Source organism: Corvus kubaryi, unplaced genomic scaffold, assembly GCF_017639235.1.
Source record: "Corvus kubaryi isolate FWS band 111438036 unplaced genomic scaffold, C.kubaryi_AGA036_p1.0 split1-37374, whole genome shotgun sequence".
Lineage (NCBI taxonomy): Eukaryota > Metazoa > Chordata > Aves > Passeriformes > Corvidae > Corvus > Corvus kubaryi.
In genome coordinates, this window is record NW_024582079.1 from 535126 (window position 1) to 605950 (window position 70825).

At 42.2% G+C, this 70825-nt stretch overlaps 2 protein-coding genes across 5 annotated transcripts; one reads left to right on the forward strand and one right to left on the reverse strand.

Moving 5' to 3' along the window:
- Nucleotides 1-20874: 20874 nt before the first annotated feature.
- On the forward strand, nucleotides 20875-53898 carry LOC121657792 (CCR4-NOT transcription complex subunit 6). Of its 3 annotated transcripts, none has more exons than XM_042013889.1 (12): nucleotides 20875-21052; nucleotides 35522-35635; nucleotides 38104-38290; nucleotides 41700-41785; nucleotides 42757-42861; nucleotides 42953-43021; nucleotides 44438-44595; nucleotides 45103-45257; nucleotides 46254-46408; nucleotides 47388-47618; nucleotides 48900-49102; nucleotides 49794-53898. In XM_042013889.1, the coding sequence occupies exons 2-12, from the start codon at nucleotides 35524-35526 to the stop codon at nucleotides 50004-50006; spliced, it is 1674 nt and encodes a 557-aa protein (XP_041869823.1). In that variant the 5' UTR covers nucleotides 20875-21052; nucleotides 35522-35523; the 3' UTR covers nucleotides 50007-53898. The 3 variants fall into 3 exon arrangements, with proteins under 3 accessions (XP_041869823.1, XP_041869826.1, XP_041869824.1); XM_042013892.1 differs by having other exon boundaries at nucleotides 42757-42846; XM_042013890.1 differs by lacking the exon at nucleotides 20875-21052 and adding an exon at nucleotides 22902-23278.
- A 10857-nt stretch (nucleotides 53899-64755) lies between these two features.
- Nucleotides 64756-69547, reverse strand: LOC121657841. Of its 2 annotated transcripts, none has more exons than XM_042013977.1 (2): nucleotides 69409-69547; nucleotides 64756-67712 (listed from the first exon to the last, which is right to left on the reverse strand). In XM_042013977.1, exon 2 carries the CDS (start codon nucleotides 67708-67710, stop codon nucleotides 66721-66723), a length of 990 nt encoding a protein of 329 aa, XP_041869911.1. In that variant the 5' UTR covers nucleotides 67711-67712; nucleotides 69409-69547; the 3' UTR covers nucleotides 64756-66720. The 2 variants fall into 2 exon arrangements, with proteins under 2 accessions (XP_041869911.1, XP_041869910.1); XM_042013976.1 differs by lacking the exon at nucleotides 69409-69547 and adding an exon at nucleotides 69159-69313.
- Nucleotides 69548-70825: the final 1278 nt, after the last annotated feature.

Here is a 70825-nt window from a genome sequence, read left to right on the forward strand (position 1 = left end):
TGCAGGTTTGGTGAAGCTGATAAACCTGTGGATGGAGAGGAAGGGATAGCCTGGCCAGCCTGGGTTAGGTCCACGTGGCACAAGGGACAGGTATTCTCCCCGTGCTTGGAGAAAGAAATGAAAGTTGAAAGTGGACAGAAGGGAAAAGCTGACTCCAGCAAAGTTAATGGCAAAGCTTCCAGTGACTGCGCTCCATTTCATAAAAATTTCACTGCATTTCATAAAGATTTCTCTTCCATGGCTTACATCCATGGTTATTAAAAGTCAGGTGTAGTGCTCATTTTGGTGGATATTTAAATTGATACAATTTATTGCATTTATAGTAAAGCCTATAAAAAGGAGGCATTTTGGGGAAAAAACCCTGAAAATTTAGTTAACACAGGGCAGATGTTGCTTCTACTGACAGTCAGCAGTTCATAATAATGGAATTTGCTCCCTTTTTAATTAAAAAGGCCAGTGTTCACTGAAAGGTGAATAAGAATAGATGTTTGGCAAAGGTTCTTACAGTAATTTTGAAAGAGGTCTGTTTTATTTCCAAACTCGCTGCTGCTCATAAGTCTAAATCTCTGAACTGACTCTGTTGCTTTCCTAATTAAATGAAATATATCCCCTTATCTTCTCACTTTAGAAATCACCCGATGTTAAATGTTCCATTGTGCAACTTCATCTGCTCCTGCATGGGTGGTTTTGGGTTGGATTCATTTCCCTTTCTGGAAAGCAACTGGAAGCAATTTTGCATTAGAGTGCCATGATTTGTCATTGGACATCAGGCAGAATCATGCGACTTTCCCCTCAAAACGTCATGCAGCAAACGAGACTGATGCTTGCTGGCTCTGGACTGAGTCTGTTCATTGCCTGCTTCCCTGGCAAATCCGCCTCCCCAGGAAGGAGCCACAGCAAACCGGTTTTCAGTGTGTGTGGTCACATTTCCCCTGCACTGGAGCAGAAGGAGCATCTCAGAGCTTTGACAAGAGAGAGGCCAAGCCAGGCTTGGCGAGTGTCGGGGGAGAGGAGAGGAGGGGAGAGGGAGCAGCAGAAGGAGAACAAGAGGGAGCAGGAGAGGAGGGACAAGAGGAAGAGGAGAGGAAGAGGACAGTGAGGATAAATGCAGGAGAGGATAAAAGCTGGCATGAAGAGGCTTAGCTGTTAACAACCAAAGGGGAACCAGTCCCTTGACATTGAGGATGGGGCCAAAGGACTTGTCAAAGGGACAGACTCAGGCTGGGGACTGAGAGCCTGAGTTATTGGTTGGATAAAGGGAAGAGATCCGGGGCTGATGGGCTTCCCATCAAGATTTCCTGGAGAGGAAAAATTCTCTCCAGAAATCCTGCTCTGACCTTTCTCCACGCTCCTGCGCCTGCCCAGAGCTCACTGGTCTCTTACCCAAGCCAGAAAGGATTTTCCTTGGCACCCAAGATTGGATCATGTTAGTTATTGTTTGGGTTTTTCAGAATTAGGATTGGCTAGAAAACATTATATTTAATTTTTAAAAAATAAAAATAAATGGAGGCTTCAATATTTATTTTCTTCTTTCCTAGAAATGAAATTGAAACTTTCCAAGAAAATTAGCTCCCCCCAACTCACCCTCATAAATCTTCCAGTCAGCTTGGCCTGAGGGGGTTGTTTGCTTGCTTTTTTTTTTAGCAAAAAGCATAGTCAAAATTTCCCAGTCTTTTTTCTTTTATGAAAGTAGGAAGGGAAAGAGACTGAATGGATGTTTTCAAACTTTTTAAACCACCTCTAAAGAACTTGGAGATCTGGAAGTTACCACATTTCTTTGGTGAGGGTCAGCTTTCACCCCAGCCGGAACCAGCTGTGGCTGCAGTTAGAGAAAACAGTGTGACAGAAAAGCCTGTGACAGACGGCATATATATATATATATATATATATATATATGTCTGTGTATACATACCAACCCATACAGTCATCCACCTTTGCAAAATGTTTTGTGACCCTCATAAGAACACTGATTTTTTAAGAGCAAAATATGAATATTTCTTCATTGTGGCAGGAAAGCAGCTTTCCATCTCAAGATTTTATTAGCTAATGGGGAACAAAAAGAATTGAACTGCTTGCTAGAAATACGGAAATAAATTGCACTCAATTTCATCGAATTCCTAGGAAAAAAATATTTAGGTGTTTTCACAGCTTTTAAATGAATGGACTGCCAGCTGCAAACAGCTGAGCTCCAGAGAGGGCTTGGCTCACAATGGGAACCAGCCCAGGGCTAACTGTTAACGTGGCTTTTATTCAGTGCTTTTTCCAGGTATGGCTGTCATCCAAGAGGATGATAAACTCCAACACCTTATAATTACTTCAACAAAAACAACTTGGAACAACGCATTTGAAATTAAAGGGTACCTTAAAGATGGAAAGTGTGGTGAATATACTTTCAATACCTCTTTCTTCAAGGACAAAACTCTGTCTTCTCTACAATTTATATGAAGTGAGAGAAAATCTGACAACTCCCAAAACTGCTGGACACCCCATGTGCCAGCAGTGACTTTGACTGGGTTGTTCTGAACCATTCTTCCCTCAGGCTTATCAGTGGAATATGGCTAGCTCTCCAAAAATATTCTATTTACACTTGAATCTTCCAGCACATCAGAGAGCCTCTCAGCAGATCTGTGGTGCTCCAGCAACTGCAGTCTATCAAATGTATTTAAGAATGCAAAAAAATTGATAAGAAAAGGTGTGGATGAGATGCTGGGCTGGGAGTCAGGAGGTTTTGGTGCTGCTCCAGCACAGCCAGAGACCTGCCAGGTGGGGTGGGAGCTTTCCCCACCGCCCCACACTCCCCTCCCACTCTTTGCTTCATCCATTTAGGGCATGAAGCCTTTCGGGAAAGCAGCGTGTGTGTGAGGCCAAAGGCAGCACAGAGCACGAAGCAGCTACACTCTCACATTGGGCTTTTAGGCATCAGTGAAATATCAACAAGAATATATTGACTTAGACAGCAGCACTCCCCTCCTCTCCATCGCCGCTCATGCGTAGCAAACACAACCCAAAACCTCAGCAGCACCTCCCCAGACCCAAAAGTCCCCCCAAGCTGCTCTGACCCCCTAGGAGCTGGCTCTGGCAGAAGGGCTCTGCAGCTGCGCCAGGAAGGTCAACAATTTCTGACATTTGTTCAAATAAAGGCTCAAATTCATTTGACTGCTGTGGTCTCTTAGGGCTTCCTGAAATTGTGTGGTGGGTAAGTGTGTGTGTGTGTGCCCACGAAAACACGATGGTGAAAGGTTAACAGCCTTGTGTTGGGCAGGAGGGTGTTTATCAGAGTCTTCTTCCTTAAGGGGCTGCTGTACTGCTGCAGCCTGGGGAGAGCAAGAGACTGAGCCTGAGGAATTTACGAAATACCTCTGTTCATTTCTAAAAGAGGAAAGGAATTATGATATGAAATGAAAGTTGAACACAGGATTAGGGCAGAGGGAACTAAAGGGTAGGCATGTTGAGTCACATGCCTTATTCCTAAAATCTTCTCCAATATTTTTAAAACAAAGTAAACGAAAATTTTTTCAGCCATAATTCTCTTCAGATTTGTATTTTCTTCTCCCATGAGTTGTAGCGTGCCCCACAGTGGACCTTGTTACTTATGAGAAATCTGAAGGCAAAGGGATATATGTGCATTAGGAGCACTAAAACTCAGACCTTTACAGGACTTTTCTCGCAGAACCTCAGAACATCTGTTTATTTTATCACATCCAATTACTATGGAGATGTGAACACCCTGTGTTATTCACAGGAAGATGACATAGCTATTCTTCTGCAGAACAGAAATTGCTTTTTAAGTATTTCCAATCATAAATCAGGAAAACACCCAAAAATCCATGTTCCACCCATGGCCCAAAATACCACACCCTATTCTGTCAATTTAAAATAAATGAATGTGATAACTTTCAGGTCGATGTGATCATGAACTATTGATTTGTCCTTCTGGGAATATAGGTCCTTCAAAATACAAGGAAAATTGCCTAGAGAGTGCAAGCTCCCCTACAGGAGCCTCGTTTTTGTGGTTTCCTTTCAAATCCCACTCTCCATTACCTCAGAGTGAGTTATGTCCTACTTGAATTACCTAAATAAGGGGATGTCCCATCTTTATTTAAAACCAACAAACCCCAGCATCCCTCAGTATATCACTGAGGTAAGAGATGATGCTGACTGAGGTACCACCCATGGCGGCTGCACACACCCCAACATCTCAGGGAACACCGAAACACTGCTTTGGAGTGGCTCTGTGAGCACTAGTGGGGGATGTGTTGCTCCTGGGTTCCCTGATCTATTTGGATAATTAGAACTCAGCTGTATTGGGAATTAATTCAACGCCTCCGGCTCTTGCAACATTACAAGGACAATTGCCAGGCACAAGGTTTTCCTTTGTAAAATGCAGCTTTAGTCTCATAATCCCAGCCTGATATTTCGCCCTCCAGCTATTTCCCACATTTTTTTAATGATTAAAGTAGGCTTTCAATTAATTTGTCTTATGGATCAGATACCACCTGCAGATACAAATATAAACATTAAAAAAAGGAAGGTTGCTCAAAGGCTGGAGAAGAATCCCGTACTTTGTCACTTGTTTAAATCCAGCCAGCTTGATAGAGGCTGTTGCTGGTGGCTCTGGAGGAGATGAGGTTGAGTTTTCTGTTTGTTCACCATTCAGCACAACTTCCATAAGAACTAGCACTGCTGAATTCTGTGGTACTATGGGGCACAAAAGGGATCATCCTATAGATGAGTGACTTGTTTAATGGAAGAAGACTACAAGCATGCATGCTCATCAATTTAAAAAATATTTTAATAAATAGCTTCATATCTCTTTCAGGTTATTTTTCTGCAGGATTGTACACATTGGTAAGTGAGAAGGAATCTCTCTCTCTTACATCATCTGCACCATTGGGAAAGCAACCATCAAAATCTGAAATGACTGGCTAATATTATCAGGATAAAACTACTCATCGCAGGGAGTCCAGCTGATACGAAATGAAGATGACTTATCTCACTGCAATTTCCACTGGGGGAGCCACAGGTTTGCACAGCCCCGGCCAGGGGCACAGCCAGCTGAGCTCATTAGGGCCCTCAGCAGCGATGCAAAACAGGAATTGCATAAGTCTGTGAGATAACTTTTCTGCTCTCCTGGGACAGAGAGCAGCAAGGTATCAGGGGGCTTCCAACCTGACCCGTAATATTTTCTTGTGGAGCTCAATCAGAGTCTCACAAGTATTTAAGGTTATATAGGCTGTTAAGTGGTCTGGAAAACAAAATTGTAAATGTGTATTCTTTTGCAATCTTTTACAGATGCAAAATTTGTAAAATTGGCTATGTTTACACTAGAAAAATTTTATGTGGTCACTAAGTTAAAAGAGCTTTGCTTGGCTTAGTCCTGAGTTTAGCCCATCAAAACTTGATCTACTCAGCTCTCAAAGTTTTGTACCCACGTGGGTTTGGTGTCCGTGTGCCCCTGCCCTTCCTTGGCAGGTAAGTCAGGGTCTGGCATGGCACAGGGCAGGGAGGTGATGGCTGGCACATTATCTGGTCACACATCTCAGGCTCCCCAACAACCACTGTGTGCACAGGGCAGTTTGCTGACTAACAGCCTATTCAGGCCCAGCAGTCACAATTAGGATCAAATCAGGATCCTGCTGTGCTGAGGGGTGTGTTCTTCTCGAGAGCTGCAAATTTATAAATGATGAGAGCCAGGAGGATGGAGAGCACAAAATATATTAATGTTTTTAAAGCATGTAACATTAATGGGGTGTTTTTTTCCCAAATTAGTACTGACTCCTTCTCTGGCTTTTTGCTAGTTGGCCATAGCCAGTCAGTCAGATGACACAGCAGCAAAAAAAAAAATCAGATGGGGGTCTGAGGGTGAGGAGTCCTGGTCTTCAGAGTGAAGTAGGGCAGGGGATCAAGACACTAAAGCCAGGAGAGAGGCAGAGGAAGGAGCTGCCACATCAAGGAGAAAGAGCCGTATCACTTTTGGAAAAGGACAGCGCAGGGCAGGAGCAGGTACAAGGGGATGGTGACAGAAGAGGGGGCTGCTGGTTTACAAAAACCCTGGCAGTTGGGTTCACATGTGTATGAATCAAAACACTTCTAAAGGTGTACTAAGAACCCAAGGAAAGACTGTTGGTTGACAACAGGTATTTGTCCCCAAATCATCTTACTTTCAGATGAGTAATTTAGGAATTCCTATTAAGTAACAAAATGCTTGTAACCAGGTCATAAAATCCACTCCCTTTCCCTGCAAAGGCAGCGGTGATAACAGAGTTGCTTTTCCTTCCAATTTCTTATAAGCAACTGAACAATTGTGGAAAATCCAGTGATCAGTGTAAGCTCTGCTTTGTGGCTGGCACAGCTGAGCTGGGCTTTTGAAGGAGCATAATGTCCTGTGTGGGGAAGCTCTGCAGTGCCTCACTGCAGGCACAGCCAAACCACAGGGCATACCAGCCCTGCTCCTGCTGCTGCTGGTTCTTGGAAATGGGACTCCAGTATTCCCAGAACCCTGCTAAAATGCCCCACTGGGCAACTATCCTGGGGCATTTCACCAATGGCAAAGGCAACCTGGTTTGTAGAAAGCAAACTGCAAATAATTTACACCATTTCTTTTTAAATTGCTTTTTCTCTGGTTCAGCTTCTCTGCTGCCTTACAGGGATGAGCATCCAAGATACTTTCTTTCAAATGCTTGGAAGTGAGGAGTAGTCCCTTGGAGTTGCAATTACTCCCTCTGGGAAGGGTGCCAAAGAGAAACAGCACATTTCAGCCCCCTTTCTAATATTGTTAAGTGCACAAGGATCATCTGTAACACAGTCAGATGCTGTAAGGGCAACTATTGATTAGAGGGAAGACATAGATCTAAATGAGCAAAGGAAGAACAATGATCACTTCGAGCTGGCCTTCAGTGAAGGTCTTCCTTCAAAGCATACCTCTGCCACTCCAGGGAGCACCCAACCCTCCTCCTGCATTCTGGGGCCAGTTACACTTACTGAAGCACACATATCTTTATCTCACAGCTGGTAGCTTGACTAGAGCATCTGAGTGGATACAGAAAACAGTGGTTTGGGTTACAAAGCAGGCAAAAATGGCAATTGCTCTGCTCCCTGTAACATTTTGAAATCTACTTTTTATATATTACTAAGCTATGTATGAGGCAATGATCATTTCTGACTGAGAAAAGCTGGAATTTGTGTGTTCAGCTGTTACTTGTGATACAGAAAGGAAAACATCTGCATCAACTCAGTCCCCTCTGTGTACAGATCAGACACTACAGAGCAGGCAGAACTTGTATTAAAAATCTGATGATTAGGACATATTTATGCAACATTTTTATCTTTGAGTACATTTTAAAAAAACAACTAAAAAACAAAAAGCAAGCCTTTTACATCTGCCCACAGTGGTAACCAGTTAGGGCTAAACCCAGAAATCTCTGGGGTTTTTACAACTTGGTTATATGGAACATCACTTTTCCTGTGCGTAGCAGTGCAGTAGTTCAAAAACAAAGGTCTTTTATGGACAAGCTACAGGCCCTTAAAACTACTGCCCAACAGTTCTCCTGCCAAATGAGAACGATTTTACACCATACACCATGGTGTAATACACCCAACATACCCTGTGACGCACCAAGTAACTCTGTATCACTAACAAAGTTACTGGAAGCTATGCCAACAGAGGTAGTTTTCTTTAAAAGTAGATTTTCGCCCTGAATTATCTGGGTTGTTTTTTTTATCTGACCCAAAGAGGTGGTCTGGGAAGCCTCATTTGAATTCAGTCAGTCCAGCATGAAGGAAAATTTTCTTTTTTAGAAGCGCTTGAATGTTTCCATTAAATCGCTTTTTTTCTCTCCTGGAGCCTTTATAACCATGCAAAGCACTCCAACACGGAATTTTAAATACACCACCAGTTTCAATAAGACCAATGAAATTACCCACATTCATTGCATAAGCACTGAAATGCTTTGTAGGGCCATGATGAGCCCATACAAAGTAAGTACAGACCAGGTCCTTTGATCTGAACCCACACATCTCACACTTGGAGAAAGCAGGATTGAGGCTGCAGTCTGCTTTTCAGTGATAACTGACAGAATTCCTGAAATATCCCATCCAAAAAAAAAAAAAAAAAAGGGTATTTCTGCAGCTTGGCCTTGTCACTGCTGGGGTCTGGAGCAGATGTCCCCTCTGCATTGCTGCATGCTGATCACCTCCACTCCCCTCTGACGTCTGCAGCTTGGACTGCTCCTCCTCTTCCAGCTCTCCCATGGTGATGAGCCAGAAGGTTACTTCACCTGCTGCACTGTATTATGATTTTCTTCATTCAGTTCTGTGCTGGAGAGATACAGTTTGTGACAGGGCCAATGTGCTCCTTAGGGCTGTACAAGCCTCCAGGGATGTACACTAGAAAAATGTACATAATAAAACACCCTGAACAATCCTGACCTCTGCAAGCATCACCTAAGCAGCACAAACACTTAAATGAAAACTGCTTAAGATGAGAAAAACACAGGTATGTTCTGAATCTCTTTGGGCAAAGCTCCAGCTGAGAAGCTCTTTTTTTCTACCAAACAAGACTCACAGGATCCGGGCTCTGTAGGGAAATTGGCCACAGAATCCTCTCATAGAAAGGAAAATCTTTTCCCTCTGGCTGGGCCCTACTAAACCCACACATCTATAGTAAAAGCTGTAAATATATTTTTGGCTTGCCCTTGTCCAGATCCACTTGGGAGCACTGTCAGATTCACCACTTCCTTATGTTAAGCATTTTGCATCTGAACGCTGCAGACATCAAAGGTCAGTTGTGGATTCTTATCAGCTTTACCAGAGTTTTCCATGAGAATCTCCCATCAGGGTACTGTATCTCCACCATATAGGGTGGAGTTGCTCTGATTACTAATGCTCTCCTTAGCCCCCATCTGTGTGTAATAGGAGGACAGTGTTAGGGAGTTCCTGCCTGTCCTGGCCAGAAGCCAGAGAACTGAACCTCTGACATCCCACCAGGGAGCCAGAGCTGATGTACAGCTCTGCTAAACTAGGGAAGGACACAGCCTTTAACCTGCTCACCCATCAGTAATGGCAGGAGAACTGTGTTCTGTGCCAAAACTAAATGAAGCATCACTTTATTCTCTAGGCATGCCCATGTTGTCTCTTGGGCTAGAAAACAGCACTAAATGACAGTCAAGGGACACATTTAAGTATTACACCATGTGAACCACCACCAAGGGAGTCGAATGGCAGGGCTTCCCAAATCAGAGAAAAACCTGCATCAGCTCAGTTGGCCTTTCACACTGAAGTGCCTCTGTTCCTGAATGAAGGTCTGTGACTTGTCTCTGAGAAATTCTATTTATTTTTTTTAAAGCCAGGACTGAGAAACAAAGTTAAAATCATTTACACCACTAAGCAAAACCAGATTGTCCCAGACCCACCTCCATGCTAGTGTTTATTCACAACTTGGGTTCTTTTGCTGGGAGGCACAAAAGACACCACACAAAGGAAGGAATTTGTCCTGGACCCTGGTCCAACCCCTGATACCATCAGCACCGGGTATGAGAAGATGGAAGGGAGATTGAGGTTTTCGACCCTGTTTATAGAGCAGGACAGGATCCTGCAGATCCACATCCCTTCTCCAATTAATAGCATGTTCCCTGCTGTACTGAAATTAAATAATAAAGAACTGACCAGCCTGTCAGGGACATCTCTAATAACATGAGCCATCTGCGCTACTACAATGGGTGGTTCCTCCCACGTCACCACAGTGAAGGTTACTGGCAGGACACCCAGTCTGCTTCAGGACTTGTTCCCAGAGCTTTCCTATCAACCCATCCTGAAGGGTATTTACTTACATACACTGATATTTCTGCAAGCACCACCCTTATGAAGCAGCATGTTGCACTTACACGTCAGAATTTGGCTAAGTTTGACCAGCAGTTTCATATCAATTACTACTTCTACATTCACTTAAGAACAAATAAGTCACGGCTAGCAAAACCCCTTATTCTCCACTTCAAATGTGTCTTTCATAGGATGGTTTACTAGAGAGTATTTTTTTTTCTGTAAACATTACAGAAAATAACTTTACAAAAAATGCAATGTCATTGAGAAACCATTTTTGCTATTAACAGTTACCATGTGATTTACCAGCAACTGGGATACAAAATTAATATTCACTTTTCTGGAAAACCTGGGGTTTGGCTCAACTACAACTCTGGAAAGCAGGAGGACTGCAGTGGTAATTCATCTTCTAGATTATCCAGATGAAAATGAATGAGGTTTTACCGGTAAAAGTTTAATGAAACAAAAGGTTGTATTGCCAGATATGGTAATAAGCACCTGCCTGAGACAGGTTTGCAGTGAAAAACAGATGACACAGTGAGTAAAGTGTATTGAGAACCAATTTAAACTACTCAGAAGTTCTGGAAGATTTGGAATTCTGGCCAGTTCCTTGGAAAATTGCTACTTTTTCTAAATTTAAGTTGGGAACAGAATCCCAGCCTGCTGCTGCAGAAGAAAAGTTCTGGATTGTCAGAATCAAGACATAAAAGCTTAAACACAATTTAATTACAATAGGCTTGTAGTTCAGTCCTGAGAAAACCTAAACAGTTCAAAATAATTGGAGACACGCTAAATCACATATTCCTGTGACAGTATCCATTTCCCAGAGCATAAAATGCTGGCATTTCTGCTCTCCCTGCTACAAATAGATATATACAGATACAAGAGATTAGACATCTAATATTTTTTACACAACCAGCTACACCTGGAAACACAGGCCACGTAGGAGGGTTCAGCCTCCTGGCACTCATCAGCTGGGCTCTGGCCCAGGTCTGAAAAGGAAACAACTCAGTGGTTATCCCAATGGCCAAACTGCAGGTGTTGTCGTCCACATGTGGCTGTTTTTAAGAGCAGTCTGAAAGCAATTATAAACCCAGTCAAACAAGAAACCTGAGGTTAGATTGTCTTAATTTCATTTAAGACATGTGATTGAAGCTCTGCTTTTCAAGCCACAGTGGACTGTCATAACATGTCAGTTAATTATATAAGTCCAGTTATTAAAAAAACAAACAAGTTTGCACTTTTATTGGAGCTGAAATATTTCCAAAGCCAGCAGTAAACCAAGTGTCTGTATTAAATAAATCTCAGAATGAATATATTATTGACATATGGATTAACTGGGCTGCATATTTCGAAACCATGTCTGTGCCTTTGCCCATGCAGACACTCTCACCAGGCCAAACAAAAAGTACTGTCTTATCACAAACCCTGCAGGAGTATTTGTCCAAAGATGCTTCCGTTGCTCCTGTTGCCACTCAGCTTGCAGGGCAGAGGGATCTGTATATTTTGTCTGCCAGCTGGAGGGTGGACTCAGCCCTGTCTGTCTGACATGCTGCCTTGGCTACCTTCACACCTCTCAGGAGGATTTTGGGCTGGAAGAGCATGTTTCCTTTCAGCAGCCCCGGTAGCTGATGCAACCAGTTTAATTCAGCTTTAATTCAGTTCCACAGAGTCTGTCTCAGCTCGCTGCTGTTCCCAGCCCTGGTGCTCTGCTGGCTCAGCACTACCTGTGCACTTCCGCAGGGAAATTATCCAGCAAGGATTGCAGTCAAGCCAAGACAAGCTCTTTCGGTTACACGGTGAAGGAGCTCATGGGAGGAAAGTGTCTGTAGAAATGTCAGGGGCTTGAGCTTTTGTGGAAAAACTGAAAAACTTGGAAGCAAGCCAGGTGCTCATCCTCTTTGGAAGCAGCCTTCCCACCCTCTCCCTTTCTAGAAAATCACATGAAGCTTTGCAAAGCCTAATTCTTAAAAAACCCCAAAAGTGATGAAATGAACATGTGCTACCACCTGCTGTCCATTATTTGGAAGAGCAGGGTCCCCAGCAGGGCCTGGCACCCACAGTCTCTCCCCAAGTCCCACTCTGGCCCCAGGACACTGAGAGCAGCTTCAGTCTATGTAGGGCCAGTCTTGGTACTCAGGGGTACCAGTCACCAAAGAGAGAAGGGATTTTGTTGAGTTCTCATGAACAAAAAGCAGCATCAAGGAGAGAATTAGGAGATGCGGTTAAATGTCAGAAGGGTGCCCAGGCTGGTGCAGTTTCTTGTGGTGTTGGATCCATGGACAGACGTGGAGGTACCAAGATGGAGAAGACAGGAATGGCAGCTTCAGAAATCCACATCCTGGGTGCTCTCCTGGGGTCCCTCATCACCAGCTGGCACATTTCTGACAGGCAGCTGCTGTCACAAACAGCCATTAAGGCAAACGATTCACCGAATAAATATGGGTTTAAATAGACCAATTTCTGTACAGGTCACTTCACTTCCACACATCCCCACCAGGGACTGGCAACTCAGATCTGAAGCAATAAATCACCTCGGGCTGGCAAGAATAACGGCTCAGAGCTCACAAACACAAAGAATGCATTTAATCCTTTTCTGTTGCTGTGGTGAGCAAACAGAGCGTGCCCGGTGCAGTAGGCAGCAATCTGTGTTAATGTATTACCTATAATTAATTGTAGAACAAGATGGAGACCAGTGGAGTCAGTCCAGATACTCACTATTCACTGCAGCCAAAGGGCTCCCAGGAAGCATCTTCCCAAAGTCTTGGCAAATAAAGAATTAAGGGAGAAAAAGGGTTTGGTTCTAATTGTTGTAAACAGAACCACATATGTCCTGAACCCATGGTTCCACATTCTCTCTTACAGGAGAAAAAATATGAAAAAAAATTCTGGACAGATCAAAAATCTGCCTTTATCCTTCTCAACCTGTGCAGAGGCTTCTCTTTTTGCAAGGGCCCTGGGCATCAATGTTACCCATCTCAAAGTCTTTTTGAAACATGTCACTGGTCCATGATGTCTCTCATCCAAAACCCTCGAACACCTCTACAACTAATTAATCAAGCACATTTTTTTACAAAGATTAAATGAACTAATCTCTCACATACAATGTTACATAGCTGAGCAGCCAACTTCCAACAGCAGCTCAGTGCAGAACACATTACAGACATGTCCCGAACAGCCGAAGTGCTCAGCTGTGCTGGCAGAGACCACACGTCAAACATTTCTGAGTAAGAAATTGGGAAGAAGTTGCCTCTTCCAAAAACATGTGTGAAAATAAAGTGTGGCTAAATTTAATTAATAAATGACTCGGATATAATACTCAGATCAACTGCAACAGAAGGTTGGTTTGCAGCAGATATTTCATTGGTAACTCCTCTGGACTTCCCCAACACGTTGCAGTTTGTTCTGAACAGAAACCTCACCAGGTTGGTTCGGAAGGGATCATTTCCATAAGCAACTGTACCCCAGTTTTATCCAAAACCATTTCTGTATAGCCAACATTCTGGAGCAGTAACTACCGAGGAATAAAAAGGCCAATACAGTATCTACAAGTAGAAAGGCAAAAGGTAATCAGAGAAAAAATAAAAAGGCAAATAAGTTAATGTCAATCCAGGCTTTACAAACATGTCAAGGGTTTTTCTCTTACTTTCTATCTGCCATGAAGACAAGAAAGAAACATTCTATGGTGAAATAAAAATGAGCAAAGGAAGAAAACAACATGTGTGCTAAACCCATTTTTCCAAAGCCTCGATGGCATTTCTCTGCCACAGCACTCCACATCCCTCTGTAGGCTCAAGCAAGCAAGCGGATGCTGGGTTACTTCACTCTCATAGCATGAACTCGTACTCCTTGCTATTCTCAATCTGTCACATTCAACAATCACATGCGAAAATGACTCAGGCTGCCAGTTGTCTCCGTGTTGAGCTCGTTGAGCATTTGCCAGTTCCTCAGGAGTAGGCTTGATATTGAAAGCCACACTTTGGGAAACTTGATTTAGCCTAAGCCTGCTGCATTAGGCTCAAACATTTTGATTTTTTTATCTGAAAATTTTTTGTCCCTTTTTAATCTTGCAGACCAGAAATTCTGGACACAGAGGAAACAACAGCAGGTCAGATCAGTGGCTTGTTCAACTTGGCATTTTGTCCCTCCCGGGGGCATTTATTCAAAGTGTCTAATATTTTGGAAGTAGTGGAAAAGCCCTTAATGTACTACACCAATCACCAGCTGTGAACGATGGACAAATTTTCTTCCTGTCACCTGCAGTGATCACCTGGGAAGCAGGCAATGATTTTCACCCTTCTTCTGAGCAGAAGCTGCTCTGTGGTGCAGCCTTTTAGCTGGCATGGCTGCAGACAGAGTCACACCCTGCCCGTCGCAGCAGTTAATGCCCTGCTTTCCTTCCGCTCACTGAGGTCTCCCAGCGCTTGGAAACAAATCTCTTCCAGTTTCATTACCTCAGCTCCAATGCCTGCCTTCAAAGCCTTCAAAAAGAAATTAGAGCCCCAAGGTACTGCAGCCTCCTCTGAGTGCAGAGGCATCCTTCGGTGAGCAGCTCACACACACAGATGTGCCCACACTACTCCAGGTGATCCTACTCCAGTGTGTCCCAAAGCAATGGATCCAGCCATGCAGGAGGGAAGTGATCTAATATGTAGCTCCATGAGAGGCTGATGAGTTTTCATATTAAATTATGCTGACTGTGTTGGTGTTTCACCCAATACTATGTTGTCCCCTCTCTCTGCATACCTAATGTCCTAAGGAAAGTATATTGTCAATTCAGATAATATAGAAATAGCCACACTTAACGACCAGCTAAATTTATTCAGACAGTTTGTAATTTTTTTTGCAACCATGAAAGAAAAAAACCCCAAGAATAGTAGGCCTATAATAGCCTCAAGATTAAAGTGTACTTTATAAATTCTCTGGAGGGTTTTTGCCCCAACAGAGACTGCCCTTAGCCAAAATTCTTCATAGAAATAATAATAATCTGCTACATAAAACATTCAGCAATGAGGACATTCAACATCTTGGAAATGTGAAACACATAGTATAAAGAAGACTATGTATGACTGTAATTGGTAATTTTATGAAGTCGCTCACTGTTAAATAAGCAAAATTTGGGCCTAAGATTTGACACAGTAAATAATAAAATTAAAGAGATTGATTCCAAAATCCTCATGCAACCGTTTTATTGTTATTCAAAGTAATCAATCTGACTTACTAATTTATGAAAGGTAAGCAATAAATCACTCATCCTGTCCCTCAAATATCAAAAGTAAGATCATGGCAATAATAAACAAAGTTTGCAAAATTTTCTAATAATGTAGCAAATGGACTTTTTCTTCAGGAAGCCTCTCTAACATCCCTCAATTACACAGATAGCTGTCTGAAAGCATACGGTTTGTGTAAAGCCTGCGTGTGCCATATGCACGTAGCACTTCACTTGCCACTGAAACAGTTGTGTCATGGGTGGAATGTGGCAACTCTACCCACACACAGTAATGTGATACAACAGATGAAGATAGTGGAAAGCCGTGAAACTGCATGGAGAAATTTAAGTAGATTGAGTCCATCTCTACTTCAACGGGAATTAGATCAGGTCCCAAATGAGAATTTATGCATGACAGCTGGATTAACATATATATTTCCTGAAAGACAGTACCTTTACAAACTGAAAAGTTCCATAGTGTCACACTGGAGCATTAGTTCATTTTTTATTAAGAGAGAAACCATCATTTTGTAATTCACGGTAATTTCCTCCAGGACATAGGACCCCTAGTTATCTCTTTTGAGTCCTGATCCTACTTAATTTGCAAGGGATGAGACTGCAGCAGGGACAGTTTAGTGTATATTTGAGTTATAGTCCGCATATATTCTGGTTCATGAGCAGGAAGCAGTGCAAGCACGAGAGACCCAATTAAATTAAAAGTTCAGCACTCTTCCATTTCAGTGAACGGTCAGGCGACAAATGATTACAGTATTATTGCATTTTCTTACACAAGAAAAACTGCCCACCCTCTCTTTTTTAAAAAACCACGCCCAGTGGGCAGTGCCCTGCCTGCCTGATCCGCGGTGTGAAATCCTGGCACTCCGGAAGGCTGGAGCTTCCCACCCGTTGTATGAAACTCCATCAGACATGCAGTGCCACGGCAGGGGAAGCTTTACAATGCGGGAGCACAGATGGGATCAGCTTGCAAGTAAAGATGTTTCTGTTGCTAGAGAAAAGCATAGAAAGCAACGATGAATAAAGATGAAAAATAAAATGCTGACAGAGGAAGGGGAAAAAACCGCCAAAATGGATACAAAGGGAAACAATATGGTAGAAAACACCAAAAATCTGGATGGGTAGTTTGAACACTGGCTTTCCACTAAAGAGAATCCTTCCATCTTATATCAATAATGTCATTATTTGGCATTTAACCTCTCAGTTGTGACTCCATAACTGGGCATTCAGGTATTTCATAGCAATTTGCTCTATTCAGTCACATACATAAAAGCTTTTGCTGTGAAAGGCAAAGCCTTGTGCTCTTTTTGCAGAGCTCTGAATGCAACCAAGAGCTCTGCCCATGTAATGAATGCAGGCAGGTCATACCATTAACATTTTCTTTCATATTATTAACTTAGTTCTAAGATGAAAAGATGGATGTCTTCTTGGAGAGAGGTGACCAAGAGTTGGAGAGGTGATTCTAGAAACAAAAACTTGCAAGAATCAGCCTGTGTCTAAAAAATGACAATGAGGTAAACAACATCATGGTTCGTAAATCCAGCTTCTTAACAGCCTTCAGATTTTAATCTTTGATTAGGACAAGTAAGAATTATGGCATTCTTAGATCTGTTACTTCACTGCTACAGCATAGAACAAATGCACACACTAAAAAGTATTAATGACTCAATGTTCCACAGACCTGCATGCTTGAGGTAGAGAACAAGATTCAATGCACATTTTAAACTGCTACCATCCTGACAATTTATCAAATATCTAAACAATTATGAGTCATCTAAACATAGTACACAAGCATCTCAGACAGTGGCAGAGTTAAACAGTAGTATCCATAACTGGCAAAAAGGAGTTAGAAACCCTTCTCTCACTGTGGAAGTCTTCCTACTAAAATGCAGATATTTCTAGAAAAAAAGCTTTTGATCATATTCAGTTTCTTTCAAAGTACTTATTCCACTTTTGTCTAACAATGCATATTAAAGTAATTCTAAGGCTCCAAAGACCTTACCTACAAATTGTGCCATGCCAGGATTAAAATTCCTGAATTCATCTCTGTTGTGGATATGCATAAGGGGAGACTTCAATTACCTTTTTACATATAGGTCTTCTGGAAACCACTGAACTCCATTCCACACAGAGAAAAGCAGGAATATTAATTGCCTCAATGCTTTTTGTATGGAGCTTTCACTGTAGTTTTAATGCTCAATAAACATCAGAGATTTATCTTTACTATCCAGCTGTGAAAGAAGATGCTCTTATATTCACTCGGTAGATGGAGAACAGGCCATAAAACTTAAGGCTGAAATCATTAAAAATGCAATGATTTCAGAAGCACAATATGAGTGCTCCAAGTCCTCATTTTTCAGACTACCTGTCATTTTAGGCATATGCCATGTTCAGAGCAGCTATCCCACTGATCTCAACAGCCATGGAAGCTATCCTGCAGTTCAGATCCCTGTATCTAAACCCACGCAGACTGAAAATGCAGACCATAATTAGGCTCTGCCCTCCTATTTGGGATCCCTCTCCATCTCCGAGTTACTTCTTCTTTCCTCCTCATTATCTCCCCTGCTTTACCATAACTGTGCTCTCCTCCCCGATTCCTTTCCTGTCTCCAGTTACACTGCTTTTGTCACATTTCCTGGGCACAGAAAGTGAGGGAGTGGGTAGGACTGAACTTTTCCTTGGTCACCTCTTCAGTAACCCCAGACACAAGAGATTGCACAAGCCACAACACCTCTGTCCCTGCTCTCCCTGAGGATGGGGTGATGTATGAACCATGCAGGATGAAGGACATGTCCTTTACTACAAAGAACTTAGAAGTCAAACAAGCCTCTACTGTGTAACTCGACATGGTATTTCAAGAGTATATTGTCACCAAATTTAGCCATTTAAACAAAGCAAAAAAGTACCATTGCTCAGCCACAAAGATAACTCCCTACCACAAGTTTCACATCCCTCTGTCAGCACACAGAGGCACCAGGACCTCGAACCAGCTGTAAATGTTGGTCAAATGCACCCAGCAGCCTCCCTGAGGCCTCCCAGGCACACTCCCAGCTCCAGCCTCGGACATGTGCATGCAGAGGGAAGATGGTGGGTGGTGTTGAGGTTTTTTAAACCACTCACAGCAAATATTTCTATCTCCAAGTGCAGGGTCAGAAATGTTGTAGGATGTTCACCTTCATAGTGTGGGACATGTGATTGTGTGGGACGGGAGATTTGGCCCAACTGAAGGTTTATTCTGCAGCATAAAAAGGCATTTTTTGTTTAGGGTTAATCAGTGAAAACTTACACTCATGGTACAGTACATCTAATGTTGTGTTTTAAACCGTGACTAATTTCTGCTTAACCTCGTTGTCTTTCACAGCACTACTGTCCCAAACTCAGGACAACAGCACTCAGAGTGACATGGCAGCTCCTGAAATGTATGGAACTGTCATGGGCAGGTAAAAGATTAATGGGAAGGGCTCTCTTTTGATTGATGAATCTGTGACCTTGAGCAACCAGAGCACTTGCACCAAGTATATCTGCCATGTGAGACAGACAAAATGAAAGAGGCTCATGTTACACTCTCAGATCTCATTAAGCACCCAGACCAGAAACACCGATACTGGCACTGGCCATCTGCTCTGCTGTTTGCCTGGTTACAGGTCTGATAACACTTTCAGGGAGCAAAAGTTAATCAGACATACAGTTGAGCAACAGCACTTCTGAACAGGAAATTCAGTGGAACATAACAGTTTCTAAAAAAAAAAAACCCCACATACCTGTTTTTACTTCATTCTGCTGTTTCAAACCACACAAGCTGGCAGTTAAAAAAAAATTGTTTACATAAAAGGCCATAACTTTAGGTACTTCAAATATTGCTGGTTTTTTATAAATAACCTGTAACATCATCACAAAATTCACTAACTTGAAATCTGCCAAATTGCTGTAATCTGCTGTTAGTCTGTACAGTGGACAATAATACAAAATTGTTTTTAATTGCTTTTAAATTATTTTCTCTAATGTTCTCATTTGCTTATCTCAGTTATTTGAGAATTACAGTATTTTCTGCCATTTGTTCTCCACTTGCAGTGCTGAAGGCCAGTAGACCTTTCCATGTTTAAGGTATTATTACCCCAGCATCCATCCCTGAAGAACAAAGGTTCCCTGCAAGCATTTTCGAGAAACTTATGATCAACTGAATTTTCTTTGCTGAGCAGCAATTCCTGGAAAATCCTGCGACGTATTCAAAGACTTTCCTACTGCTTTTGGAGAATTAGCTCTGGGCAAAATGATATAGTCTATTGAGGCCATATCTGACCCAGAAAGTATTAACTGAAGAATGTGCAGGACAGCTGCTTATCGGAAAGAAAAGACATGCAGTGCTGGAGAATGACATGTAGAGCTACTTGAGTTAGTTCTGAATGACTGTCAGCTCTCCAGAGCCAGCCAAGACCGGGAAACAGATATGGCATTCTGCCGGAGCCTGTGCACATCCGTAATGGAGCAGGCTAGGATATCTTAGCGCAGGACTGCACCATGTGGAGAGGAGATAGTTTATCATCCAAGAGCATTTCAGATATATGATATGATAAGGCTGAGCATAAATCTGAAGTACAGCAGGATTATGTCCAACGAAGTGTCAGCCTTTCAGTGGAGGACGTTCTGAGCAGGTTTGAAGCGAGCAGGTTTGGTCCGCAGCATGCCAGGGTCATGTTTTCCAAAGTACTGGCCTCAGATGGATGGGGATGGTGTTCTTCAGAAGCTGGACTAGGTACCATCCTCTTTCACATTATGTTAAAAGAGAATGCCTCACTGCACAACAGTGTGAGTGCCATTTATTTCCAGCTACATATCCAGTTATATCAAAATTGAGGCCTAAATTCCTATTCAGCTTTCCCAGATCAGAAACAGGGTTCTGTATCTGGGACAGTGTCTTTGTCCCCACTATTCCTTTGGATGAAGCGGAACCAAGCGCTCATTTGCTGCAGCATCATCAATGCTCTGAAAAACGGAGAAAATCCTTAATTTGGAAGTCATTATTTAGGAGTTTTGCTAATATTATACCATGGATGGCACTTCCCCGCCATCATTTCACTTGGCATCTCTCATCATAAAGTCTAGTTGTGCAGGGACAGTAATAGTAACACTTAATGAGAAAGCACTTTATTTTTCTAAATATCTTGGTTTGCATCCAATAATCAGTTCATAGGAGAAAATGATGTAAGCCGAGCCGCAACTCAAGTTTCAGAAAGGTGCTGCTGGCGATTCTGGGGGACATTTCACAGTAAACATTGTTCCTGAGTATGTCACTGCGAAGGATCCGAGGCACTGGTTTACCATTAAAGACACAAACATAGAAGAAATGTTCTCCTTCCTAAAAAGCGTCCGGCCTATCACCCGCACCGTGTCTGAGCTCATCCACTTCAAGGCTGAGTTTCCCATTTGGGCTTTTGCAGGAGAATTTAAAAGTTCTTTTCCAAACAAGTGACTATTCCCATTCGCCTTCCTGGGGCTCCTGTTAGGAACCCCTTCCCTGACACACACCACTTGCACGGGTTGCATGCCTTACTCCGCAGCCCACACATTACTTTCACCTGCTTTTCCCCCCGCCGCGTTCCTGCGGCCGTACCCCAAAACACGCTCCAAACTCCTCCCTCCGCATCACCCCGCGGCCCCCCCGGCCCTGCCGCCCCCTCGCCGGGCTCCCTCCGCGGCCGCGGAGCGTGCGCGCAGTGCGGGCGGCCTGGGCAGGTGGGGCGGAGAGCGGACAGGAGAGGAGGAGGAGGAGAGGAAGAAGAAGGAGGAGGAGGAGAAGAAGAAGGAGGAGGAGGAAGAGGAGGAGGAGGAGGGGGGCCGGCCCGCCCGCAGCCGCCGCCGCCGCCAGCGCCGCCATGATGCTTGTTTGCTTTCAATGAGTGTGAGGAGGAGGCGGGGGGGAGCCGCTCTCCCGTCCGGCCCGCGGCAGGAAACAAAGAGCCAGGCAGGCGGCGGAGCGAGGGCGGCGGGGGGACGGGGATGCTGCAGCCACAGGTAGGGGCGGCTCCGGCGCCCGGCCCGGAGCGGGGGGGGGGGCTCTGCCCGGGGGGGCAGCGCTGCGGGGGGAGTGCGCTGACGGGGGGGTCCGGCGGTGGCACGGCGAGGGGGGACCCCCGGGCTCGGCGGGGAGAAGCCCCCGCGCCGCGTCGTTCGGGGGTGTCAGGGGGGGGCCGAGGCCCCTCTGGGCGTGGGGGCGTTCCGGGGGGGGGGGGGGGCTGGGCCTGGGCAGTCGCTGCGGCGGGGACGCTCGGGGGAGGCTCCGCGCCCGGGGAGGCGGCGGGGAACGGCGGCTTTGGAAACGGGGCGGCGGGGAGGGGGCTCCGCACCCCTGGCCCGAGCCCCGCGAGCGCCCACCGACGAGCGGGAGGCAGGGAAGGAGGCTGGGAGGGAGCCGGGCCGGGCGGCGCCGCGCAGGAGCCCAGCTCTGTTTGCATCGGGAAGGCAATTAAGAGAAATTAGTGTAATGGCATCTGGAAGCCTGAAGTTGTTTTTGTGTTGTTGTTGTTGTTATTATTGGTGCTGGTAGGTTTTGTTGTTTTTGTTGGGTTTTTTTTCCTCACCGTGGAATTGAGTTTAAAATAATTAAACAAAAGGCAGAGGGAAATGACATCAATCGGGGGAACTGCCCGTCCACCCTCCACGCACGGCGCCCCGCGCCGCTGCCTCCCCGGAGGCCGATCCGCCTGGCTGGGCGCGCACCGAGGGGCGGCAGTGCTGCCTGTCAGCGGAGCGCTTCGCCTGCTCCGGAAGGAGCCGCGGCGGCAGCCGCCCGCCCGCCCTCCCGTGCCTCCCCGCCCCGCCGGCAGCGGGAGCCGCGGCCGCGCTGGCGGCGGGGCCGGAGCGGCGCTCGCTCGTTCCGGCGGAGGGAGCGGCGGGGCGGGTGGAGGCCGTGAGTGGCAGCGGTGGCGGCCAATGGGAGGCCGTAGGGGCCGTGAGTGGCAGCGGCGGCGGCCAATAGGAGGACGCGGGGGGCGGGCGCTCGAGGCCGCGGGACAGGCGCATGCAGGGATAAACAGAGGGAATTGGGGCGGGGGGCGGCGGGGCCGGGGTTGCGATCGGAGCGGCTTGGCCGCCGTTCTGTAACCGAGCGGGGCCCTTGCCTTGGCTGGGGCACGGGGAATGAGCGCCTGGGCTGCCTGCGGAACCGCATCCTGCGGGGGAACGGGCGGCGGGGAGCTCCCGGACCCCCCGGTCTGCCGTGGGGCCCACAGGACAGCCTTTCCTACTCCAGAATTTTATGGAGAGTGATAAGCCTGGGATCAGACAAAGCTTTAGGAAAGGAGATATCTAATACACCTGTCTCTGTCTTGGTATCTATGGTGAATACATATTTTATCAGTAATTTTTCTACAAACATTAAAAATTCATATGGAACCTACTAGGTTGTAGTCCTAGGTTGGACTCGATGATCTTAGAGGTCTTCTCCAACATGATTCTGTGCTACTTTGTGTAGTATAAGAAATGTATTCAAAACAAATGCAGTAAGCTAAAGGTTTTGTTGGTTTTTTTTTGTTTTGGTTTATTTTTTTGTTTTGTTTTGGGGTTTTTTTTGTTTGTTTTTTAATACAGCCATCTGTATTTCCACAAACGCATAGAAAATTGTATCACCGAAAATAGAACTTCATGGATGGGTATTTGCTTTGTAACTAGAATTGCAGATTGCCTGTTTTTTCATTTGATTTCTGGGGCTTATTTTTATAATCTAGATTTCACCACAGTGGGTAACTAATTCAAAATCCAAGGGATTAAGAAATACCTGTGGTATTTGTCTGGCTTAAATACAAAGATGTGCAAGTGTTGACTGGTAATTGTATTGTATCTTGCATTTTTTTTTTTATTCTAGAGCAGGTCTCGTAATTGGGAATTTATCAACATTTCCACTGGGGTAATTTTACAGGATTATCCGCCCTCTGTTCTTCCTGCTGGTTCATCTGGACTCTGTGGAGTTTGCTGCTAGCAATGGAGCCTTCTGTGGGGGTTTATTCATGCTATTACTGAAATGGAGCCCTTCGCATTTGGATTAACTATTTGTTCGCTTTTCACCTGAATTGCTTGGATCAGCCCATGTTTAAAAAGGATCCTGCCATGCATCTCTTTTCTGTTTGCATTCTGAAGTTGAACTCTGAATACAGTCTCATGTTCAGGCTGTTTACTGTGCTTGAATTGTAGAGGAAGAACTGAAATATAAAGATAGATGAAACTGTAATACTGCATGGGCAGGTAAATACATTTGACATTTTATACATGAAGACCTGAAAACATGTTATGAAGGGTCACAAATTGAATGAGCGTGGTACCTTTTTAAGATAGGGCTGTACCCTATTAGGTACAGATATTAGGAAGACGTTCTTTTAACCAAGTGCAATGTTCGTGATGGAAACCACTGTCCTTAAAATGGTTCCAAGACTGAGCAAACTAAAAATTCTTTCCCTACATATGAACAAAAGAAGTTATATTTGAAAACATGGCTGTATAAATAAAAATGTTTCTGTTAATCTGTCACCAAAATCTTTAATATTAATGTTTGTAGTGCAGTGTGCCATGCTGTTTGGCTCACCACCATGCCCAAGAGTCCATGTGGTGAACCAGGATTTTTCCATCCAGTTGTGGAGTCCCTGTTGCAGAGGCCCTGGTTCTGTTTGCTAACAGACTGTTGAGTTTTAAATTATTACCTGTTTTTGTCATGTCCTTTTGGCTGTACGCTTGTGTATGTGCAGTCTGACCATTATATCCCAGTCTCAAATGGGGCCACTTTAGGCAAAGATTCCACACAGAATCTTTAGGAATGAGGATGCCTTTCAGTCTTCAGAATTGAAGGGATGTACAAGAATTGACACTTATTTCTATAGGGGTTTTATTGTCAGGAAATTACGTGTAGTATTGAAAGGTTATAGTTGTGTATGGTGAGCTTTAAAAAGCTATCAGTGACCTTAAAACACCACAAGAATATTCTCAACAGACCCAGCCACCAGATTTTAGTTCTAGTGGCATGAGGTAGAGGTTGACCCATGCCCAGTTACATACAAAGTATCTGAGGTTTTTAATCCATATACTGAGGTTTTACACTACTTCCCATGTCAAAATACTGACATTACTGATTCCAGTTTAAATTTATCCTTCTCCATGGTGTAATTTTGAAAGCTTTATGCATAAATTGCTCAAACTGAGTCACTGCAGGGTTTCATCTGTTTTGTTTCTTCTAAAGTGTTGGTGCTTCACGCTTGGAAGTGTGATTATTGTACAATACCCTGCAAGATTATTAGCATTGTGTTAAGTGACGTAATTTATGTTCTTACATTGAAATTGGGTTGTACAAGTCCACTCAACAAGGGAATCTTGGCATAAGCTTGGGGACCTGCACTCACAATTTCTACATGGAGCAATTTCTGCAGCTGAAGTCTTTAAGAGTTTACAAATGCTTAGGCAGGTCCCAAAGAAAAAGCTGTTTAAATGCTTAACATGTACTTTTAGCTACTAATTGCACTTCCAAGATGGTGCTTGTTTAAAAAAAAAAAGATTGGCAACAACTCAGTTTTTCCTTTTGTAAGACTGCAACATGAATCCTTTTGTTAATGCCTTGGAGGCCTTTTTTTCTAGTGTATGAATCAAAGAGGGACTAGGAGCAGTAAATATATACAGTTGTTTATTTCAGAACTAAAATACTTGCTGTTAAGATTCCAATTTATGCTACAGTGGAGATCTGCAGGAAGAGATTGATTTGACTTCAGCTTTTTTTAGACTGGAAATGCTGTTAGTTGTTTTATGGAGGCTGCCAACTCGACATTGTGATCACAGCCTGGGTATTTGGATGGCTCTCTTGTGCATCTTAGTTCATGTTCCTGGTGTGCAGCCTTTACTCTGCAAGTGAAGGGGCTCCCTACTTGAAGACCTTCCTAAAGTTTTTTTCCATTTTATAATACCAGGATCTCCAAAGCATCCTTTGCTTAACAAGGCAGCAGTTTCAGTTGAAAGACTGGGGTTTTCTAGAACATGCTGAAGCAATTTGAGTGACAGCTCCTGTCATGAGGGTCCAGCATCTTGCCATGGTTAGGAGACCAGGAATATACAATAATGTCATATCCTGCATGTTACAAATAATATGTGCAGCTTTATTGCTTGAGCTGTTTTGGAGTATATTGATGGGTGAGATGTGAATCCTGCACATTGATCGGACTTAAATGCTGCTCCACAAAAGTATCTCTCTGCATAGATCAGTTTGCAGAGTCAGGGATCAGAAAAAAACTTGCTTCAGAGGCAGATCTGTCATGTGATTTTTGCAACAAAGGCCACGTTTAGCCAACACCTACAAAGACTGAAGGCTTGAAACTAAACTAAAACACCACCAGGATTGGCTGTGCACCATCTGATGTGTATCACCTGTCAGAGGAAGGAAATGGCATCATAATGGCTGAAAATAAAAACTACTGAAGGTATTTTATGCTGCACTCTGACCACTAATACTTTTAAATACTGTTTTAAAGAAGTTTTAACAGTTACTCACCCAACAGAGGAGCTTTGTCTGACAAAGCAAAGGTCCTGGGAACTAAGGAATTTCAGTGCTGCCTCAATCACAGTTCATCTGCAGAGTACTTTCAGGAATGAGAGCTTTTAGGAACAAGCAGTAAGTGTGAAGAATAATTAAAACTAGTAAGGAATCATGTTTTGATGAGAAACATGATGAAAGAGTCACCTCTGGAGATTTGCAATGATCAGTCATGGGATAGATGCTTTCTGTATAGGGAGTAGTGGACTAGGTCACCTCATGGTTCCTTCTGATTTAGTAGGTCAGGACTTCTCTCCAGTGGCAGAATTTGGAAAGCTGCTACTTGGGTTGCTCATTAAAATCCACATAATCCGTGTCAGTACAACGGTTGTCAGAGTAATGCTCAAAACCAACCAGTGATGTGGCTGAGTGGTGATACTTTGTTATTAAAAAAACCCAACCCCCCACAACCTCTAAACCCCACTTTCTTAGCTGAGTATCGTTGTTGGTTTTCAATATTGTCTCACAAACAGCTGCATCAACACAACAGAGAGAGGTGATGCAGTGGGACATGGGGACAGGAAAGAAGTCTTGAGTTGGCTTTGCTGTGCAAGAGTGTGGTTGTGGAAAAACATTTGCAGGCTTGTTGGTTAAATTTGAAGCAAAACCAATCTGTGAATAATTTGCTTGCTGTCAGGATGTGGCTATATGGGTAAAGCATCAGCTGTATGTTGAGTTCTGTAACATCCTGACCTTCAGTTAATTTAGCAACACTAATACTAACAAGCATTTAGGTATCTAGAAATTGTGTTTGGGGAAGGCAGAGATTTTTGGATTTAGATACTGACACCTCTTGTCAAGCTCCAGTTCTGTAGCAGGAATGCTGAAAATGAGCTCATATCCAAACTTCATTTAAAGTAGCTGAGTTCTCTCTAACTCCTTAGTTGTAAGACTAAGAAGTAGTGTTTCGTGTGGTGACTTTGTGTTTTCCCCTGTGAAACAACAGAAATGTGGTAAGCATTCTGCAGACACATAAAGGAACATGTGGTAAGGAACGTGTTGGTGCATGTGCCAGTATTTAGAATAGCTTACTGAGTTGGACCAAGATAAGAAATTTTGCTCTAGGTCTGCTAAACAAGAATCAGTATTCCATTTATTGTGAAGAATCATAACTAAATTGTCAAATATGATTGGATACAACCAGTGGAGTGGCAGTTGGTATTATATTAATGTTTTGGAGTGTAAGTCCATTCTCAGATTCCTAGAGACATTTGTAGGTGAAGCTTTTAAGCCTTTTTCCTTCTGCCTACATTTATAAAACCTGAAGCTAAATGTTTTACAGCACAACTCTTCCTTTTAAAGCTGGTCTTTTAGGTTCCATCTGACTTGTACAGTATGCAATTCTGTAATGCAATGCAGTTTATGTAAATTCTTAAAGTAATTAGTGAACCTGACATCTCTTTAATGTATTGGCATTTCAGAATACACTAACAGAATGTGCAAAAAGCTGAATGCTGTGTAGTACTCATTAACTAGCCAATCTGGTTCCAGGGATACCAGTTAAGGTCAGTCTTTGCTTTGCAATTTGGTTTTGTGTTAGTGTTTGTTTTGTATACAGCAGCCTTTTACTACAGTCATAATTAGATACAATTTCTGATAATTAAGAACTATTCTAATCATCTGGACCATGTTTGCTACACTGAGAACGTTTGGACATCGTATTTCTAATGATTATATGTTGTGCAGAGTAAGGGGTGGGAATTTGAGGGTTTTTTATCATGAGTCTGATAAAACAGATCTGTCTTGTAGTCTGTCTAGAAGATGGAGCAGTCAAGGACCTCTGTGCTGAATTGTGCCTTTTGTACTCTGACCATTTTAGAGTTCTCTTTTGAGCCCAAGCTAGTTTTTATAGCAACTGAACATGGAAGTGGCAACTGCTTCTTTGCATTAGTGAAATGATGGTAAGCAAGTTTTTCACACTGTGCAAGGTTTAAAGGATTACACCGTTAAAATACTGGGCTGCACATTGCTTATCTGTGGGAAATTGTAATAGGCAGGGTTTGGGTAGAAAAAGTAGAAGTTTGGAAAATGACATCTTCCCTATGCCTGCCACTGCTGGCTGGAACCAGCCAGTTTGCATTTCTGTAAACAAGTAGTTTAGAAGGACAAAGAAACCTTAATTAAATTTGAAATACCTGCAGGTCAAAATTTAATATGATCTTCTTAAAAATACGAAATGACTGAGTTTTGAACTTAACAAAATTTAAAGCCTGTTCTAGTCAGTGCTCTCTAGTCTAATGGAGCCTTCCTGATTTGAAGACAGCAAGTAAATCTTTTGACATTTATGGCCCAGTTTATCTGAACCAGGATGCTTTGCTTGAGTTTCAGGAGGGTTATGTTTCATTTTAGTCAACTTTGGCTAGATTAAGGGCTTTGCTGAACTTGCAACAGCTTTATGGATTTTTGAAAGAATATTAAAGCATTTGTCAGCTTCTGATTTTTCTCTAGTAGAACTTATATATGCAAATTCAAATAAATCATCTGATTAGTAATATTCCAGATATACTTACATGAATTAGTGGATATTGACTTAATCAGTATCTTGTATTTATTATTACACATGTTCACATGCATGTTCACATCCCACTGCATTATCTTAAGTCTGAAAAAGAGGAAGGGTGACTCGTGGGTTTGTATTGGCAGTTGTGTAAAATTAGTTTTAGAAGTCCTCAAAATGGGATGGAGAAGCATTACATCCCTGATGAAGCCATTAAATCTTAATATGCTAACAGCCACTAAAATGTGATCTTAGCAAGTGAAAAAGTGCTTGGAATGAATCAATTGACTTCGTGTTGACTCAACAGCTTTTTTTATATTTTTAATTTAGATTATTCCAACATTAGGCTATCAATTGGGTTAAAGGGATCTTGACACTTTCCCACGTGTTACAGTTGAGTCTCTTGGGAGTTGTCCTTGTGCTGCCTCAGTTCTGCCTGTGCCCACAGCTGGTATGTGCCATCCCTCCCCACACTAGGGAAACGGAAATTTTTAATTTACAGCGTGTCTTCTGAAAAATTCAGGTGTTGACCTTTAGCTGCTTTCCCAGTCAGATTTTTCCTAGCCTTATTTTTTCAATACTAAATACATACTGTAAAAAAAAATAAAATTATTCGAACAGCCTCTTTCAAATAAAATGCCAAAGAGTGTTTGTACTAGTCCACAAATAATAGGTGTTTACACAACAGACTTGATATTTGCCTTGAAGCAGCACACTAGTAGGGAGAAAATAAATATGTGGTTTCTTGCAACACTGGTGTTTTCTTTGTATATATTTCAATAGAGGGATCTGGTTCATGCCTACAAAGTTAAATGTAAGGTTGTGTTCAATAGATAAGCAAGTCCTTAGATTTCTGTTTATTCAGCCTCAAAATATTTGTGATTTTAATTCTAATGTACAGTAGTATGGATTTCTCAATTTTGAGGCAGATTTGATTCTTTCAGGTTTTTTTTTTTTCTTTTGGGTGATGGCCCACACCTGCTTTTCTGAAGTTTGGTTTATCTGCTTGTGTATTGTAGCAAAACATATTTTGTAGTTGTTGCATGTTATAATACATTATAGCAAAATATATTTTGTATAAAATACATGTATAAAAATATGTGTAACATAAATACTGTATACTGTATTGCTACAAAATATACATTATGTAGCAAGTTATATTTCATAGCAGAATGCAAGTATGCTTCCATATTATGGTGTATACCTGCTAGGAGTTGGGAAATCCAAAACTACAGGCATATGTTAAGATTTATTTTTTAAAAAAACAAAGTTTCAATTTAGTATGTTTTGAATGAGACATTTATAGAAATAAGATGACATGAAATTTAGAAGGCTTTGTAGGAAGAGTATCAGGATACAGAAAAAGTATCCAATTCTCTAGTTTAAGTTTTATGTCTTAGGAGGGTGGGGTGGTGCCAAATCATTTGAAATAAGAATTTAGCTGAAATACATTAAATTTACTTCACAGGGCACTTGAGGTTTATCTGGGATGCGTTGGGTATTTGCTTCCTTTCCTCATAATGACATCTTGCCCATGAATATTTTTCCATCAGTTTTCATTATTGACATCACTCTCCAGTTTGTTGCCCAGGCATGGAACAGGCTGAGGATAAATCCAGTCATTGAGTCAACTCATCAAGTCAAGTGTGTAAATTCTGCAGGGACTGACCTTTATCATAAACCCAGTTCAAGCTGCTGTTGCTTCTCTGTGAGGAGGTGACAGATGTTGCACCTTGTCATCCTGGCCAGGGACCGTGTTGTTGCTTATTTGCCTGTACTTCAAGCTGAAATGTAATTAAGTTCTCATAGAAATTCATGACTTGCTGAGTAAAGCGCCACCAGTGACAAGACAGGGAAGGCAGCAAGCTTGATTCATTTTGGAAAAGCACTTTTTAAAGAAGGGGTAGTGAGTCTTTGAATAGGAAAGGGCGAATCTGCAGTTTTATAGTTAAACTGAAATACAGCACTATGAAATTACCTTAAAGATTTTTTTCCAAAGCACAGGAGTTATCTTTTAGAGGTACTTCTGTTCCCTTTGAAGAGGGTCACTCTTTGGAGTTGAAAGCAGTAATTCCTGTTAATTCTAATAAATCTCAACAGTAGAAATTAACCCTTTAAATACAGCTTAGCATATCTGATTAGCCTATACATTGCTAGAACTGCTACAGCCTTAAGTTATCTCAAAAGCAATGTACTTTGCTTTCAGTTAGGATTTCAGACTTTGTTCAGTGTTACTGTTTAACTGGGTGAGGGTAGCTGGAAGCAAGAGTTTGCTTCCTGCTATGGGAGAAGAGATTGTGTGTCAGTGTGGCCAGAAGTGCCATTATGACGGTGCCCTGATTTCAACAGCTGCAAATCCACACATACATTCCTGCTCTACAGGAATAATAACACAGGAAGCTAGTCTCCCACAAATATATATTTTTTTTTTCCCCTCTTCCCTCCTTAGTTTAATTCTCTTCACCAGCTCCTTTGTTACCAGACAAAAGTTGGTGCTGATGCAAGAGTGAAGTTGGAAGTACAGGGTCCTGGGGAAGAGGAACTGCAGGAGGACCAGCTTAGTTCTGCTTCATGCATTGTAAAACCACAGTGCAAGTGGTAGAGGGTGTGGAGGATCCTAAATTAACTTTGAATTCAAAACAGACCAGTCAATTTAAGAAACATTTATATTTGTGGGGAAGGTCATTAGAACCCATTTTTAAATGAAACTTTGGATTGCATGGAAAAGAGCTTCAGGGTTAAAGGCACAAGGTTACAAAAGAATGGTCTGGGGTGAGCTTCCACTGTGAGGGTTTGGAGAGAGAAAGGGAAAAAAAAGTCTCTCATATGTGCTATTGTTTTCTTATGAAATCTTTGAGCAACTTAATAGATTGCTTTCTATCCTGCTACTTTTCAGCGGTTCAGAAGTAATTTATTTGGCAAGTAATGCTGCACTGCATCAACAAATGGAAAATATTGTCCAATTGTCTTGTTACTTCTTACTTTATTAGATCTAGATTTGCATAGTTTATTCACTGTTTTTAATTAAAGTAGCAGAAAGTTTGAGTAATTCTGCACTTGATCAGGAGTGGTGCTACTTTGTTTACTTTCCGCTCCTGATCTGCATTAGTTTGTTAGTGACAAGTAAAAGCAAGTAAAGGGGAAGGAGGGGAAGTCAAAAGGAGTCACCGACGTGTTAGGAAGTTTCAGAAGTGGAGTTATAATGCTTCAGGATTGTGATCTTGCAGTATTTCTAAATGTGCTCCCAGGTTTGTAAATGGAGTTTATAGATGGTTCATAGCAAGTATTGAAATAGTTATTTCAGAATAGTTGATTAGATCAGTTGAAATTATGTCTGAACACTGTGTTGTTCTTGTTCATCATTTTCTACACAGTTTTAGAATCCAAGTTTTCTTTTCCTAATTTAAAGATGATGTTTTAGGGGCAAACTTGACATCTACCTCCATAGTAATAGTATAAAAGATTGTACTTGGCCTACAGGAGTTGTCCAATATGTTTAGTTTTGAAATCAAGTTAATTTATCATGATATTTTAGAAAGCATTTCAGGAAATGAAGGATTGCTATAGTATTTCCTGTTGGTGCTTAAAAAAACCCCAAAACCTTATTCTCAAAATAACTGCTCACCTACCTATTTTATTTAAATCTTCCTCCTCGCCATCTTCCAATTTCATAAAAATGGCAGAAGGGTAGAACAGGAAAAAAATGTCATCGTCTTTCCTTCCCTGCCACTCAGAGCAGATTCGTTTCTCATTTTGAAGACATTATTTATTGGTAGTCTCCGTAGTTACCTGGAGCATTAACTACCTTATAGTCCAGCTTCCACTTTGCACATGTCCATAGCCAAGGACACTTATCATTCCAAATGTCTTGTCAGGCAATGAGCTGAACCCCCTTCATTCTTCTACGGGGAGCAGTGTATCTAAACCAGCTTGGCCTCCAGGAAGTCCTTCTCTAGGCCACCAGCTCCTCCTGACGTGGTGCCCTTCATGGCCCTGGTGCTGCGGCTGGGAGCACACCCCAGGAGCTCATGGTGCTGGTAATGACACTGTCATTTTCCAGGACAGTTCCAAGCCCAGTGCCCAGCCTGGCTGTGCATGACCTGGCTGCAGTCATGGCTGTAATCTGGAGAGACAGGCAGCAGTCGAGGCAGGTGCAGCTCGACCTGGGAACATTTGGCTTTGTCTCCAGTGGTCTGTTCTGAGTGAAGCCAGAGCCAGAGCTCCGTCACCCACCTGCTGTAGTAGGTGTAGTAGAGCTTTGTCAGCTCTTCTTCCATCAGGTTGTCCTCCCTTGACGTAACAACCTTCAGGTTTTTTCCTTCTTTTTCTGATCGTTGTCACCCTTCCCTGAAGGGGCTGTCAGTCCCTGCTTCCTTCCCATCACCCTGTCCCAATGCCTGTCTCTCAGCACCCTCTGTACAAACAAGGGCTTAAAACAGTGTCTGCACTGGAGGCTTGAGATCTAATTCCTTGTGCCAGACCTTGTGCGCTGTTGACTTCATTGACCTTGCTTGGCTCAGTTACTTTGGGGTAGGGGGGGTGTTAATTCTGTGTGAGGACTGAGTGACCCAGGGTGGGAGTGGGCAGCCACACTCACTTCGACTGTCAAGCTCTTCAATTTTTACAGCTATTAAAATGACAATCTTAATAACCTGGTACGAGATAGTAAACAATTTCATTTGCATTCAAACATACTTAAATGTCCTTTTCATTAAATTTATGTAGTCTGGAGTGTGTTCCAGGAATCCATATCATATCTTTGTTATAAAAATGTTCTCCTTTACAAACTGATTTACTGTACGCTGTAACAACCTAACATTAATGGTGCTTCCACCATCTGTGTTGGTGCAAGTGAAAATTACAGGTGGTATAAGCTCTTCTGAAAATTACCATGATAATTGTTAAAAGCTGCAGTTATCAATGGTTCTAAGGATGTTCAACACTATTTTATGGGTCTTACTGAAAATTGCTTTAGTCTGACAAAACTCTATTACTTAATCTGATGTTCACCTCAGCTTTTATGATTTACTGTAGCAGCTGAGCAGGTGCTAAATTTGGATTTGGGGAGGTGGAGAAAGGAGACAGTAAAAGAGACTGATTTTCTTGAACTACTCCATGCTGTGAAGTTTTGAAATGCAGTTCAAGGTGTTGCACTTGTATTTTATGCTGTCCTGTGAAATATGACCCAAATTTAGCCTTCCTGTCAGTTCTTGAGAAATTCTGGGTTCTGGGTGATAGATGAAGATGTGTTAATGCTTGGTGTGACAGTATCCTTGATGTGGCTGATGGCTGTGATGCTCTCGGGCAGCAGCAGCTCTTTCAGCCAGGAGGCTCTCAAGCATTTGCTGCTTTTTGGCACCTGGTAGTCCTAAACAGCAGGGACTCATCCTCTGAGAAATGCAGCAGTGAGAGAGGGAAAACCATCAAGAGCAGGAACTTTTTTGAGGGGAGGGTGGTGCAGCGGATGGACCGGGAATACAGCTTCACCAGGATCCAGTGTTAAACCCTCAAATTCTTAAATCTCTAATTGTTTTAGTGTACATTAACAAAACCCACTGGAAAAGTATGTCATCCTCTTTTAGTAGCGAGCAGTGATACACTGCTGGTACCAGCAAAGCTGTTAATTAGTGCATGTGATTGAGTGTGCTCTGGGGAGCATTCGTGTTTCTTTACTGAATGAGATTTCTGTCTTTGCTATACCTGCTTCTCAAAAAATTGGAACATATTTATTAATTCAGGGAGCGGCAGGAAGAGAAAGCAGTAAATGTCTGAGGAAGGTAAATGTTTCCTGACAAGCTGGAGCATTCCTACATGGTCTTTGTGAATTATATATAATTATACGTTGAAATTTCAGAAGAGATGTTCTGTACATTGCTTTGGTATATATTCTTGCACCAGTTGCATAGTTATTGCAGGGAGAAGTTATGCTTTTACCTTTCTGGTGATTATAATCCACTCTCCTCTCGTTTAATTAGTCAAGTTTGATGAAAAAAGTGTTATACTTGGTGATCCCAGCACCCTAGATACTCGAGTGCCTTCACTCTGGAAGGAGCCTCACCCAGCTGCTATTTATAATCTGATCCTTTTACCCACAATTCCCTTCTTAAAGGGGAATTTCTTTTCACTGCAGAAATCTGGTTTTGCCCAGGAGTCGGAAAGGGAATGAGGAGTGTGACTTAGTAAAAGAGCTTTTATATTAAAGTAAGCATGTGATACCTAAAAGCTTTATTTTAATTAAGCTGTGTAGTTATCAGAAAGTTTTTGGTGGATTTCTGTTGTTTTGTTTAACGTGCAGAGTAAACATTTTTCAGTAAAATCAGTAAACAGATTATAAGTCTGGTTGATAGTCTTATTTACTAGGACTTATTCTTTGATTATTTTATATAATGACAACATTTTTCACTTTGTCCCAGGAAATGAAAAAATGAGAAAGCCTTAAAAGGCCTGGTAGGAAGATGTCCTTAGAAATTTGACCAGTATAGCTGCTTGTTCATTGAGTGGGTTTGGGTAGTGTTATAATACTGCTGTAATGTATTTTGCTAAACAATCGCATAATATCGCCTCTAATGTGTTTTTAAGTGTGACTTGAGCCAGCATTGTTTAATTTCTCTGTTTCATAGAAATAGATTTATAGCTTGTTGCTTGTTGGAGAGGAATGTTTGCTTCTCTGTCATGGTGCATGGTTGAGTTTGGTAAAAAGAACCTAGAAAATTATTCTTATAAAGTTACAGGGAATGATGTGAAAAAGAGTGAGGAAAATGAAGTTCAATTTCAGTGTTAAATACTTGGCTGAAGAAAGTGATAGAAATATCTACCTTGGGCGCAATATTTTTAGATTGCAGAAAGTAAGGTGAAGGTTGGATTAAAACCTGTCATTTTGCAAACTTAAAAAATTGAGGATCTTTTTGAAACACCAATTCTTTTCTTGATGATGATTTGTGTGAAAAGTTGACAATGGCAGTAACCTGGAAGTGATAGATAATCAAAGTTATTAGCAAATGTGTTCTCTAGGAGTATGGGAGAGATCCCAGTGGAGGTGGATCATCTCTTTTTGAAGTTTCATTGTTGAAGAAAAAAGAGCCTGCAGTGGGATGTGTCAGTTTTGAGGGACACACAGCATAGCCACGGAAGGTGGTGGGACACAATTTTTAAATTGCTTTGCAGATTCTGGTAAATTATTGCAGGGGTGGGTGGGGGACTAGACTGTTGTCTGTCATTTTAGGAGCTTCAGGAATCTCTCTTTTTCTATTTTATAGCAGTATTTCCCATCCAGCGACATTTGTAAATGGGCACACTATCTGTAGGTTTGAAAAGTATTTGGTATATAAGTCTAATATGAAATTTAACTGAAATGGGAGTTACCTTCTAAAGAATTCTCGGTATATAGTATCTCAATTAATTACTTGCCTTTTGGTTTCAATAGGAATGCCCAAGGAAAAGTACGATCCACCTGATCCACGGAGGATGTACACAATTATGTCCTCAGAGGAAGCAGCCAATGGAAAGAAATCACACTGGGCAGAGTTGGAAATAAGTGGTAAGTAACTGAGGCATGGTCCTGAATTATGAACTCACTGCAAGTAGTGTGGGTTTGGACAAGTCTGGAGGGGAGTTACCTACCTTGAAGTGAGAACGCTGGGATAGGAGCTGCCAGCTGTGGTGTGTGGAGGCAAGAGCTTGGATTAGGATAACACAGGGAGCTGTAGGAGGGGTAAGGTGGGCCGAGTGGGAAATCTCCATGGATAGGAAAGTTGTTAAGGTGAGGATATGGATGTGAGCTCTTGTGTTTTAAGAAGATGAAGTGAGTGAGAGCATGAATTTAAGATCTAATTTGTCAAACAGAAGAGGGTGAAGTTGAGGTTGATCTATAGGGGTATGTTCTTACTGTAAGTAATGTAGCAGGAAGGTATTAGTCCACGAAGCAGAAGTTTTCTTTTTAAAAGCAGTTGTAAATTTTACTCTGTTCTTAAGATTAAAGACAAACACCAAAACCTCCACAATCTGTGCAAGCTTTGAGATACTGTTGGACTTCTGAATCTTTTCTGAAAAGTAAGATAATGCTCAGAATTCATAAGCATGTATTTCAACTGGTGTGGACCACCAGTGTCTCTTGATTTGTAGAGTAAACCCGGGGTTTGCTACAAAAAGTGTGTTTACAAGGAAATTCAAGCAGATATTTTAAGAATTAAAAAATCATTTTGTGATGTTTAAAACTTAGGCTGTAATTTTGTTTAAATATGGAGGTTCTTTAAGCGTCTGCAAAAATTGCCATGTAGGATTTGTAAATGACTGTTCAGTAGAGAAATTTATGGAAGAAGGATTAAAACAGTTCTTCAAATCGTGAAGAATCTTTCCATCCAGTTCACTGAATCTGTGTCTTGCTTCCAGTACCATGTGTCTCACTATGTGAATAGCATTCTTTACTGAAGGTTACAGATGCAGAAACCTAGTTAAATGCTGCTTCAGGAATCAGCATTATTTATCAGCATTAGGCTTGGAATCCTCTTGGACATCTGCTGCTCTGAATAGGAAGTGCATTAAGTGATGGCTCTTTCCCTTCATGCCTGGTAATCTCACTACAGACTGATTCCCGCCAAGGGAGGTGCTGGAGTGGAGAGCCTGGATCAGGGATGTTGATTGGAAATCCTTTCAGCTACAAGGCTTTCTATGATCACAGTCACCTGTTTGCGTTGGGGGTGGGGAAGAGGTGTTAATTCAGCTTTAAAAATGCAAAGAACTATTGATTTGTATTTAAAACCTCTCAAAAGATTTCTTAATGAGCATTAGAGGAGCATCAATCCCTTAAGAACTGTATGCATTTGCCTTGCAAAATAAAATGTGCAATGTTTTTGTTTCATTAATGTTCACACTGTCCTTCCCTTGCAAAATACTTGGTCACATAATACAGAAAGCCACAAATGTTTTAACTGATCTCGTTTAAATCACATCTTTTCACTACAGGCTTTTTTATGCCCCTCGTTTTGTTGTAGCTCACTGGAAATTATACCAGTATTAAACATCTTGCTGCCAGGGACTGAGTCTCAGTGTAACCTTCCCTGGGCACTAAATAGGAATTCTTTTATTTTGAAGAAAATCGTTTAAGGAAAGGAATTACAAAGTGCGTGTGTTGGTATAATATTAACCAGACTGTTGTTAACATTGATGGGTCACAGTGGGGATTTTAAAGTTGTTTTAACTAACTTTTTGCCTTGGAGAAACTGGTGTTGGTACTCCTAATGCTTTTGGTACAGTGAGATGATTTATGTAAATGAAAAAAATTTACCCCAAAGGAAAAAAAAAAATCTTGGAGAGAAGAAATATTTTGAGACCTCTGATGATATCTCACATTCCTTGCATGCGGCAGTGTAAAAATCTTGATTCTGTCACACAAATCCATGTTTCCACCCTTCAGTTTATACAAAAAATCATACCTTTTTTAAAATATCTGGCAATAGTTGATACAGCTTTTAGTTGAATGCCAGATGGAAATCCATGTTCTCAACTAAGCATCTTAGTCACCCTAAATATAGTGTTTCTATCTGTTCTTGGCTGGATTAATGCCATAGAGTAAAGATTTTTGGTTTGAAAGATGTGCGGAAATAAGGGGTGAACCGAAGCACTGTCTTTCATTTCAAACATAAACTATAATTGAAAAAAATCTATTTCTTACACCTCTGTTAATGATAAATTCATGGTCAGCTGGTTAATGTTTTTGTCTTGTATGGAACTAGAGAAAGACAGATGTTTAAGCCTTAAGTATGAATTGGGAAAAACAATCTCAAGCATGCTTGGTAATATCTTGCATTCTCTCACACAAAGACTAATTTTTCGTCTATAGAATCAACAATTAATGGAATTTTCATTTAATAAATTAATAATAATAAAACCCACAAGCAAAACTGCCCCTCAAGTTCCCCGGCCCTGCACATACTTGAAAAATGTGCTATTATTGCCAAATCTATGTATTTTAAATGTTCTGTTTTCTCTTGTACCTTTCTTCCACAGGGAAAGTGAGAAGCTTAAGCTCATCATTGTGGACACTGACCCATTTGACAGCTTTGCATCTCAGTGACAATTCCTTATCCCGTATTCCTTCAGACATTGCCAAGCTTCACAATCTGGTATATCTGGACTTGTCCTCTAATAAAATTCGCAGTTTACCAGCAGAGCTCGGAAACATGGTGTCACTCAGGTATGTAAATCCTAACAGGAATTAAAATTGTTCTTTTTTTATCTTTGTAGCAACAGCTCAAATTTCAGCATAAGTAAATTCCCCTTTCCTCCCTTCTTATCTGCCTCCCTGAATACTGGCTCTTCTGTGATCTCCTGTTATGATGTATGACAGCACAGAATGAGCCTCAGAAGTGCTTGGTTTGATGGCAGTCACCCATTTTATATTTTTCCAAGTCAGGTTTCCTCTCAGGCATCTCTTTCCAGATTCTTTCACAAATCTTTTGTGTGGTGTTTTTCTCCAAGTAAGTGAAGCCCCCCAAAAAAATGCTTTTAACTCATAGTACAGTAGGGAAAGGGTCAGATTAAACATTTATAATGGTGTTAACTACAATGTTTTCCTCTTTATTCATATTTAGTAATTATTCTTAACAATAGTTCTTCTTCTGCTTATTGTATAACAATTGCAACATGTCTAGTATCATCTCCTCCCCATCTTTGCTGTGATGTAACTGCATTACTGTGCAAACTGGGGAGGATTAAAAAATGATCCAATCTCAGCTTTTTGAGGTTTTTTTTCCTTTCAATTTTGCAATATCAAGATGTACAAAGTTAGCACGGAATGAAAACTCCTTTTGGAAGTGAAATATGAACAATGATGCCTATTTAGATTATACTTAAGGCTGCAGCATTTTACTTTGTAAAAACACTGTTACATGAATATATAAATTATTTATATAAGACTAAATATTTACACGCAACAGTCTTTTGCCCTTGACCCAAAGGAAGAGCCTTATCTTAGGTTTATTAGACAGTTGCCAGTAATTGCCTTTATTGCTATTAATTTTGAAGATACTTATGAACAGCTTTCTCAAATCCAGAAAGTACAGAGTCTGAAAGTAAAGAGAATGTTACTAGAAGTAAAGACAATGATAGAGAAGTGGACTGCCAGCACAGCTTTCATGAAACTGGAAGCAAAGCAAGTTTGCACATAGAAATATCTGTCATTGCGTTTTCTTCCCCTTTAGAAAAGTCTGCTCTGTTGGAGAGGATTAAACTAGCTGATTAAATTGGTACTAAAAGCTCAAATTCCAGAGCAGTTCAAGTCTCAACCTTGGAGGCTGAGCAAAGGGACTTTGCTTTTTGAAGCATAATTGGCAGCTCTGCTTTGTAGCATGTTGTATAGTTGCTTTCAGCTGGAGAGGAGTCTGTTCTAAGCTCTAGTTCATTGCATTACTATTTCAATTAAAAGCAGTTATTAGTAACAGGTTTCTTCCCTTCTTTATCCAACTCCTTGGATATTGTGAGCTAGAAACCCTAAATTTACCGGAATATTCTCAAATTCATCTTTGTACTTCATTAGCCTCCTGTCAGTCTTTTTAAAACATTTTTGTAAGTGTAACACTTGTGACATGGAGGTAGCTTAGCAGTGCAGAGTCATCAGTAATGTCAAGTCATTATGCCTTCTTCCCAACACTTCTCCTGATTTATTCTGGCTGATTCTATGAAGCTTCAGCTCTTGCAAGTCCTAGGTTTCTTTTGAGCAGAGAAGGCTAAATCTTGTAAATGTGAAATTTGTAGCTAAGGTCACAGAAGTTTTCTATTTATGACCAAAACACAGCACTTGAGCACAGATCTCTAGATGTGAAAAGCTGTGCATGAACCCACTGTGTTCCTCAGAAATTGCAGCTGCTCCAGGGTTTTTTTTCACTGTGGTGAAAGTGAAGAAAAACCCATAAGCACATCCTATGTGATAGCACATTGCAGGTCCCAGCTGGGCCGGGGTTTTGTGTTTCAGGCTGGCTCTCGCTGCAGACACTTCCCCTGGGTTCTGGGAAGTTGTTCAAACTAACAGTAATTCAACCCTGGGCACTGCTGGTATCCTGAGCCACAGAAATCATTTGTGCTCTCAACACTGAGAACTGATAACAGCTCTCCCAGCTCCCACATCTGGAGCTCTGGGTTTGGTCTGTACTGCAGAGCTCACCCAAGACTCCTTTCATCTCTCTTTTTACTGCAAGTAGTTGAAAAAAGAGATGTCAGAGCAGTAGGATTTCTGATCTTTGCAGAAAAAGGAGGAAAAAATAAACACTGTAACATGTTATCTTGGAAAGCTCAGCTGCAAAACAGATTCTCTTGATATGCTTGAAAGAACTTGAGTGCACCCCCAGGACATTTGCAGATGACACAGAGCTGGGTGGAAGGGTGGATCTGCTGCAGGGCAGGAAGGCTCTGCAGAGGGATCTGGACAGGCTGGATCCATGGGCCAAGGCCAGTGGTGTGGGCTTCAGTCAGGTTGAGTGCTGGGTCCTGCACTTGAGTCACAACCCAGCAGTGCTCCACTCTGGGGGAACAGTGTCTGGGAAGCTGCCTGGTTGAAGAGGACCTGGTGGGGGTGGTCAACAGCATCTGAACATAAACCAGGTGTGCTCAGATGGCTCAGAAAGCTGATGGCACCTGGCCTGGATTAGCAGTAGTGTGGCAGCCGGACCAGGGCAGTGACTGTTCCCCTGGGCTGGGCATTGCTGACACCACACCTCAAATCCTGGGGTCAGTTCTGGGCTGCTTATTCCTTGACAGGAAAGGCATTGAAACCCTCAAGTGCTGTTCTGTAGAACTCAAAAGAGTTAAATTAACTCTTGCCCTACAGGTTTCCTTTTTTTTTTCTTTTCTCTTTTTTTTTTTTCTTTTTGTTGCCCAGAAATACTCCTCAAGTCTCTAGGCACCAAGTTGTAAACACTTTGGAGCAGCAACTTTATACTGATTGATTCTATGAAAGTCTTCCCTGCTTAATGGGAATGCATTTTGGAAAATGAAAAGCTACTTACAAGTCTATTTTGTCTGCCCAGTTTGTTGGGATATCAGAATTCAGGACATGAATTCTGTTCCTGTCTGTATATTGGTTTTGTGAGTTACAAAGCACATACTTTGTCTTGCCACTGAAATGATGAAAAGAAAACCACCCAAACCAACAGAAAATTACCGTGCTAAATGACTGCTGCATGGTAATGCCATAGCTGTAATCATACTGCCATGATCTTGGATTTTTTAATTTGGTTTCAGGGATATAATTTCCCTTTATTTCTTAATCACAGCTGACCTGTTTCATGGTCTGGTTTGTCTGAGCTGTTACTGCATCATCACTTGTAGATACTAAAGTGTTTAATTATTGTTAATGTTCACAAAATGTCTCACCATTTAAGAGAAACTCTCCAAACAGCTCCTTTCCTCTGTACTTCAGCACAAGGTGTTTTGTCTGAATGTGTGTGTCTGAGTACAGCAGAATTTCCTTAACCATTGCTGTTTAGTCTCTAAATTTTTCAATATTGTGGTTTGCTACTATATGGGTTCTCTTTTAGTTTAATTCTTTTACTGCTGCAGATAAATGTTGCTCTGTTTTCAGCCCCATATGATTCTTGCTCTATCTACAGGGAACTACATTTAAATAACAACCTGTTACGAGTTTTACCTTTTGAGCTGGGAAAACTGTTCCAGTTACAGACTTTGGGTCTGAAAGGTATTGCTGCTTTTTTCTTGGTATCTCTGCTTTTTTAGTGATAACTGCTGCTGGGCTGTAATGGCTGTAGTCTGCTAGTTCATTAAATGTTACTGATTAGCAATCCCAGATGTAGCTGCTCACTCCACATTTATAAATACTGTTACTTAGGGATTATTTAGAAAAATAACAGGTTTGGCAGAGCAGTGCCCATAGAAAGAGGTTTGCTTTTTTTTCTGCAGAGTGAGCAGAAGCTTTCTGTTGCTTGCATAGGGGTTGAATGCAGTTCTGCTTTAACTAAGAAACACTCTGTGGTTAACTGTGGTACATCTCCAGCCAGAAAGGGAACATGCTTTGTACAGCTGCAGGGTACTGTGCTATTTATGCAAGCAGCAATTTAAGTCTTTTCCCAATTTTTTTTTTTTCCTCTGAACTGTATGGATTCTAGCTATAAAAATTGCTGACCTTGGGGAATTTCGAGTCACAAAATCAGAAGCACTGAGAGATATAATACCTCTAAACACTGTTAAGTCTCAAAAGTCTGTTTATCTCCCCTTTAAAACTGGGCAATTGCAGTGTGTGTTGTCCATGGCAACTTTTGCAATCTGCTTATGTTTGGCAGATGACAGAGTCTCTGCTGAGATCTGCCTGTCAGATCAACTGCTGGTGGATGTTTCACACCAAGCAGAGGTGACTTCTGTGTTTGGGCTCATCAGCTCTGCCTGTTGTACCACACAAGTTCTTCACCGCTCTTAGTCCAAGGACCACTTTTGGGGTGCTCAGTCCCAAGGCAGAATCAGCAGGGAATGTTGTTAAACTTCACTAGGGCTGTCCACACATCCAGGGTTTTGTGGGATTGAAGACCTGAGATCTGAAACCCCAGAGTAGTTCATAGTAGGTCTTGTCTCCAAGATGTCAGCTTTCAACACTGATATGCAAGTCTGTAGTAGTTCTGTATATTTTATTCAATATTCCTGTGAATTGGTTTGTAGGAAACCCACTTACACAGGATATTCTGAACCTGTATCAGGAACCAGATGGGACACGAAGGCTACTGAACTATTTGCTTGATAATTTGGCAGGTACTGCAAAAAGAAGTAAGTGATCATTCTTAAAACATTTATTTCTGCTGTGCAAAATAAATGTGATTATCACTTGTTGTATCTCTATTTTGAAATGTTCCCATAGTTTCGACAGAACAGCCACCTCCAAGATCTTGGATTATGTTGCAAGAACCAGACCGTACAAGACCAACAGGTACTGTAACACTTCAAGGATTTCTCATTTCTTCTGTTTTCCTTTTAGTAAAAGCTGTTGATCTTTACTGGAAAAAAAGTTAATGCTTAAATTAACCAATCATCTCTGCAATGCTGACCAGCCAGCTGAAGTCATTCTATCCCAACTGGAACACCTGTTCCAGATTTACCCGTCTTTTACTCTAAAGTAATTTATTTTTAATTAACATCCCTCTCACAGGGATTGAAACTGTTGTCCACAATTAGTTAAATAGTGGAATTATAACAGGCTTAATTTAGCATTTGTTGGAGAATAAGAAAAGTGGAGGCATTTGAGCATGATTTCCAAAAAATGTAGAATTGTTTTAAGTAACCAGGGTATCATCCTTGATTCAGCATTTTTGTTGCTATTGGGATTCAGATCATGTTTAATTCTTCACTAATTTTTTTTCCTGCATAAATTGTCTGAAATACAGCCTTTTCTATTTAGCTGCACACCAAAAAAATCTTAGTGTATTTCTCAATTATTGCAGTGTCCTCTCTTTCAGGACTGAATGTACATTACTTTCTCCTGTTATTAAGGTGATTGCTTCAAAGATCACGATGTTAATGCAGCTTCTACTTTGCTGTCACCTATTTGTTTTCAACATGCTAGACTTTGACCCCAGTCAGCCCAAAATTCTTTTCCTCCATTTTCTATATCTTCAAACAATGGTCTTGTTTCTTTTTCTGCATTTGAGAGGAGCTTCCAGGTATCTTATTGTTGTACTACAAATTCTTAAAGTGCTTTTTGAAAAAAAACAAACTCAGAAACCCACCAAAACAGCCTTCCAAATCCATGCTGCTGGATTACCTGTCAAGTTGCCCCAGACGGTCTCATTACTACTCCTGTTTCAAATTAATACAGAGAGGAGATATTTCTTGTCCTACACCTGAATGCCTTTTTGAGGTGGAAATATTTGGGGCGTTAATTTGCCTACACTTTTTCTTTGTGTGAAAGGATCCTTACCCTGCCTATGGATCTGTTACAGTTTGTGGTGGCAGTAATTAAGATAGATTTAAAAGAATCTGATTGTAGACTTGCAGACCTTTGTGTAGCTGGCAAATACAAGTGTTCAAATACATTTACTTTGTTTTGGGCTTTCCACAGTACAGCACCACTTAGCATAAAACACATTTGTCTGCTCTTCACTGTGTTAACCCTGTAAGGGGGGGTGGTTTTTTTCCTAATTAAATGCTATAAGACAGCTGCCGTAAGTCCAAACATGTAATTTGTCTCCCTAGAAGAACTAACAATTTTTTTTAGCACTGATACACATGCTGTGTTTTGGTTGAAACAAATGAAGCATGCATTGATAAATTCGCAGAAGACAAAAGTCAAGAACATAATTGGTTTTTTTTAATCTATCAGTGTGTAAGTAAAATTATTGTTCTGCAGCCTTGTTCTCTGTCATGTGTTACAACGTCCTGTGTGACAAATATGCCACCCGGCAGCTGTATGGCTATTGTCCATCCTGGGCCTTGAACTGGGAATACAGAAAAAAAGCCATTATGCAGGAAATACTGAGCTGCAATGCTGACATCATAAGTCTGCAGGTAAGAAATACACCATTATTTCTTTCCCTTTTCTATTCCCGTGTGCTGGTTTCTTCACATTAAGTGTATTTGTAGTAAACGGTCTGTTTTCAAAACCTTCTGCAAACAAAAGAAAAAAGAAGTGATGTTTAGAACATTATTTGTTGTTTGACATCAAAAGAAGGCTCTCAGCCCCCGCAGTTGGAATGGGAACCAGCAGCTCCTGATCAAAGCAATGTTAGTGGGGGTGCCTTTGTGCCTGTGTGTGTTTGTGGGGCTGTAATTGACACATTTTCAAATAAGAGGCTTGAGATAATCATAACTCCAGGGATTACAGAAATTCATTTGTATTTTCTTAAAATAGGGATATTGCTCCTGAATTTGCATTCTCTGATGCACTTAATTCTTAGGTTTTTTTCCTCTTAAATCTAATTTGAAAGTGATTTACACTTCTGAAGAGTCTAAATAATATCTGTCTTCTATATTTTGCTAATAGTGCATTCATGCTGTGCTGCCTTAACTTTACAGGAGGTTGAAACGGAGCAGTACTACAGTTTTTTCCTGGTAGAATTGAAAGAACGTGGCTATAATGGATTCTTCAGTCCAAAATCTAGAGCTAGGACAATGTCAGAACAGGAAAGAAAACATGTTGATGGTTGTGCAATATTTTTCAAAACAGAAAAGTAAGTGGTGTGGTTTGCTGAACCTTCTGATGTCTCTTGCTGTCTTTTACTTAATTTCTCAGGTTGGTCTATAGCTCAAACAGTTTGGCTTTAACTGCTCTTTTGTAGCCAGGCAGGGTTTCATACAGAGCATTCCTACCCCTGGAAGGAGTGGTTTTGTACAAGAGAGATCATTCTGTGTGGAACTAGCAATGAAAAAATTAACCTTGAAGTTTTGTTTAAGGTGAATGAGATTTCATTCTGTTCGAGCAGTTCTGGTTGGGAGTTCACTAAATTATTCTTCCCTTCTTGAGTGTGTGTGTCCCAACCATTAGGTGGTAATAATAGAAATTGAAGGAACTAATGAAAAATGAAGCAGATTTTCTGGCCTTTTAGTTTTGGGGTTTTGGTTTTTTTTGAGTAAAGGAATTTCTAATCCCTCAAATTGCTGAAATAAGGCCTCAGATGACATTGACTTTTTGATACATTAGTCTTTGGTAAAGCAAACAACAAGATATCGCTGCACACTTCTGTAAAAAAAAACCCTATTCATTTAAGAGCTGCAGCACTTACTGGTTGTGTCATATCGCACTTGTACAACTTTGGCTGTGATGATAATAATGTCCCTTCCTGCTTCCATTCCTGTGTATCCACAAGTAAATGTACGTGCCAGGTTTGATACTCTAGTAGCTTGGAAAATTATTTAGTCCCTCTCTGTTAAATCTGCATGTTTGAACTAGGAACGGATGCAGAGTTAGAAACACGCATGACTTTTCTAGAATGCCACTCTCTCTCAACGAAATGTTTTAATTGTAACTAAGGTACTACTGTAAACTACATGAAAATTACTAGGAAAACTATATCCCTTGGTTTCAGTTTAGGATTTTATGAAATTATTTGACTGGCTGAGATTTTCACATCATAAATGTGTTTGAGCTTTAATTAAAAGAATTACCGATAACATTTCCTACTGTATCTGGCTGCTGAAAAAACGTGTATATGATGTTTTTCTTTCAGATTTACTTTGGTTCAAAAGCATACTGTTGAGTTCAATCAACTAGCAATGGCAAACTCAGAGGGTTCAGAGGCTATGCTGAACAGAGTTATGACGAAAGATAACATTGGAGTTGCTGTTCTATTAGAACTGCGAAAGGAATTGATAGAAATGTCCTGTAAGTCCCATTTCATTAATTTTTTAATAGATGGTATTTTGTAAATGAAAAAACAATTACTTTTGTTATAGTAAACAAGAGAAACTAGGTTCTGCAGGTGAATTTGGCTTTGCAGATTGTATGTTCAGACAATTTTATTTCAAAAGAGGATTTTGGGGAAGAGTCATATTGCTTAAATGCTGAAGTGGTTTTTTTTTTTCCCCACTTGCATTTTTTAAGGAAAGAAAAGATATAAATACTTGAGTTTGAGTGATTTTGTTGTCTGGTTTTGGTTTTGTTTTTTTTTTCTTAAAATTATGTACAAGTATCAAAGAATCAGGTGGTGTTAGTTGTGTGTTTCTGGATCATGTACCTGCATCATTTTAACTTATTTTCTTTACTGTCATGCTTATACAACCTGTTTGTTCTGCCCTGTCATTCTTAATTTAGGAAATGTAAATTGGCTTTATAAGTATCACAGTGGGAACCTACTCAACCTGTGTTAATATTTATCCAAATGATATTTTATTAATTCAGATTGTAGCAAACAAGCCTTTCAAGAAACACTTCTACCAAGAGAGGTAACTTAGAATGTGGATAACTTAGAATTCAGAGCTCGCTGCCTAATAAGATATGAACAGAGCCTGAGGAAAGCTGCTGAGGAAAGCTGCTGTAATTTTTTAGAACAACGCTATTTGCCTGTAATTAGGATTATCTGTTACTTATGTTAATTTTCAGTGAATACAAAAGCATTACATGTAACAGATAGTCTGTTACTGGTCTTGAATGTGAAATATAATTCCTAGTGCTTTATATCAACTAAAACGCTTGTTAAATGTAAGAGGAGTTATCTGACCCTCTTCATTCAAATGGTATTAACCCTCTTGAAGTCATACTGGTATTTTATTTTTTTGTCCCCTCAAACATTTTGTTTAAATTTCTGTAGCAGTGTTTTCTGTTGCTGACTGATTTTAAATAAATAACTGATTTTAAATTTTAGCTGGAAAGCCACATCTTGGGATGGAAAAGCAGCTAGTTCTTGTAGCTAATGCACATATGCATTGGGACCCAGATTATTCTGATGTGAAGCTGGTTCAGACTATGATGTTCCTGTCTGAGGTAAAGAACATTATTGATAAAGCTTCTCGTAGTCTCAAACCTGGTGTTTCGGGAGAACTTGGAACCATTCCACTTGTACTGTGTGCAGATCTCAATTCTCTACCAGACTCTGGTAAGAGTTCTATTTCTTATTCTTTAGACTGTTTCAAGTGTGTAACAATTTAAGTTTTTCAACTTAGAGAATGCATTGTTTGATAATATAAGCTCTAGAGGTACCAAGGGGAGAGAAGGGAGAGAAGATAGAACTGTTGTATTTGTGAGTGACCTTACTGCCTGTGTTCTAGTATAGCTGTGTCTGATCTTTCAGAAGCATTTCTACTGTGACTTTTTTTCCTCTTTGTTCTTGTATTTTAAAATATCTTCCAAAAATAACTGAAAACATGAATTTGTTGCTGATAATTGGGTTTTCTTAACTTTTAAGCACGAAAAGATAATTTTTTACCTTTAAATTTGCTACCATACAAATAATTTTCTGTGATGTTTTAGAATTTCTAAATTTCAATACATCCCCTTCAGAAGCTCTTTACTAACATGGAACTTTGTTTCTTGACTTGGTGACAACTTTATAAAGTGCAAGAAAAGAAAACATTCAGTGCCTGCCACCTTGGCTTTCTCAGGTCCCAGCTGAAGTGCTGTACTCAAGAGCCATCCTTCCTTCTTACTGCTGGTTGTTCAACATAATAATCTCCATTCCTGGTCCCCTTCCTTCTGGCCTCATCTTGGCAGCTCTTAACATCTCTTAGGGTTTTAAGGAGCAGTTACTGCTCAGCAGTAATGGGAATGTGATTCTTTTTGATCCCAGGAAGGCCAGTATCAGTAGTGGTGATTGCAATCACCAGTTCATGTGCCTGGTTGTGTTTTCAGAACAACTAACTGCTTCTTTTACCTTCCAGAACTTTAACACAGCTGTTCTGAAGTTGAGGCACAATCATAGTTTTATGACACAAATCTAATCAATTTGGCTTTGCAGCCTCTTGGAAGTTAACTTCTTTGGAAGCAGTGGTTCAGAAGTTGGCTTTTTTGCAACACTTCAGCTGAAGAGCATTGAATGGCAGGACCTGAGCATAAAAGCAAGAAGAGGCAGCCAATAACTAGCATTGACAGAATTTTACTTCAGATTTTTTTTCATCTTCCCTTTCCCAATCTATTCCTTATTAACCTTCTCTTTTTTTCTAATCAAAGCATGTCTCTTTGTTCTGGGTGGCATTTGCTCTTGATATACATATACATTGCCCTGCAGTATTTTATAAGAGCTACTGTTGATTGTACTGTGTATTGTTAAGGTTTTGCTTATACAAAGCCTAAAGTTACATGCCTCACTTCAAGTACCTACACACACTTACTTGCTGAATGCTTGTTAATACCTTCTTGTTTGTAATGTGTCTCCTCACAGGTGTTGTTGAGTACTTGAGCACTGGTGGAGTGGAAACAAACCACAAAGATTTTAAGGAACTGAGATACAATGAAAGTCTTACTAACTTCAGCTGTAATGGAAAGAATGGGACAACAAATGGAAGAATTACACATGGTTTCAAGTTGAAGAGTGCCTATGAGAATGGTCTAATGCCTTATACAAATTACACATTCGACTTCAAGGTAAGGACTTGCTTATATTTTGGAAAAAAATTCCGTATTCAAGTGTAACTAATATGATTTGATCTATGAAGTTGTTATATAAGTTAATCTCTATGAAGTTGTTATATAAGTTAATCTGTGTAGTTAAATTCACCAAGTTTATACTTAAAACATAGCAAACTAGAATGCTCAACACTTCAGTCTCCTAGAAACCATCTTATTCTTTTTAGTAACTTACACTAGCTTTGCAAGAATTGGGGTGCTCTTAACCTTCCCTGTAAACAGTAAGAGTTTGTGTTTTAATACTCCAAGCTAAAGGACAGGGGCACTTAAGGTGTCAACTGCAAGGAAATAATCCATGGTGCTTCTGGAAAATTCTCAGTTTTTTGTTGCCCAGGGAAAACAAAGATTTTTTTTTTTTTTTTCTTTAAAATCAGGTAAATGTGATTTGAAGCTCTGTAGGAGGTTGGAAATTGAAACCCACAGAAGCATAGGAGAAATAATAAAGGGTGGCCTTTTCTTTTGTTTTCCTAATCTATACTGAGCATCCCATGGGATATAGGAAGAAGAAATCTCCTGAATTGATGATGTGCTTTAGAGAAGGAATGGGATATTTCATTACTCATAACACTGAGCTCACCTCTTGTTTGGAAGAATAACTTGGGACAAGAATAAATTACTAACAATAATCTTTTTTCCTCTCTTGTTTTAGGGTATTATTGATTACATTTTCTACTCTAAACCTCAGCTAAACATACTTGGCATTCTTGGACCTTTGGATCATCATTGGTTAATAGAGAACAATATAAGTGGTTGTCCACATCCACTCATCCCTTCTGACCACTTCTCACTTTTTGCACAACTGGAGCTTTTGCTGCCTTTCCTGCCTCCTGTAAATGGAATCCATCTCCCTGGCAGGAGGTAGTCAAATACATTTTAGAGGGCAACCTCAATCTAACTTGTACAATTGTAAAATCTGAATATAGAGGAGTGAGGTATGGCCAACAGGGATTTTTTTTCTTAATAATCTTAATGTTAAATCTAATTATTTGCTAAAGACATAGTAAAAGCCAGGTGCTATCAACAGACACAATTCTGAGCCCAATATACTTTGTATACTGTTCCACAGCGATTGGTGCATTTGCACCTTTCTTTAATACGTTACGATTAACCTTCCTGTTTCTTTTCTCCAACGTGACATTTTCATGCCTTGAAATAGGGAATTGTTATACAGTGTATTCTCTTTGCACAGTTATCTGTAGCACTACTTTTTTGAGGCCAGTAGGAACATCCACAGAACATTCTCCGTACTTCACTCCCTCCTTTTTCAGACTTGTTTGTAAAATATAGAATTTGAATTTAGCCTTTATTGATTGTATATGAACAACAGAAAACCTGATTTATGAGATTTTGTACTTTAAAAAAAAAAGAAAAATCAGATTTGGAAAATGATTGTATTGTAAACTAAGGCTAAATTTTTATCTGTTTTCATGTGTTATAAAGGCCAGCGTGTAAAAGAGGTTGTCACAGGTTTTCTCTGCTAATGATTTGCACTGTTAGGGTTTCGTTAGCCCTTTTATACTACTTTTTAAGTTCAATTGAGAACATTGCTTTCAAAATCCAAACCTATAAAATCTTAATATCTAACAGAGATAACTAAATACATTCTATTTCTGATAAAAAAAAAAAAAGAAAGAGGCATAGAGTTCTCACAGAACAGATAAGCTGAGCAGTGAATATAAGTAGACCTGTATGGATTGAAAGTTATTGCTGATGTGTGTACACTCAGACATTTTTCTCATCTCTAACTTTTGAAGTAAAATCTAGGGATACTTGTGTACAGCTTCTTCATTTCTGTTTTAAATATTTGTCCTATCTCCACTGTGCCTGCTTAAATTTGTTCTCAACTAGCACTGCCTGTGCATGCAGAGAGATCCTGTGCATCCTCTTTTATTTTTTTAAATAATGTTAACACTTGTGAAAATTTTATGAAGATACTTTTGTATAAGCTGTGGCATCTTTTTTCCTTTGTGAAGCATTGAATATCACACTTTGGAACATGTTCAGGTTATGGGTACACAGTTTCTAGCTTCTAATGCCCATGCACTGCTTCTTTCAGTGTCATTGCACAGTGCCGTTTTTCCCACTAAGAGTTACTATCATGTGGATTCTCTTTCGTTTGTGTGTTCCTCAGTTTCTGAAAGTATAATTCCTTGAAGATAAAAACCTAGCCCTACATTTTCTATTAATGAAGCAGTGTAAAATAAATGCATTTTCAATACAGGTCCCAAAGACAATTCTTCAGATCATGTTTTAAAGTGACCAAGTTTTATTTTAAAGTGTCAAGCAAGACCGAAGTTACAGTGTACCCTCAGTGCCATTTGTGTCATGAAGCCAAGTATGTAACAGCTTACAAGTTTAACTTGTCTATTTGTATCCTAAAAGGGAGAATTCATCATCTCCTTAAACTAATACAACTTGAATAATCAAATGTAAAAAAAAAAAAAAAAAAAAAAAAAATTAATAATGGAGATTAGAGCTTGGTCTTAAACAGCTTTTGTTTCAGCTGCGGGCAGGGAAGCAAAAGGACACTGAGCATTAAGAGAAAACTTTCTAAATATTGTGAATTTTTTATATATAAGAGAGTGAATTGGTAATAATGATTCAAAATTTTATTGAAAAGTAGTCAGCACACAAGTGTGCTCAAACCGTTCTGTTTTAAGCTCAAAGTAAAAATTACAAACAGTTCGGATGTGTAAAATGTACATTTTAAAATTTCAATATGAGGAATTTTGATCTTGAATCCTTGTCTGGGACCTGATCTCTTGGGGTTTTCTTGTTTTGGTTTTAGTTGTAAAAACACCAAACATGTCCAGTTTATAATCAGTACATTGAAATGCTGGTAGTATTGCTGTAGTAGATTTAATGCGTAGTGTTATTTTTTTTCTGTTTGTTTTTTGGGGTTTTTTTGTAAAGTGTGAATAAAAGGTGTTTTACTCATGTTTCCTTAATGATGTCTTGGTAATGTACATCATGACAATTTCCAGTAATGATAAGCCAATTTAGCTTGTCAGACTAAGCAAACTATTTTTCTTTTCTGATATCTGGATTGTGTAAGGAGTCCAGAAAGCTTTACAGAAGGGGAAGGGAAGCACGCACTCATTTTGTATTTTTTTAGAGGGGGATAATTTACTTTAATAGATGCTGGAGCTTGAGTGCACTTGTTAGATTCTAAAGGTTTGAGCTTTATCCAGTATGTGTTCTCCTCTATTGCTTAGTCTTAAAAAATATTTGAATTTATGACAGCATGTGAAAATATGGCCCCTTGTGCTTTTGGAGACACAACTGTTCCTGCTTAGTCACCTTATGGTCTAAGGGTCCATTTGAATAACCATTTCCTCCAGCTTTTTTAGTAGTCCACCCAGTCCTGATTGAAAACCCTCTGAATCCATTGAAGGCACTCCTTTGACTTCACTGGGTTTTAACTGGACTGCAGCTGTGACTCGGGGGCTGAAGGAAGGAAGGAGAAATGTTTTGAAAATAGGGAAAGACCAGATGGCACCAAAACAGAGCTGAGATAAACTTTGTCAAACAATCTTTCAAAGAAAATACATTCTTGTGTCAAACAAATCTAACTCAAAAGTCTCAATTTCCAGCTATAACATAGAATAAGGCAATAAACCGTGTCTTCACAAAATCAAAATGTTTGCTTCATAGTTTTTAACATGAAATGGTTATTTGCAATATTTTTATTCGAGGTGGTTTTGGGTGTTGCCATAATGTACCTTCAGTGTTCTTGTTGTAAAAGCACATATAGCAAAAAGTCACAGAACATCCTTGGGGTTAAAAGGATTTATTTAGTTAAGACCAGGCTTTTTTCCACTTCAAGTACACTCTGCCGTATCTTTTCTAGTTTTATTTACATTTACCAAGAATTCTGGGTTTGAAAGTGTAAATTGAACTACACCTTTAACTAAAACAATTGTTTAGAGTACAAGACTAATACCACAAGTTACTGCTTTTAACATAACACAAGTAGGGGGGAAGAGCATATAAATTGGTGTGTGTTGTAATTATTTTGTCCTTTTAGCAGCTTTAAATTAAAGGTAAATTTGGCTAGCATTTGACTGAACTGATTTTAAGAACATTGTGTGCATCTTTGATATAACTTCAGCAATCTCTCAAGGTTGTTTTTTTTTTTTAGAGCAGGCTTAGAAAATAGCTTATGCTTTGCTTTTTCAACCATGCAAAACCTGTATGAAAGACAAAATAATTGCAACACCATTGTGGGGGAGGGGGAAAAAGAAAACTAATTACACTGTAAAACTTTGAAAAGTTCAGTTAACCGCTTCAGTAGCAAGGCCTTTCTCATCCAGCCGGACACAGTATTTTTTAGTATGTTAGCTGCTATTCTTTTCTTTTGGTTGCATAAATTTGTAACACTTAAGTGTCTTGGTATGTTTAAGTAGTGTCTAAAATAGAATACCTTAGTCTTTATTCACAGTACTTCTGTATAATGTGTAATGCACTGGACTAACTCTTGTTTACCATTCATGTAACAAAAACCAGCACATTATCTGCACTAAGCTCAAAGAATGTTGCATTTGTCTATAGGCAGCTCTTCAATAAGATAAATGGGAAACTGAATATGGTCTGATGGTAAACAAGGGCTTTTACTGTTCTCTTCAGTGGAACTTTCTTCTTGGTCAAATTTTAACTAGTTAGTATTATATTTATATACAGGGTCTTCTTTTTCTTTACCAATGTATTTTCCTACTCATAGCTGACCAATAAATCCAGTATCTGTTTGAAACCTTCTTGAAGTCTAATTCATATTTTAACTTGATTCCTGAAGCTCTTCCTCAAGAGTTACACATACAGCCAAAGTGAGTGAAGTGTGTCCAGGGTATAATGGAAGCAGGAGGAACTTGATAATCCCAGAAAGATCTTGCTGTACTTCCTGTTACTTTCTAGATCTGCGCACCAGAAATCTGCTTGAGTCAGTTGGGTTTGGATTGCAGAGTGAGGGCATGATCAGTAATGCCTCCAGAGCTTGTGGAGAACTCTGTCCAAACTTACTCAGAGCTCAACCCCTTGTCTTCATAGCTGGCCATCCTCTGACCTTCCAGCTCAGTCTGTAAGGTCAGTTGTGCAGTGGTGGTTTTGTCTCGGTCCTGTACACCCCACTCCTTCCTTCCTCTTGCTGCTCCAGAAGCACAAGTCTACTGACTTGGGGTCTGACAGCAGGAAGGGATTCAAATACTCCATTAATTTACTGTGGGAGGGGAACAAAGTGAAGACTTTTTGCATCTTCTTTTTCAGGAATGAGATTCAGCAAGCTCTTGCCATTGGTGTATTTTCATACCATGTTCCTTCTCTGCGGGTGCCTCTGTCTCAGTGTCTGTGTCAGGGTGCAGCCTCACCACATCTGGTGTGATGTTCCCATCACTGGCAGCAGCAAACATGAGACACTTGAGAGTGTGTGTGTGTGTGTGTAGCAATGAAGCACCCAAGACCTCTCCTGGCACTACTGCTCTCCTCAGAGCCCACGTTCAGTACGTTGGTGCTGCTTTGCTGTGAAATAAATGATCTAGTTCAGCATTCCTGTAAATACCACAGGCCCCAGCATGTTCAGCTTGTTTGTAGGTTTGAAATGTGCTGTCTTGAAGCAGCTCTAAGTCCCCAGCACTGTGATGAGTCCATTGCAGGCCTAGCAATGATTTCTCTTTGGTTTTGTCTTGTGGGTGAGATGTTAATTCCCATCACATTTGCAGGATTGCCACTAGATGGTGTGGGAAACACAGGCTTCAGCTGCATACAGCCTGAACCTATTTCAGTGCCATGCACAGAGTGTGGCTTGTAGAATTGTTCTTAAGAATATTTGTGGAAATTCAGGCCCAGGGATGAACCTTTTCTAGTGGCAGCTGTTGGTTGGGTAACATCCATGCCAATTAATACTGGATTTATAAATCCAGCTGTCACGATGGGAATGAAAAGGACCTACTTGTTCGTCAGTGACAAAATCATTCACTAGAGCCTTCCCTTGCTGCATTAATGTACTTGATGTTATGTTTTCAGATGAGTACAGTTGTTATGTGGTTCCAGATTGGAGTTTACAAGGTCTTAAATAGTATCTGCAAACCTGCCATGTAAGTGTGGGAAGTGCTGTTTGTAGGGAAACTGCCAAAATTATCAGGGAGGCCAGTGTCCTTGTCAGAGAATATACAGAGAAAACAGCATCTCTCCCTCAAGGGCAAAGGACTGAGCTGAGCTTGTGTCCTGTCGTCCTCAGCCAGGTCAAAGAAATCTTGTCTTTCCTTAACTTGAAGTAAAATAACTGCAACTATCTTAATAGAATTGACTACACAATGTCTCTGGACAGACTCTGGTTACTGGTCCTTCATACCCCTTGTCCACTGGCTCGTCAGTGATAGAAAAAAGTTGGATTTGGGCCTTCTAGGGTGAGAATTTCCCAAATCAGAGCAGTTGATTGTGTGGCTTGCCTGTTCTACTGGTGCTGGTGAAGCAGAAGAACCTTAAAACCCGTGGAATTGAGCCCAAAGAGAAAGAGGAAGGGAGGAGAAACAGAAAAAGGTAAGTGGAAAGGACAAGATTATGCCAGGTACATGGAATGCTCTTTTGGGAAAAGCCACTAAAGGTGAGTGTTCTGGTTATTTTCTTGCTTTTCATCCTCCCTTCCTAATCCAAAGGCACTAATTGTTTGCTTTCTAAATGTTCCCTTGCTCTGTACGGAAAGCGGTAAATCTAATTAAGATAATTACAGGGATCTTTGGTACACTTGAATATTTTCTTATTCCAAAATAAGCCTAATGTTCCTGCAGATTATCAGTTTTTAAAATATAAGACTGTGTATTTTGGTTAAATCTTCCTGGTATATCAGTGGACAGTACTGATTTATTTTAAAAATGCTAGATGTTTATTTTAAAAAAGCACACACTACAGAAAGTACAAACATACATACTCTCCTCCCAGGTTTTAGTGACCACAGAGATTTAAGTAACAGATCAGTTACTTGATGAGGCTGTGCCTTTTTTCTTCTAGTTTAAGTTTTCTCTGCAGTTTTCTGGGCTCTGGCAACGTGCCAGGCTCCAGTGGCTTGTGAGAGTGCTTCATGGCCAGTGTAGTGGTGGGATGCTGGGAACCAAGCTCTTGCTACACTTGTGCACTCACATGGGTCATCGGGGTGCATGTGCTGCCAGCCATGGAGCAGCTGCTGCAGTTTCAGAAATATGAGTTACTGTGCAAAGGGAACCAATGGAGATACAGTGAATATTTGCCTTAGTTAATACCTCTGAAATCTGAGCTCCAGGGAAAACCTCATCCCACTCTACAACTCTCTGAAAGGAGGCTGTAGCCAGGTGGGGATTGGTCTCTTCTCTCAGGTAACAGGAGAAGAAGAAATGGTCTGTCAGAAAAGGTGTAGACTGGATATTAGGTTTCCCTAGAAAATGTCTTCATGGGAAGGATTGTCAAGCATTGGAACAGGCTTCCCAGGGAAGTGGTGAGTGGCTGTCCCTGGAGGGGTTTAAAAGACCTGTAGCTGTAGCACTTGGGGACATGGTGAGCTTCACAGTGCTGGGTTAATGGCTGGACAGTCTTCCAGTGCATAGTAACAACTACACCCAGTAAAAAGTCTACATGCATTGCCCATTGAGAGAAAATCAAATCAAACATGCTTATCCTTCAACTGCTCTTTGATTTTCAGTTTCTGACTTCACATATTTACGTATTTTCCTGCCCTTTGCAGTATCTTCAGTTGGTGTGTGAGGTAGCTGAAGGTTTTTAGTGCCTTAGCTGCCCTCTGAGAGGCTGTACCCCTGTGTTAGTGGGGGCTGTGCCTGCTAATGCTTGCAGGTAGTAAACTAGGAGTATTTCTAGTGTAAATTGAGGTAATAGGCTACAGGAAGGGTTGGGATTACCCTGTGTAACATTTTCTCCCTCAGGTGGAATCATTTATCCACATACCAGTGAGGGAAGAGGGAGATGAACAAAAAGTAGAAATTTGGGTCTTGGCCCAAGACAGCCAACAGGAAATTTTCCATTGACTTCACTGGGCTTTCACTGGGAAAACATAATCAGGAGTACAGAAAGATGAAGTTACCACATGTACATGTGGAACAGGCTGTCTTCCATGAAACCCGTCCTAACCCCCCAAAGCCCTGCAGAGGCAGCAGGGCAGTGTTTGACCTGTGGCACCCAACACAGGATTCACATTCCACTGAAGTGAGTTTGCATCTTTGCTGGGTCCAGTGCTGAGTCCCTGGCACAGCTGTACAATTTAATGAAGCTTTCAATTTGATGGTGTGAAAACTGAAGTTTCAACTTGTTACATCATCCTCAGGAGTCAGCCAGCCTTTCCCTTACATTTGTCCCTGTGTTACTCATGTCCTGTAGGAACGGGTGAAATGAATAAAGAACCACCTGGCACTGCAACTCAAGTTCCTCTTTTACCTCTGTGATTCTTTGCTGGCTCTGAAAAATCTGTTTCTATATAATTACTTTTTTCTTACACGTTTGGCTAATCTTAGAAATCTTCTTCCCCTAAGTGGGAATGATTTCCATTCTACAGAAAGCAGAAATAACTCCAAAAGCCAGCAACTTGCTGAAGGTCCTGGGTGTCTGGGTGGTGGAGTAGGTCACACCTGCAGCTCGGACTCTGGGAGTGGTTCTACTCCCTCTTGTCCTGCTGGTGAGAATCTCATCCCATGAGCTTGAGGGACTTAAGAAAGGGTAAAACTACTCTGCATTCAGGCAGATCAAATGGTCTGAGGAGGGTACAGAGCTATGGCCTTGCCCTACCTAGAGTTCCTCTCCACAGCAGGATGAGCAATGTGCCTTCAGTCTGTCAGATGGGTTGGTTCCCTCCTGCCCCCAGGAAAAGGAATGCATGTGGTGCAGTGCTTTGTTTTCACAGTGATTTTAAAAGTACTGTACTGCTGGTCTGGAACACTCTGTACAAGGTTCTGAGAGCAATGACTTCTTAAATATATCTGCAAAGGCCCTGATCCATAAAGATGCATAAGTCTGTGTTGTCTGTTGAAGTACAATGGAGCTGAGAGACCTTGGGAGCTCCTGTGGGTCAGGACGTGAGTGCTTGTACCAGGAGCAGTAAAATCCAAGAGTCCAACTGTTTTATTGTGTTCCAAGCAAAAAACACTTTTCTTAAAAAACTCAAACGTGTGTGACAAACTGCCATGTAAATGTGGTGCTTGGTGAGAAAGGAAAGAATTTTAATAAAGGCTAATTACAGTGTTTGGTTTGATAGCTGGGACCTCACAGCCCCTACAGGTCTTGGAGTCTGACAAAGTGGGTCAGGCCATATTAGCCATTGCTGTTCCTGGAAGAACAGGGAAAAGAGAAACAATAAAAACATTTTGAATTTCCTTTTGAAATTAAATTGCTAGAATTAGTATTAGATGCAACAAAATGTGGTGGGGTGGTTTGGGGAAGATTTGTTTCTTTGTCAATTTTGGCAACAAATACAAAAATGAGTGGCTTCAAACTGACAGAGGGCAGGGTTAGATTGGGTATTAGGAAGAAGTTCTTCCCTGTGAGGCCCTGGCACAGGTTGCCCAGAGAAGCTGGGCAGCTGTGGGTGCTCCATCCTTGGAAATATTCAAGTTCAGGCTGCATGGGGCTTGGAGCAACCTGGTATAGTGGAAGGTGTCCCTGCCCATGGCAAGGAGTTGGAACAAAATAATCTTTAAGGTCCAGACCATTCTAAGATACTATGAAAATTTTGAATACAATGGGCATCACAAATTTTGCCAAGCCTAATGGGGTGATATTTAAATGCTGACCTGTTTTCCTTTCTATCCTGTATCCTTTGCAATGGACTGTAGGAAGGAGGCTTCATCTTTGGGCACAGAATCCAAAGAGTTCTGCTACCTAGCTGAGATCACCAGGTAATTTTCTGTTGCCAGCATTAGCCTCAGCAAGACTTTTCTCTCAGAACCCTGTTGTTGAAGACAGTGAAATTTAATGAAGTGAACCGATGTGCTCGGAGCAGCTGCACTGCCCTTGCTGTCACATGCAGTGCCTTGTGCCTTCTGCCAATTGTGCCAGGAGCACTTTTACGTGTCAGAAAAATGTGCAGAGATTATGGATGTTTGTCAGCATCTTCCTACTGAAAAACAAAATGCTGGAAAAGGTTATACTGGGTGCCCCAGCCTCCACCTTCTACCTCCATGGCAGTTCCCACCTTGGAGCACCTGGTGCAGTATCTGCCAACCTGGAGAGTGAACTCTGTTCCAAAATCCTGAGGATTTTGCTCCTTTTCTTCCTTATTGCAAGACCCAATCTCTTCTGCTCTCTTTGGTGGTAGAAACCATCACTCCCATTATCCCCCAACACCTCCCTATAGTACCACTATTGGCTTTTGGATTCAGCTATTTACCCCACATGTTTTTCTGGTTAACACTGTTGTACAGTTATATAATTAATTTGGTTAATTATGCTTAGAAAAGGGTTTCAGGGTGGAGGTACAACCAGCTCATCTGCAGCCAGTTTATTGTGCGTTTCATTCCCTTCTTGAGAAATTTTTGGTCTGAAGCTTAGAGGCAGCAGAGAAAGGAAACTTTCATTTTCTGCCTTTAAAATGACATGGAGAGGGTTTTGCTGAGTGCTGTAGCATGGATCAGTTGTCACTTTGGTCTCGAGGACTTCCTAGAGCAGGCAATGCTTTATTATTCTAAGGGAAGAGAAGACACTTTGCAATAGATTCTGCTATTTGCTTGTTGCTATAAAAAGACTGGGAAAGGGAGGTGGGGAGGAATCTGTTCTAAATCCAGCTGGTACCAGCTCAGCCCTTCAGGAAAGCACAACACTTAATTTCTCTTGTATTTCTTTGACCCAGTTAGCATTGCACAAATGTTCCTGATCACAGGACTGTCTAATCATCTCTTGAGTCCTGCTGAATTTTATCTTGTTGACATCCTGCAGCAATTAATTCCAGGAGTTGACCCTGCACAGCAAGGAGGCTGTTTTGTTTTTTGTCTGTGTGCCCTTGTTCCAGCAAACCAGGTTTGAGCAGAGCATGGAGGGTCAACACAGAATTCGGCATCTGAGGCAGGGATGTCACCATCCCTCAAGGGCTGGGGATGCCTCACACCCCACCACACCTGAAGGAAAGCTGAACGTTGACTAAGCAGCTCAAATGTCACCACAGCTTGGCTGTGCTTTGTGTCCCCCTGTAGTGTCTGAAGGAACAGGTGTTGTGATGTTTTGGAAAGTGCTGGGAGCGAACCAGGCTGGGAGCAGCAGCAGCAGAGTCCCAGCTGCAGCCTCTCCAGCCCATCCCTACCAGCTCTTCTGGGCAGGACCAGAAAACTCACCTGCAATATTTGTACCACCAAACTCTTCTTACCTGCAAACACTGCCAGTTGTTAGACACCCATCTGTCCTAAACTGGGGTCTGGAGTAGGACCTGCACATTTCAGATTCAAAACTGGGCATGATCGGCCTGTGCTTGTATTTGCTTCCCCTAAAAAACAGGTGTATTTTTCACTGGTTTTCACAGCTGGCTCTGCTGTGAGCAAGGACCATGTGCATGTTCCTTTGCTCTTTGTGCAAATCAGCCCCAATCCGAAGCTCCCAGCTCATGCCACTAATGAGGCTGGAGTGGCTTGTAGGCTCAGCAAGTCAGGGCTGGCTACTCTGTGCATTCACACAGCCCCCAGCTGAACAGGGCCTGGTGACAGGCTGGCACTGCTAAACCATGAAGGGCATTTGTGAGCCAACATCACAATTTATTCTGTGCAGTTTTTGATGCCTCTGTAGCATGACCTGAGGGGGAATGTGAAGAACATCTGGAGCAAATTTGGTGTTTCTTGTGTAATTGCTTTGGAGCCTGGACACTTGAGATGTGACATCTCCCTGTTCTGCAGCTGAGCTAGTAGCTCAGCCAGTGCTCATTGAGTGTGTTGGAAAGATAAAAAAACATAAAATAGAATAATTAAGGTTGGAAGAGCCCTCTAAGATCGTTGAGTTCAGCACAGCACTGCCAAACCCACTGCTAAGCCATGTTCCCAAGTGCCACATCTACGTGATTTTTGAACATTTCCAGGGACAGTGATTCCACCATTTCCCTCGGCAGCCTGTTCCAAGGCTTGACAACCCATCCAGAAATTTTTCCCAATATCTAATCTAAACCCCTCCTGGCACAACCCGAGTCCATTTCCTCTGGTCCTGCCGCTTGTTACCTGGGAGGAGAGACCAACCCCCGCCTGGCTACAGCCTCCTGTCAGAGAGTTTTAGAGAGCAGCTCAGCACCTCTGGTATGAACCGTTTTCTCTCCCACATACTTGCCATCCAGGAAAAAACAACAAAACGTTCAGCTAAGCACAGCTGACTTGCAAATGTCACATCGTGCTGCCAGATGAGATGTGGCAGTGTCCCTGCTGTCTCCTTCTGCTCTCACTGTGCATGACCACCCACTCTGCAGAGCTGGGATTTGCTGATCCCGAGGGACAAAGCCACTGCAGGTGTGTGAGGCACAGGCAGCTAAAGCCTTGTGGTGTACACACAGTTCTTGCTAAGCTCACAGCAGGCTGAGGGCTTTCATCTAGGCTAATTTAAAAGCGAAGACAAGAAACAGTTGATACAATGCTAATACACACAAATAAATAAACTAATAATTTGATTTTCCTCATCAGCTGCTATTAGAAATCTGTGCTTTAAATGCAGCGGAAAATTGTTCCCATTACAAGCCCATTCCAAAGCACTTAAAGGCTCCCTTTGATTTAAATGGCATTTGGTCAAACTTTATGTAGCAACAAGCTGGTATTCTAAAAATGCCCAGTTTTTCTACAGCTCTTCGCAACAGTCCTAGGAAGCGTTGCCTCCAGGACCATTAATTCCAGGAAGGCTGCAATTACCAGGAACAATATCTCTCTATTTACACAACATGTATTTTGCATCAGCTCTAGCTCATGTCCAGCAAATTAGATTGTACTTGAGAATCCCTGAGCATGGGGAAAGGCCACAAGCCCATGATGTGGTGCTTCAGGGGTCATCCCTGCTGTCAACTGTGGCCCACATAAGTGGTGCCAGCCACAAAAATGCACGTGGGCTCTGATAAGCAAGGCAGAGAGCTGTGCCTGAAGACTCTGGCTCTTCAAGCACAAGCAGAAAAGCTTTCAGCCATCATTTCAGAGGTCTCTTCTGCCCGTGGTTACAGCTGCAAATGGAAAATACAAAACCCTTTGCCGTTAATCACATTGCTGATGGTTCAGTCAAGGTTTCATTCAAAGCTAAGGGATTCCTGCTTAGTCGCTAAATGCAGTTTAACTTCATTCTGCACCATGAAAAATGAAATCAGTCTCCACTTAGGAAGGCTCAAAGTTAATTAAAATATGCCCTCAATGAGCAATTAGGCCCAAATGCAGGCTTTTCAGGGCAGGGGGAAAGCCTGAAGCACCACCCACAAAGCCCCTGCTTTCAGGTGAGGCAGCCTGGGTTTTGCCTCAGGCTTGGGTCTGATCTCCTTAAAAGGTGGGAGCTTTAAATTTTCCTTGGAGCCTTAAGATTTGGATTTTTTTTTTCTTAAATCAAAAATACCTGCTTTAATCTTAACTTCAGAGTTAAAGACCTTTTTAGAAACTGATTTTGCTAACCTTGCTCATACCCCACCTGCATCTCCCTGTTTGTGGGCAGCCCTTTGATCTGCCCCTGCTTGTCTCTCCCATTAAAATCCCTGGCTGAGAGAGCCCCATTCATGGCATATCCCTGTCTGTAACCATGCTGCACTGGCTCACGTTTTAGTTTCTTATCAACATTTCTCCTGCTGGCTGTCCGTGTGGGCACAGAAAAGCCTCTCCTGGGGTGGGTGAGGCTCTCTGTGCTGTGGCTGCTGTAGGAGTTTCTGAGCAGCTCCTGCCCTGCTCAGGTCTGATCACCAGAGAGAGGCTCCTGGAGCTGTTGCTTCCTTGCCTTTGGTTTCAGCTGATGGGTATCTTTGTCATTTAAAAGACAAAAACCTGAGTAAAGAGTGGGACAGTTTTCTTTCTGCCTCATCATCTCTGGTTTGTAAATTCTGGTCATGATTTTCTGTGTTCAAATGCATTTACTATTTGCAGCAGGGAGAGGCTGCATGATCATGTAAGCAAAATTGCATGTTAGCTCACAGTTTGCTTGTGAACTGGATGTGAAGTCTGAGACTGAAAGCTGCCGGTGGGATTTGGATACCTATTCCCCATTCAAATTAATCCAAATCCCTTCGGCAGTTCTGATGATCTCAATAAATGAGATTTTTCTACCAGTGACTTCAAATTCAGAGCCTGCCATGAGATTGGCCATGGAAGCAGTACAGCTTTTATCTCTCTCTCTGACCTAAATTCCTAGACATGGTTTTCTTTCTTGTCTGGAAGCTCTTCTGAAAAGGCAGCAACTTCTGCAGGCTTATCCCGACCAGTGATTCCTCAAGGGCTGTTCTGCAGAGAGGGGAAGAGGGGGAGCATTTTCTGATGGCCCAGGTGTGCATCCATGGGGAGAACAGCAGAAAAGTGCTGTATAACTGCAGGCCACGTTATCCCACCCAACAGCATCCCATTTTATTTCCTTTGGTAGGACTGCAGGCTCCCTCAGCAGCTGGGGGGCAGAGAGGCTGTGACAGGGGAGTGACAAGGCTGCCCCAATGCCCACCCCTCCCTGAACCAGCCCAAAGTGCATCTGCAGCAGGTGGATGATGTTGTACAACTGCAAAACTGCCTTATCCAGGGAGCTGGTGCATATTTAATTGTGCTGTGATTTCGTAAGGACCAACATGCTCATTTCCAACAGAGCTGATGGTGAAGGTGAGGACTGTGCTTTTCAAAACAGGATTTAACTGAATCTGAATAGAAACAACCCTCCCTATCTGCTGCCTCTGTCCTGTGTTAAACCAAGTTTTCTTTTCTTACCTGTCATGGCTTTTACTGCACAGCTGGAATTCCTCAGCCTGGGGCTCCCAGCCCTGACACCCAGCATCCCCCTCCTGCTGGGAGCTGCCCTGCCCACTCACTGCCCCACATTTCCCTCCTCCCTTCCCTGCCTTGCCACTCCTATGACCCCAATTTGCCCATGCATCTTTGCCCCCATCTTTGCTGCATCCCAGCAGCTTTGGCTCCTCTTGCAAAGCCCAGTTGCTTGAGTAGAACCTCAGTTTTCACTAAAGAAAAAGTATGGCTCCAAGAAAGAGCCAGTTCACTCCAAAGCTTCATTGCTCCAAACCTGGCTGCACCTAACTCCAAACTCCTGGTGCTCCATGGGCATGTAGCAGCTGCTGACGAGCAAACCTGGAACTAACACTGTGTTTTCAAATGCCCCCAGCTCTGAGCCCAACCCTGCTATCACCCCAGGCCCCACAGCCTGCTCCCAGTCCTACATCAGAGGAGTTTGAAGTTTTTCCCAGTGTGTCCTGAGTTGCAGCTCTCATCTGCTCCTGGTTCTCTTTGCTCTGGAGAGAAAAGGTGGTGGGTTTCAGGGGTGTAGAGACTTGCAGGATTATGTGGCAGTTGAGAAGGAATCACAGCCCTGGGCAGCAGCTGCTGAAGCGGTGAGGTGTGAAGGCCTGGTAGAGTGAGAAGGTGTTTGCATGGCAAGTCACAACCCATGTGCTGTGGACCAGCCCAGCACTAAAAATAATCCCCTGTGGAATGCAGAATGGAAACAACAACTGGATGGAAGGACTTTATTTGTTTCCTCTGTCAAAAGCAGTGATACATGCAGTTGGCACAAGACTTGTTAGGCATTAGAGTAATAAATATTCACATGGAGAGAAATTTAAATGACAAGCATCACTTAACCCCCAGCATTTACCTGAGAAGGGAGGGACAGGTGTGGAGGAGGCACAGCAGGCTGGGACCTTCCAGGTTCAACTTTCTCCATCAGCTATAATGAATGCTGGAGCCACCTTCACTTTTGTTCTTGCTGTGTGGTTAGTTCAAAAACAGAGCTGAGAAGCAGCTCAGCTCCATAGCACTAATGAGTTTCAACAAGAGAAAAAAATATTTGAGGTAAGAGATGTGAGGATGAGAAGCTCAAACACTCTCACCTTTTGATCCTTGAGCATATTTACACTCATGTTGGTACTGAGTAGAAGTTGCTTTTTCATTTCATCTGCTTGAGGGTGGTTTGGAAATCACTTGTGAGCATTTTTATAATTGCAGCTTTCCGATGCTGTTTCTCATCTTAGTTGCTGTTGAGCAAACAGCCTGGTCCCTCTGCTCTCTGCTGTGCCAAAACATTTATTCCTAGTAGTAGTAATAATTAGGCTGGTATTGCTTTGCAGTTTTCTCAGCTACTTCTCCTGACTGGCTATGGGGAGTGTGGCACCAGACACAGGTGGGTGAAGTTGCTCTGACTGCAGGAGAAAGTGCCAATGACAGCTTCTCTGGATGGAGAAGTCTCTGTGTGGCAGCGAGGGATGGCCTGAGCACGTGCCCATCGCCCCATGTCAGGACCTCCCAGCCTTGTGGGAATGCTTCTCATCCTACAGACGTCCCAGATAGAAATAATATCAACGTGAATTGTTTGTCTATGTGATGGGCTGGATGCTTGGAACATGCGCATTTGTTTTTTCCATGTTTCAGTCTGGCAGCACAAAGCAAAGCTCGGTCAACATCATCAGCAAGGTCAGGTAGGTGAGAATACAGAAGCACAGATATGAAGGGAAACACCAGTTATTATTTTACATTCAGGTTCTGTGAGCACCAGCCCAGCATCCCTAGGCTGCCCCTCAGCCAAGGCTGCTCTTCTGAGCCTGCAGAGCTCTGTGTGGGCTCATGGGCTCCTGAACCTGAGCAGCAAATCCCGTGGGTGCCTGTGGTGTGCAGCCTGGCTGTGTCAGTGCAGAGCCCAACATGATGCCTGTTTCTTTACAGCTGGCTCCAGAACAGCCACAGCACTGGCACGGCAATGCCCACCAGGGCTCCCAGCTCTCCTCCTGCCAGGGGTAAGTCCAGTAGTAAAGGGAACAGAGTTGGGCCAGGGTAAGCACCAGGAAAATCCCCACTCAAGGAGTTGTAATATTCTCCATATTGCCCTCCAGCAAATCCTCATAAAAGGCTTCTTATGAGTTTCAAGAAATACTTCTTTATGCTACTGCTCTAATGGATGACCTCTCCAGTGGGATCCTGGTGCAGAGGCAGGGATCTGTGATGGGTCTCCCAGTAAATGTGTGTCAGAGAGAGTGCATTTCGTACTGTCCGAGCCTTGGGCAAAGGGTTCCTTTTTGAATGACTGTACCCAAGTGTGAGCAACACCTGCTTGGCTGCTTGGCATTGGCTGGAAAACACTGGTATTTCAGTGTTCCCACTTCTTCTCCAGCACAGATGGGATTTGTGTTCTCTCCAGCTCTCTCCAGCTTTTCTTCATGCTCAGGGCAGTTCTAGGCAGTAGGTGGGAGGAGATGCTTTATGAACTGTTGCCTTTCTAAAATGAAAACTGATTGCTGTTTCCTTAGCAGATGAGACTCTGAATTGTCCCTTTGCCCACGGATGAGGGATATGATGGATCACAAGAGTCTGCCTGACTCGCATGCATGTTCAAGCCATATTTTCTGTGTGAGGACTCCAGGGAGAGCTGCTAGAGCACAGGGTGGTTATATCTTGTGAATAAAATTATTCTAAGCAGCTACTTCTTCACACTTCAGCAATGGCTGGGAGCAAACAAGCTTTTATCTTTGCTTCTTTCCAGATGCATCTGTGCTCTGAAATCCAGTTATGGATGGTGGCTTTTTTAGGTACCTGGAAAGACTCAAAGTATCTCTGCTTAGCAGGGACATCACCCATGACATTTTTGTCACAGTGAGAGGTTTCTCTTCCTTCTTTTTCATCTATGTCTGCTGTATTGAACAAACTCTGCCTTCTTATGGAGCAGGGCTGGGCTGGGTTTCCTACCAGCTTCCCTCTGGCTGAGGGTGCCAACAGCTCTTCAGTGTTAATGGACATGGGGCCATTTTCTTTCTGACTGTGGTTACTCCCTAAAACCATTCCCTCATCCCTTCTGAGATACCTCAGCTCTGAGTATACTGCTTCTTTCTGAGCTGGTCTTGGGGAGGGAAGCCTTGGAAAACTGAACACTCGTGGAAAACTGCTTTTCCCTGTGTTTTCTTCTTCCAGGTTTGCAGGATGAAGGTCACCATTTGGGGTAGAAGGGTTGCCCCGTGAGTGACCAGTGCTGGCACTTTCACCAGAGGAAGAAGCCTTGGAGGAGCAAAGATTTCCTGCATTGGTGTAAATTTGTTCCAGGGGGTCCTCTCTGGACCAAAAGCCGGTTTCTGCACATGGCACTTTTCCCAGTGGCACCACATTCGAGATGAAATTGGTCAATTTACATTTCGACCTTTGCTGCTGTGTCCCCACAAAGGGTGGAGAATGTGACACGTCTTCAAGGGTCTTCAGGGTCTTTCTGTCCTGACCCTTACGTCTGCTTTCCAGCAGGGCTGGGAAGGTGGGTCTGGCAAGGTGGCAGATGGATTGGATGTAGTCGTCGCTGCAGTACGCGTCAGGGCTGGCTGCGGCACTTCCAGCACGCTTTGGGTTGCTGCTTGGATCCTCCATCGCTTCCTCGTGGGTTTCCCGTATGGTTGGGAGAGGCTTTGAAAGGCTCAATCTGATCCGGGGCGCCATGGCTGCAAAGAACAGAGCAGACATGATCAGCATGTGAAAACCTGCTGTGGTAAAGAAATCCTGGGCTTGTTTCTGCCTGAGCCACCCAATGTCTTCTTGTGGCAAACAGGGCTGTTTACAAAAACTGCATTTTAAAAGTCTGCTGGCAGTACTTTTATATCCATGGTTTTGTAAAGAGCTTCATAAATGTATGAAGAAGCCAAGTCATTAAATGTGGCAGTAAATTAAAGGTTCGTTAAGGAGATCAGCAGTGGTGCTCCCTCCTGAAGCAATGCAAGAGAGCACAGCTGGAGAAGTGTGGGGCAGGGGCATGAGCTTGTCTCACTGCCCCTGTTGTAGCAGCAAGGCGTAAATTACTCTCCTTATTTAATGCTCCATGTCTGTTCACTGTGGCAGGGCTCTGACTTCGCCCTTGTCCAAGCAGGCAGGAGCTGAACATGACAGAAGAGGAGCTGCCCTGCCCCTGTGGGGAGCACCACGTAAGTACAGCATCGTTACAGTGGTCTCTTCTAGAAGCTGTAGGTGAGAATGTACAGGGTCACTTTTGTCTGTGCCTGTGGTTCACAAGTGTAGTTATGGAGAGGTAGGTCCTCCCCTGAGTGCTTACACAGAGTCAAAGGGATTTAATTCATGTCCTTCATATTCACATAGTTGTTCTCAATTCCTTTTAGGATGGATTTCCATCAAACTTCTCCCACTACTCAGTTAAACACACTGAATTACAAATATTTCAGTATAGTTTGTGCTGCAGTGTTTTCTAACTGTACTGATTTTTTTTTCTCCAAAGACTCCCCGCTGTGCTCTGCTTATCTCCCCTTCTGGCAGAAATGACCACATAGCCTGGATTTTTTTTTTTTTTTTTCCACTGCTTCCCCCAATGAAATTTCTATGTGACTAATCTGCAGACACAATATAGCTTTGTTGTGTGATTAAACGCAAAAGTGCTTTGCTAGCTATTTTAATGCCTTGCTGGAAATAAATCTGGCTTTGTTGAACCTCTCTGCAAAGCTGCAGATCACACACGGAGCACAAATGAGCAGCTCGTGCCGAGCCCAGGGTAGAGCTCGCTGGGTGCCCATCCCTCCCCAGGCTGCTGCTGGCCCTTACTGGTTTTTCTCAGGCTCTACTGGTAAAGCCAGCCAAGCTGGGATTTGCTGACCTGAGAGCAGGAGATGCTTGCTTTAAACCTTAGGGCCTTTTTATTATCCTTTTTCCTGCCTGCTCTGTTTCTCTTATGTTTTTAAGCCTTAAAGAAAAGGCTTGTTCCTCTGCCTTCCTTCCCTCCCACCCCTTGCCTGAGCTCGGCAGTGTCAGGGTCTGGGCCCGGCAGTGAGAGCGGTCGGATGCCCCTGATAAGGGGCACGGGCATGTCGTGTTAAATCACGATAGCGCTAATCAGTAACTAAGTCCTGCCAACACGCCCTTCCTCCGGAAGGAAACTAAATTACCTATTTGCAGTAAAACTCTTCCGATGATGGGATGGATGAGGTCCCGCCCGGATGCCATCCCCTTCGCCCTGGGCACCACCGCGTTGGCACGGCCGAGGTCACCTCCCCGTCACCTGCAGCCCCGGGGGAGCAGGACTCCCTGCCCTGCAGCTTCCCCTCCACCACGCCTTGAGCATCACTGGCTACCAGCATCCCGGATATTCCTAGCGACCCCCAGGACACAGCCCCTGGCCAGACCCCCTCCCCTTACCTGCGGGGTGCGGGCACGGGCGGCTGTCGTCTCCCCTGGCTGCACGGCTCTGCCCCGCTCCCTCCTCCCTGCTCCCAGCACAGGAGATGTGCTGTCTAACACTAACCCATGCGCCAGCTCCCTGCCTCAGTCAGCTGATCCCGCTGCCTGTTTTGTTGCTGTTGCTAAATATATCCCGCTGGCTGCCTGCCCTGCCCGAGCCGCAGCTGGCGGGCGCCGGGGCTCCGGGGCAGCCGCGGGCAACAGCCGGGCTGGGCCACTCCGACCCCTCCAGGACTGGCCACCACACATCCCTGCGGCTCAGCTGCCTGGCGACAATTCCCCGAGTGGAAGGGACCTCGGGGCCGTGGCCGTGGTGCCGGAGGGGAAGTGCTGCCTGTGCTCCAAGCTGCGGTGGGAAAACAGGCGCCGTAGTTCTTTCAAGCTTTATTGCTGAAAGGGGAATCCTTAGGGTTTTGGGCTGCTTTTGCTCCTTCTCTGCCCTATTTTGTGAACAAATTTGTGCTGGTTTGCCCAAGAGGCAGTGGTTGTTTGCAGCGTCGTTAGTGCTGCTCTCTGCTCTCCTCTGTCCCTGCTCCCATTCTGCTCTGAGCCGAGCATCCCTGGGCTGAGCTGTGCACCCCTGGACTGAGCTGTACGTCCCTGGGCCAAGCTGTACATCCCTGGGTTGAGGTGTATATCCATATTGCTGTGGAAGCACAGCAGCAGCCGGCCCTTCCACAGCACCTCCCAGGGCTTTTCTCCACCAACCACCCTCTCCGACTGCTGCCAGCATCATCCCTGTTCATGTTTCTCTGAGACCACACAAGTGCATTACAGCAAATTGCTTTGCCAGGAAGACTGGCAGCATCCAGCCTTGCAGGTCCCTGGGCAGCAGTGATTTGTCTTTGTTTCCTGGCTCATTAACATGCTGCAAACTGATTGCAATTCTGGAATAACCCTAGTGTCTCTCTCATAGCTTCTCTTGCAGCATCATGTTGTGTGGGGCGATGAATTGTTATGTTGCAGCAGAATCTTCCTTCTGTATTTATTTCCCAACACTCTCCTCAGAGGCAGCCCCAACAGCTGCTGCTCTTTTTGGGGGAATAGCCATCCCGCACAACATCCCTGTGTGCCCAGGCCAGGGAGCGTGACTGCATTTCTGAGCCTTGCTGCTCCCCACAACGCCTGTCCTGACCTGCTGGAGGGATGAAGAGAAAAGCAGAAATCCTAGATTAAAAATCACTTTAGTTTAAATGCAAATATTCTCTGTTACCAGCAATCAGGCTGGAATTGGCTGTAACTGCTGATTTAGTCACCCAAGCCCACATTCCTCATTCAGGTTTTTTCTTTATCTCCAGTAAAAGGAAATAAGCAGCTCAACACACTTTTGCATCCCTTCAGGATATGGTTCCAAGCAGATTATTTTTTTTCTGGA

What these genes read in the sequence shown, in the direction of transcription:
- LOC121657841 (XM_042013976.1), bottom strand. Translation starts at nt 69,216, where the DNA reads ATGGCATCCGGGCGGGACCTCATCCATCCCATCATCGGAAGAGTTTTA. An exon ending in AAGAGTTTTACTGCAAATAG is followed by an intron (nt 67,713 to 69,158) that starts GTAATTTAGTTT and finishes TGTTCTTTGCAG; the next exon opens with CCATGGCGCCCCGGATCAGA.
- LOC121657792 (XM_042013889.1), top strand. Translation starts at nt 35,524, where the DNA reads ATGCCCAAGGAAAAGTACGATCCACCTGATCCACGGAGGATGTACACA. An exon ending in CTGACATCATAAGTCTGCAG is followed by an intron (nt 44,596 to 45,102) that starts GTAAGAAATACA and finishes TTAACTTTACAG; the next exon opens with GAGGTTGAAACGGAGCAGTA. An exon ending in CAATTCTCTACCAGACTCTG is followed by an intron (nt 47,619 to 48,899) that starts GTAAGAGTTCTA and finishes GTCTCCTCACAG; the next exon opens with GTGTTGTTGAGTACTTGAGC.